Source organism: Vigna angularis, chromosome 4, assembly GCF_016808095.1.
Source record: "Vigna angularis cultivar LongXiaoDou No.4 chromosome 4, ASM1680809v1, whole genome shotgun sequence".
NCBI lineage: Eukaryota > Viridiplantae > Streptophyta > Magnoliopsida > Fabales > Fabaceae > Vigna > Vigna angularis.
This window is the reverse complement of record NC_068973.1, coordinates 15,591,481-15,663,569: the sequence shown is the minus strand read 5'-3', so window position 1 is coordinate 15,663,569 and position 72,089 is coordinate 15,591,481. Positions and strand designations below refer to the sequence as shown.

At 35.2% G+C, this 72,089-nt stretch overlaps 3 protein-coding genes across 14 annotated transcripts in view; 2 read left to right on the top strand and 1 right to left on the bottom strand.

The window, feature by feature from the left end:
• LOC108331625 (elongator complex protein 3) overlaps positions 1-7,375 on the bottom strand; it is an 11,701-nt gene extending 4,326 nt beyond the window's left edge. The window contains exons 1-3 of the mRNA XM_017566436.2: positions 6,802-7,375; positions 4,742-4,811; positions 4,466-4,638 (exon numbers count right to left, since the gene is read on the bottom strand). Coding sequence (XP_017421925.1) covers positions 4,466-4,638; positions 4,742-4,811; positions 6,802-7,265 — 707 coding nt within the window. The 5' untranslated portion in view covers positions 7,266-7,375. The remainder of the gene's footprint in view (positions 1-4,465; positions 4,639-4,741; positions 4,812-6,801) is intronic.
• Positions 7,376-23,697: 16,322 nt separating this feature from the next.
• On the top strand, positions 23,698-49,000 carry LOC108331442 (uncharacterized). Of its 4 annotated transcripts, XM_052875658.1 has the most exons (15): positions 23,698-23,976; positions 24,101-24,129; positions 24,210-24,312; positions 24,412-24,583; positions 24,729-24,914; positions 25,033-25,190; positions 33,720-33,996; positions 35,032-35,240; positions 35,581-35,679; positions 44,890-45,081; positions 45,211-45,419; positions 45,648-46,420; positions 46,623-46,821; positions 47,626-47,825; positions 48,298-49,000. In XM_052875658.1, exons 1-14 carry the CDS (start codon positions 23,814-23,816, stop codon positions 47,776-47,778), a joined length of 2,922 nt encoding a protein of 973 aa, XP_052731618.1. In that variant the 5' UTR covers positions 23,698-23,813; the 3' UTR covers positions 47,779-47,825; positions 48,298-49,000. The 4 variants fall into 4 exon arrangements, with proteins under 4 accessions (XP_052731618.1, XP_017421607.1, XP_052731619.1 ...); XM_017566118.2 differs by having other exon boundaries at positions 44,890-45,419; XM_017566120.2 differs by having other exon boundaries at positions 23,838-23,976; positions 24,062-24,129; positions 44,890-45,419.
• A 4,352-nt stretch (positions 49,001-53,352) lies between these two features.
• LOC108331001 (ubiquitin-like-specific protease 1D) lies at positions 53,353-55,675 on the top strand. 9 transcript variants are annotated; one of them, XM_017565604.2, is made up of 8 exons: positions 53,353-53,456; positions 53,913-53,986; positions 54,058-54,430; positions 54,516-54,683; positions 54,782-54,913; positions 54,994-55,075; positions 55,151-55,261; positions 55,358-55,675. In XM_017565604.2, exons 3-8 carry the CDS (start codon positions 54,219-54,221, stop codon positions 55,424-55,426), a joined length of 774 nt encoding a protein of 257 aa, XP_017421093.1. In that variant the 5' UTR covers positions 53,353-53,456; positions 53,913-53,986; positions 54,058-54,218; the 3' UTR covers positions 55,427-55,675. The 9 variants fall into 9 exon arrangements, with proteins under 9 accessions (XP_017421093.1, XP_052731615.1, XP_017421095.1 ...); XM_017565605.2 differs by lacking the exon at positions 53,353-53,456 and adding an exon at positions 53,477-53,840; XM_052875655.1 differs by having other exon boundaries at positions 53,913-54,430.
• Positions 55,676-72,089: the final 16,414 nt, after the last annotated feature.

Genomic DNA, 72,089 nt, shown 5'->3' with positions numbered 1-72,089 from the left:
TGAGACGCGATGTAATTTTGCCTTTTCAACTATTCACTCCGATATTTGGGGACCAAGTCGTGTTACTTCTTTTGGTTTTAATTATTTTGTAACATTCATTTATGAATTATCTCGATGTACATGGGTTTATTTAATGAAAGAGAGATCTGAACTTTTGACAATATGTGTCTTTTTTTAATGAAATTAAGAACCAATTTGGGAAGACAATTAAAATCCTTAGAAGTGATAATGCTAAGGAATACTTTTCTGTAGCATTTTCTTCATTCTTATCTTCCCAAGGAATTTTACACCAGTCAACATGTCCTCACACTCCACAACAAAATGGCATTGCAGAGAGAAAGAATAGACATCACATTGAAACTGCACGCTCTCTGATGTTGAATACTAATGTTCTTGTTCATCATTGGGGTGATGCAGTCCTTACTGCCTGTTTTCTGATCAATAAGATGCCTTCTTCCTCTATTGGGAATAAAGTCCCTCACTCTGTCATTTTTCCAAATGACCCTCTTTACCATGTCTCTCCTCGTATATTTGGGTGTACTTGTTTTGTTCATAATGTTTCCCCACGTCTTGATAAACTCTCTGCAAAAGCTATTAAGTGTGTCTTTTTGGGATACTCTCGCCTTCAGAAAGGGTATAAATGTTATTCTCCCTCAACCAAGAGGTATTATATGTCTGCTGATGTCACATTCTTTGAGGATACACCGTTTTTCTTGTCCTCCATGGAGGACCGTTCATATGTTCAACAAATGTTTCATCTACCATCATGTGATCCCTTGGTTACTCCTGCTTCTTTACCTCAACCTCAAAATGCAAATGACATTGTTCCTCCACCTCTTCTCACATATCAGTCGGACACAATCTCAAACTCAGAACACTGAAGATCCTCGAGACTCAGATCCTCCAGCATCAGATTCCCAAACCATGGATCCTTCATCCTCTTCACCCTCTCTTGACTCAGATAATAATTGGCCCATTGCCCTTCGGAAAGGTATTCGCTCTACTCGTAATCCTTATCCTATTTATAACTTTTTGAGTTATCATCGTTTGTCTCCTCCATATTTCTCTTTTGTTTCTTCCTTATCTTCCATTAAGGTTCCTAATAATGTTCATAAGGCACTTGGACATCCTGGATGGCGACAAGCCATGATTGATGAAATGCAGGCACTTGAACACAATGGCACTTGGGACCTTGTTCCTCTTCCTCCTGGTAAGAAGAAGCCTATTGATTGTAGATGGGTCTATGCTATTAAGGTTGGTCCTACTGGTGAAATCGATCGTCTCAAAGCTCGTCTGGTAGCTAAGGGATATACTCAAGTCTATGGCCTCGACTATTGTGATACCTTTTCTCCTGTGGCTAAAACCAGTACTGTTCGTATTTTGCTTGCTATGGATGCCATCCGTCAATGGCCCCTTTACCAATTGGACATTAAAAATGTCTTTCTTCATGGTGATCTAGAGGAAGAGATATACATGGAGCAACCTCCTGGGTTTGTTGCTCAGGGGAGTCTGGGTTAGTTTTTAAATTACATCGTTCCCTCTATGGCTTGAAGCAATCACCTCGAGCTTGGTTTGGTAAATTTAGTCGGGTTGTGCAGAATTTTGGATTGAAACAATATAAGGTGGATCATTCAATATTTTATAGTCACTCTTCTCCTAATAAATGTGTTTATCTTATGGTCTATGTTGATGATACTTGAGATTGAAAAGAAATAATTCTTGAGGGCTTGATTGATTCCTCTCATAATCTTGTATTTATAAAAATAAATTGATACAAGAGTACATGATAGGGTAACCAGACACAATATAATCATGATAGAGTAACCTAGACACAATATAATAATGATAAATAGGGTAACCTAGACACAATATAATCATGATAAATAGAATAATCCTAGACACAATATAATCATGATAAATAAAGTAAATATTCTAACATTCCCCCTCAAGCTGGAGCATACAAATTGTATGTGTCATGCTTGGAATAAATAAACTCAGTCCAACAAAATTAACTTGTCTAAAATGTTGAGGCAATAGACGTGGTAACTCTGGCTTCGAATAAGATGTACATATACCATCAAGAGAGAATGTCTATAAACCAAATTGGACTCACAAACCAACATAACCAAAGAGACTCCTCATAAGCTTATGGAGAATAATATTGGACAACCACGAAACTTCATCTAGCACCATGAACCTTCAAGTAGGATGACTTTGTCAAAGTTGATTTCCATCAAAAGTGAATGATGAGTGGTAGACAACGAGCCATCGCTGACTGATGAGGCCTGTAGTGGCTGGAAGCGACAAAACTACAGGGAGTGCTATCTTTGACTAATTGGGGCCTGCAGTGGCTGAAAGCAGGGACTGTCATATCTGACTAGTTAGGGCCTCTGACTAGTGGCTAGAAACATACTCCCCCTCACTGCAGGGACTAAATTGTCATTACTGACTAATGGGGCCTGCAGGGACTAAATTGTCATCACTGATTGATGGAGCCTGCAGGGACTAAATTGTCATCACTGTCTGATGGAGCCTGTAGTGGCTGGAAACATACTCCCTCTCACTGCAAGGACTAAATTGCCATTACTGACTGATGGGGCCTGCAGGGACCAAATTGCCATCACTGACTGATGGAGCCTGCAGGGACTAAATTGTCATCACTAACTAACGAGGTGATGGCTGGAAGCGACAAAACTGCAGTGACTGTCATCACTGACTGATGGGGCATGCAGTGGCTGGAAACATATTGCAATGGCTGAAAACATACTCCCCTCACGACAAACTTATGTGGACAACTCCTCATAATGGACAAATAATTCTTGAAGGCTTGATTGATTCCTCTCATAATCTTGTATTTATAAAAATAAATTGATACAAGAGTACATGATAGGGTAACCTAAACACAATATAATCATGATAGAGTAACCTAGACACAATATAATAATGATAAATAGGGTAACCTAGACACAATATAATCATGATAAATAGAATAATCCTAGACACAATATAATCATGATAAATAGAGTAAATATTCTAACAATGATATTGTCATTACAGGAAATGACGTCACTAGAATTGCTCAATTAAAGAATCATTTGTTCAACCACTTTCAAACCAAAGATCTGGGTCGACTAAAATATTTCCTTGGTATTGAAGTGGCACAATCAAAGGAAGGTGTCATCATTTCACAAAGAAAATATGCTCTTGATATTTTGGAGGAAACAAGCCTGACAAATTGCAAGCCTATTGATAGTCCTATGGACTCTAATCAAAAGTTAATGAAAGACCAAGGTGAACTTTTCTCAAACCCAGAGAGATATAGAAGGCTTGTTGGAAAACTTATCTATCTTACCATAACAAGACCTGATCTTTCTTATCCGGTGGGAGTTGAGTCAATTTATGCAAAATCCACATGTTGATCATTGGAATGCAGTGATTTGCATTCTCAGATATGTAAAAGGGAACCCAGGACAGGGATTGTTGTATGAGGACAAGGGAAGAACTCATGTTGAGGGATATTGTGATGCAGATTGGGCTAGTTGTCCAACTGACAGAAGATCTACCACAGGATATTGTGTTTTACTTGGAGGGAACCTTGTATCTTGGAAAAGTAAGAAACAAAGTGTTGTTGCTCGATCTAGTGTTGAAGCTGAATATCGATCTATGGCTCTAACTACATGTGAACTTGGGTGGATTAGACAACTCCTTCAAGAGTTGAAATTTTGTGAAAATGAGCAGATGAAGTTGTACTATGACAATCAAGCCGCCCTTCACATTGCCTCCAATCCAGTGTTTCATGAAAGAACAAAACACATAGAGATTGATTGTCATTTTATTAGAGAGAAGTTATTGTCAAAGGATCTTGTTACTAAGTTTGTCAACTCTAATGAACAACTCCCAGACATTCTGACCAAATCTCTAAGGGGGCCTAGAATTCAATTTATATGTTCCAAGCTTGGTGCATATGATCTATATGCTCCAGCTTGAGGGGGAGTGTTGAAGTATAGTGCCTTTATTATTATTAATATTTATGTTAGGGCTTTGTTAAGGGTTTCCCGCCCTTTTACTTTTCAAAACTACTGTCTCCTATAAATACAGTAGTAAGTTGTATTAGGCTTTCTAAGTGAAAAAATATAAGACTCTTCATCTTCTCTCAACTCTTCAAGTGCCATGTAGATTTCCCAATATGTTTCCACTAACTTAATTACAGATATGCTCAAACAAGAAATGCAGAAACACCCTAGAAATTTCATAACACAGTCTGTCTGTGTGATAACTTTTCATATTAAGTATATCATTTTAATCGCTGCACAAAAAATTGTTGATATGCAAAAGATGTATTATTTATATTAACCAAAAGAAAGGACAAATGAACATCATTCATTTACAACTGCACATGACCAGCAGACCAAGGCTCAAAACATTCACATTTAATGCAGATGTAATTACTTAAAAGACAACTTACGTTTCAATTGTCATGCCAATACATTTGGTTGCTCCATGCTCAGAGTAAGCTACTGCCTCTTCCACATTGACAGAAGTATGCCCAGACAAAGCATCGTGAAGATTTCTTATAAAGTAATCACGGTAATCAGCTGGAAGAGACATGAAGGTACCACCCATTAATATAAACTCAACCTGAAAACAATGACCATAATTATAAGAAACTTAAACAGTACATCTACACTAATTCATGCACTTGAATTGGAATATTCAAGAGATACGAAAATGAGCTCCAAACCTTGTCTACGCTATGACCCAAACGCTTAAGCTGATCTATCCTGCTCCTTGCCTGAACATATGGATTATACCTAGTTCAAGTTCCACAATGCAAAAAATTAGCCCCTAAATTTTCCCCAAATAGTGATGTTCAAGTCATTAGATGTCTAATTTACAAACCTACTATTATAATAGTCACATTTTGCAATATTTTTCGGTCATTCTAGTGTATTTGTATCCCAATGAAGAGTCAAAACCTAATCCTATGAGGTACTGATATCAATTTTATCAAACTCAAGTCTAGTAAGAGGATCAAAAAGGGGATAAAAAAAGATCGTAACTCAACTGATATGACTTACAAATATACAAAAATTTATATTCATAAAAGTGTCCATGCATTAAAAATAATATAGATGAAAAAAAAATAACCCATAATAAGTCTTAGGTAGTGGGATCCTGTTTACAGCTAAAAATAGTCTGTTCTTTAGAATTTGAAGAAAAAACAGAGTGAGCAGAACAGTAGAAGAATCAAAGAGAGAGCAGAACAGCACAAGCAAAAGAGATAGCAGGACAGTAGAGTGACTGGAACAAAGGGCGTGACTTTGAAGGCAGCATCTGCGAGGATCCCTCAATTTGGTGAGCAGCATCCCATTCTCATCGCAATCTGCACCACCTTGATCCTATGCTCGCATTAGCTAGCAGCCTCCTCCCTACTCGCAGGATAGAGCGAGTTTGCTAGTTTACTCATGATATTGACAACATTGATTGAGATTAGAGCTGTCAAAATGGGTCACAACCTGCGGCTCAACCCGGTTCACCACAGGTTCGGGTCGGGTTGGGTTTGAAAAATTGTATTTATTTTTATGCGGATCAGTTTCAATCCGGCTCATTTAAACCCGGCTCATGCGGGTTGAACCCGTGGTGGGCCGAGTTGGCCCACCAATCCACCTACCTAATTTTATTTTATTAAAATTTAATTTTAATTTTATAAAAAAATATTCTTTTGCTTGAAAAAATTATTTAAGTTCCTTATTTTCAAAATTAATTAAACACCCATGTTGGGAGTGAAATTTGGAAGTGAAATTTGTTTAGATTTGAATTATAGAAAGTTTGTAATTTTTTTATTTTAAAAAAATTGTAATTAAGTGAACCAGTAAGGCAACCCGTTTACCCACCAACCCGTGGTGGGTCGGGCCGGATTCGAATTTTTTGGTTCGGTAATAAATGAGTCGGGTTGATTGGTGGACCGGACCGGGTCGGGTGGGTAACCCGTTTTGACAGCTCTAATTGAGATCCATTTTTGTCTTATACCAACATATGTTTATTCGTAGAAGGAATCAAACTCCGAAAATACACTTAAAAATAAGGTTATAGGTCAGCCATGTCATACCATGTTGGTACTAATTGAATTAATATCTTAGCAAATAGTAAAAGTAATCTAATAACGTGAAAACTAGATTAAAAGCCCCTTAAGCTTGGCCAACATAGTTTCGACGAAAAAATCCACATGTTTGACTTAAGATTAAAAACAGAGAGAAAATATAATTTGGAGGGCTTAAAGGAACCCTCCAATGTTCTTCTATTTATAATAATAACGATCTGATACAGTAGGGATTTCAAAGATCAATAGGGATTTCAAAGATCAAAGTACTGTCCTACACTGCTAGGCACAGAACTAAGTACAGTTGGGAGAGATTTCTCAACACACTACTCCCTTCTTTAGACTTAATGATTACACAAGCATACATAGATTTAATAATTATTTCAACAGTTTGATACCCCTAGATGTGTATTTTGTTGGTTAAAATAACTTCAGGTCACTTACTAATTATTTGAAGAACGAAATACACACTCACGAACTAATTTAACTACAAAAACCATGTCTAATGTCTCCAAACGACCATTCTAATTTCAATCAGCTATTCTTGACGATGAAACACACAGGCAACAACTGGTTTACCGATCAAAATGCTCAATTAACAATCTACGAACCTCGAGCCTAATTATAAAACTAATTCAAATATCAACCCTGAAACATTCCAATTTACCCTAAACTAAAAGACAACAGCACCACAACCCTACCTCGCACGAATCGCGCGCATGCTGGTTGGTTCGTAACCGGTGTAGGACTGAGTACTGTACTCGAAGTCGGAGTCGGGACCGCCAGGGCAGTAAACGCAGATGTTCCCGGTGGTAGCGATGTGCGGGCAGCGGTGCGGTTTGGACATGACGGCAACTACGGCGATTCCGGAGGCGGTGCGGACGGGTTTGGCGCGGAGCTTGGGGAGGAGAGTTTCGCGCTCAGCATCGGGGAGCGCGGCTATCATCTCCACGAGCTTAGGCGCGCGAGCGAGGCCGTACTTGCGGCACGCTGCGGACTTTAGCGCGTTGAGGTCCACGTTCTGGCCCTTGTGGGAGAGGTCTACCATGGAGCCCACGATCTCCGCGATTGCTCGAACACGCGCTTCTTCCTCGCTCAGGCCGTGCGCTTCGTAACCGCCCTTTCCCGGCCGCGGGGCCTTCCTCGCCTCCACCACCGCCGCCATAGACACAGGGAAAACCCAAACGAATGCAGTTACGAGGTTTTAGGAGTGCAACCGTAAGCTATTTCGCAAACCCTTCTCTTTCCACTTGAAGTTAATTCTCATAATAACAGGTCCTTGTATCAATTTGTTTAATTTAAGTCTATATTTTAGGTTTAATATTATATGACATTGATTAAAAAATGTTAAATCATTACTTGAAACCACTAATAACAGTATTATATTTATAACTTTTAATAAATCTATAACAGTTAAGAAAAAGAATGGTTTTTCTATCGCTTTATAATTATTTTTTGTGTATATATATTTTTTAAATAATTTATCTTTATTAGTATAAATTATTTTATTATTTTACTTTTTAAATAATATAATTATTTTTTAAAATTTAATTATTTACCTATAATATAATTATAAAAATCATTTACATTGATTATATTCTTTAATAATTATAAAAATATAATTCTTTCTTATCATAAAAACAAAAAAAAAAAATATACATGCATATATTTTCACTAATATATATCATTTTGTACCTATATCATTGTATAAAAATGATTATTCTTTTTAGTGTACACATTTTTTACCAATTTTATTTTCAAATAATAGCTTTTATAAATTTAAATAATTATTTTAATAATTTTGTTCTATAAATGATTCTATTTAAAATTTATTTTTAATTTGATCATTTTAACCATTTTGTAAACTAAAATAATTATCCTTCTTAAATAAAAACTACTAAAATTATAAAATTTATTTATGTTTATTTTCATAATAATAATAATTTTTATTTTTATTATAAAATAATTGGACACGCGTGTATTTTCATCATTAATATAATATAATGTTTTTTAAAATATGTAAAAGGAAAGAATATTTGTAGAAGCCGAAAAAAAAAATATATATATATATATATTAATGAAAACAAATATAAAATAAAATAAATTAGTTTTTGTATGGTTTCGTATTAAAGATTATGGATGAATAAATAAATGGTGCATTTTATATGATTTATATGATTATGTTTTGAGTATTTTTTAATGAAAAGCTTATGGCTTGGTGACTGGGGTATATTAGTAGGGATGTTTCACCATACACCTCCAACTATTTCATCTACATTTCCAAATTTCATAAATATCCTTACAATAAGTTTGTTGAAATGGTTATGCATTAAGTCATTTTGACGGAAATGGTTTAGGGATTCAGTGCATTCATTAACGAAACGTCGGATATAGCCTTCATTCTGCACCGCCATTTCATTTTTTTCCTTCCTTTCTTTCTTTCAGTGGTCCTTCAAATTCGGAGTGCAAAACATGAATTAGATTCTCATATCCGATTCATGTTTTTGAATGTTGGTTTGTAATGTTTAATTATTGTTTATTACATTATTTTAAATTGTTTAGTTAGATAATTTTTAAATTGTTTAGTTAGATAATTTTTAAATGTTTAGTTTAGTTTTCTTAACTTGAATAGATTATGTGTAAATGTTGAATTATTTGTATTAGTTATTTATCTTTTAATTTTATTTTAAATATTAAATTTTTGTATCAGTTATAGTTTTTTGTATAAAATAATTTGTATGAATTTATTTAATTTAATAAAAAAATAAATTTATTTAAAATTGATATAAAAAAATTATGAAAATTTCAAAATTGATATGAAGATGTGTATGCCTCGGATATCGAAATGCGGAAGGGAGAACATCGAATCTCAAAATCTGATTCTCCCTATATCAGATGTTGAAGCCAAGTTGGCATCTCTTAGCTGCTCATACATATACGTTAGTGCAACAACACCCCAAGCATATTGGCCACATCCGTGTATGTCTCTAAAGAGCAAAAGGTAAGATATGTGAATGAACGTGGTAGTCTTATCAGCAAATATAGTGCATCCAACTAGATGCAACAAATATGTCCGGGTAGCGTACTCCCACTACTACTCCTCACAATGCTTAGCATATATGTCTCAAAGTCAGCTTAGTCTGACTTTCGCATCATGAGCTACATGCAACTCAACACTAGCTCTCCCGCCAAATACGCCTAAAAGCTCGACAATGGCGCGTCGACTTTCTTTAAAGTCCACTTCCTCTAGATTAATAAATTGCCCTAGAACCGGGAGGTACAACAATGATGACACATCATCCAAAGTCATCGACATCTCACCCACGGGAGATGGAAATTGTTGGTCTCGAAATGAAATCTCTCCACGAATGCCAACAGTAGACCCCTATTGACGTAGTTATATGAGATGTCAGCCAGAGACATTAAACTGGAACCATACATGATTTCTCTAATGCCTTCGAAGCAGGATCCTAGTTTGTTTAACTTCTTCCTATGGGAGATCAAGTTGATCTCCACCCAGTCCTAAACAATAATATTTAATATAAAATTTATTTCAACTAAACAATAACCATATTAATTAAAGTTTTGCACTTACCTGACCATGCCATATCGCATAAGTAACACAGTTCACGTAATGTATCAATACTGAATCTTGTACTCGACTTCCACTAAATGCACCTTCAGGAACATCCTGATGGTCCTCCTCCTCAATATCATGCTCCTCAAGTGGATGCTCCTAAATTACATCCTCCTCAAACCTGACATCTTCATACTCCTCAGCATGAACATTAGGTTGAACATTTGTACACCTTTTGCAAGCAAAAGCAGTAGGTCTTCTACCATAATTACAACATACTATAAAATTGAAAAAAACAAATGCACCAACCTAGGCAATGAGCAATGCACGAAGACGAGTGGCAAACACGAAACAGTGTGTGGTTGTGTGGCTGCACGAAGAAAATCAACTTCAACCTCCATGAAGAACATGAAATTTCATGTGTGTGCCTGGAAGCAAAAGTGACAAAGAAACGAAGCAAAGTGAGAATCGAAAGAGAGAATGATATTCGATGCAAGAGAGAAATATGCTTGACTATGCACCAACCTTTAGGGTCAAAGTGACTGTGTTGATGCACGAACAATACCAAACAAAGCTCTATGTATGCTAGGAACCAAAAGAATGCAAGGAGAGGAAGAGAGAAGCGAGAATAGAGATAAAGAATGAGATCTGAGAGAAATATCTGTGCCAAAAATTTGCACTGACAAAGTTATTTTCAAAGGAATCTTTGATCATTCTTTTTTTTTCGTTTTTTTAAATATTAAAAGCTTTTAAATAGAGGCGATTTGGGTATTTTGTAAAAATTTGGAGGTGTATGGAGAAGGGGTTGGATGTTTAGGGTGAAACCCCGTTAGTAGGATGTATGGACTAGGTCACGAAACTTGACATGACCAAATTTCTCTTGGGCCATTTTGTTTTTATGTATGTGGGACCATGATGGGTTTATAATTTTTTGGTTCATGACAAAAGTGGCCCCACCAGTGGGTATTGGTTTTTTAAAAAGGTTTGACCGAGTGGTGCCTAAAGGTCTTATGAAATAAAGAGAATTGCACGTGAAAAATTGTAGTGTGTAATATATATTAATATGAATCTTTGATTCGACTTTAAAAGTGAGAGAGAAAAAAAAGGTGCATGAAATCAAAAGGTTTCTAAAACAGAAGTGTAAGTTGAAAGCGTGAATGTATGCAAAGGAATAATATACATAACTAAAGAGATGGAACGTGAGACTGCATAAGATAGGATAGTTGTGTTTTTAAATAGAAAGGAAAAATGTGCATGTAGGACTCATGTGAGAAGAAGCGTAACCTTCTATCAGAAAGAGAAATATGAAACTATAACAGAAAAAAAAAATAAAGGTAGTTATAGATATCTTCAAGAGATTAAAGAAAAAAGGATTGGGCCATGAAGATAAAAGGCAAGAGTTTATCTTCTAGTGTTTGTTTTTTGTGGAGAATGGGCATACATAAATAAGGAGGGAGAATCGGTGAAGGGAGAAAAACTGAGAAAGAGAGGGAGAGAGTTGTGAGGAAGAGAGAACGAAATCGTGGAGGGATTGTTTATGCACCGTAGGAAGACATTGAAGAGGAAGAAAGAGCTTGAAGAATGGGACTTTAAGGTCGTAGACGTGAAGCAAAGGAGGAAGGTTTGAATTCATCCAAGTAAAGGGCACTAACTCTCTATGTTTGTGATTGTGTATGATGTATGTAGCCTAGATCATGTGATCCTTGTGCAAATCGTGGGGTTTTGGTGTTGTAAACCACTCATACAGAACTGAGGTTCAGTTCAGGGGTTATGTTTTCTGTGTTTGTATTGGTCATATGCATGTGAGAATTGAGTAGTAACGATTCAGAAGGGTGATTAGGGTTGCATGAGGAAAGTCGTAAAGAAGATTAGGGTTATATGAGGAAAGCCTTAAAGAATATTAGTGGGTGCTAACTTAGGTTTGTCTTTATATGTGGGAGTTGGTTTGGTCGGTGTTTCACTTTCCTTTATCTAGCTTAGGTACTTTGATTAGGTAGTTTCTTTTCCTTTGTTTCATTGGAACCATGGTGTTATGATACATGTTAGTCTTTGTTCTTTTGCTTCCTACTAATGTTTCAAACTAGGTATTGTATGAAACATATTCTACTCTGAATTCTTGGTGTTCTTTACGTGGGAAAGGGGGATGTTACGTGAAGGCATGGGGTTGTGTTCTTGGTTCTTACGTGAAGGAGGATAAGAGATGGAGACCTAGGTGTGCATGGTTTAAATGAGGAGCCTTACGGAAGAGAAAAGAATGAGGGAGAGAATGTGTCTTTAGTGTGGTTGTAGATTTGATTTGTGGTTGATGTGGGTAGTGTTAACTTTGGTATTATATGTTTTGGGGCAACACATGAAACTTTAGATGGAAAGGTGTAGTCAGTAGTGCATGGCTTACGTTCATTCTCAGCAGATGGGTAATAAAATTGATGGTTTTGTTAAGAAAATATTGTCTATAAGATTAAACTGACTAAACGTCCTCATATATTTTGAAGTTTAACAAACAACAATAAAAGAAATGAGTATATGACAAAATGTTATCATTAGATAAGTAATACAGCTAAAATATAAGTGCTTTATGAAAAAGCTTTTTGAAAACTAAATACCTTAAGAAAAGATTTAGTAAACACACCAATACATGAACAGACGAACCACTAAATGGTTTCTCCAATAAATGCATCAATGAGAGTCTTCCTGAATGCAACTAATGTTATACATTGCCAAACAATGATCAAACAACCTCTCAATATGTCTTGATAGATAAAAGTGTCAAAAAATGTTTTTAGAAACTACGCTATAAGTCTTAAACGATGTCCAAAAACTTGTAATGAAAGAAACTTTGCTAAACACATTTTTGAACGAAACAGAGATAACTTAAAGAAGCGTTTACATAGGCTAAATGACTCTATGTGCCAAACAATCTTCTTCATTCAATGATGAAGTCTTTATCAACTACTTGGTATCTTAATGAAAAGCTTAAACGATCAAATGTTGCTTGAATAGTAGAAAACTTGAAAAGCACTTTGCCATTTTGAGCATGCATTAAATGTCATTAAGACTTTGTTCACTTGAATGGATTTGGGGGAGAGTGATTGAATGGATTTGAGAGGATTTGAAGGTAAATATTTTGTTGTTTATTTGAGTGAATTTTAGAGGAAGTGAGAGTGGATTTGGAAGTAAAGTTTGTGAGAATTAGTGTAGGATTTGATTGATGTAACAGGTTAAAAAAAGTTACTTTCAAATCCACTAACTTACATCCAAAATCCACTCAAATAAACAACAAAAATTTACCTTCAAATCCTCTCAAATCCATTCAATCACTCTCCCTCAAATCCATTCAAGTGAACAAAGTGTAAATGCACAATGTTTAAAAACAACAAAAGTGATGAGAAAAATGACATATTTTCCTGCATGCATATCTACTCTACTCTATGCAGATTACCGATGTCAAGTAGGGGCGAGGGTGGCGAGGAAACCGATGACGGTGGCGAGGGTTTTCTTGTCTTCCTGCTGATAAAATTTTGGGTTTTCTTGTATGCATGTTGGAACCTCTATCCTCTGACATTCATATTCAGCCTCAGAAATGGAAGCGCATGTATCAATTGAGAATGTGCAGATAATTTCACCTTTCACTTTGTTAATTTCCTGATAATTAAAAACAAGATGTGCAGATGTTGTTTTTACCATTTCATTTGCAACTCCTTATAACTAGCAAAACGGTGCAGATGTTGTTTATACCATTTCTTCAGTGGTTCTTTCACTCTCACGGGTGCTGATTGTAAGCATTTTAGTTGGAAATGTGAGTATGTGACTGTATGTTTTTTCTTTTTATTGCTTGGTAACCCATAGTGAATTTCATTTTTCATTCTTGTTGGCACAAGTTATAGTCATTTGTATTCCGTGAGTGTCAAACATTCAGGAGAAAAGTCTTTATTTTCAACATGGAAGAATCATCTTGTAGAAATTTCCTATGGAATGTATGATGAATTATGAAATTATGTCTGAAATCTTTGATATTAGTGTGATTATGACTACCTAATCTGGTGCATGTTATCTTGTTAGCAGGAGACCCATCACAGTAGAGGAAATCTTGACAATTGAGATAAAAGCTAGGTTGGAAGAATGGAACAAAAATAACATTTCCCGAAAAGGGAAATGAACAAAGAGGAGTTATTGAGATAGTTTTTTATGTTGAAGATTATGGTGCCCAGCCTTTTTTCATTCAGTGGATGCCAGTTGAAGATTATGCTGCCCAGCCTTTTGAAAGGATCTGATTTCGGCAAAATTCATGTTGAAATAGTTTTTTATGTTGTATAGTTATTTTATTCTAAAATGAAATAGTTAGTAACCATCATTTGCACACTTTATTTTTTGTATTGTGGAGATATTGCCTCAGTTCAGTAGGAACCAAGGCGAAAAGTTCTTCGAGAAAAAAAAAATATAAAAAAAAAATTATATTGCTTCGGTTATTTGTGAACCGAGGCAAAATCCTACTCCTTTATGCCTCGGTTTACAACCGAGGCAAAAAGCCTATCTCTTTTTGCCTCGTCTGTATATGCCTCGGTTGCGAAACCGCTGTCTATAGCTAAAAATAACCGTTGTCGTTTCCCTCGACTGCACTAGTGCTGTTTGATTGTAAATTCTAAAGAGAATTAAAACATTTTACACTTAACTCGTTGGGGTTGTTGGAATTGGTATCGCGCAGTGGAATGTTTAGAAGCATGTAAACAGACACAAAACTAAGAAGGAGGGTGAATGAGTGCTATTAAAAACAAGATTTTAGAAATTTCTTTGAACAGTTTAAAGTAAGGACATGTAGAGAAAAGGAAAATTATACAAAGGATTTTTATACTCGTTCGAATCAAAAGATTCTACGTCGAGTTGTTAACTACTTTAAAAGAGTTATTAACCTTTCCCTAAAAATCACTTTGATGTTTACAAGATGAAAAAGGAAATACACAGTAAAGAAAATACCGTCCTTCGACACACGAGTGAATGATCACCAGCTTGAACAACTTGGTAGAGAATCGCTTGCACCTTTAGACACACTAAAACAAAGCTCTCCTTCTTCTAGATTTTGATCAGGCTAACACTTAAACTCAAGAATTTCCTCATAGCCAATTCTGCGTTCTCAATAGTTTTGGTAAACTTAGAAAGGTTTAGGAGACTTCTATTTATAGGTCAGGGGTTAGAAAATGAAAAGTCAGCTTCCAACTGCCAAAGATAATCGATTATCAAAAGTGATAATAAATTATTTTAGGACGTTATGGGTTTTGAAAACCATGATAATCGATTATCCTTGGTGATAATTGATTATTGTCGAATCCTGGACAATTTATAACTTGTGGAGATAATTGATTATGAGGAAGCCTTTTCTAAATTTACTTATGATAATCGATTATCCCCCGTGATAATCAATTATTGCCGCAAGAAATCAATAAAAAAGAATAAGTTACATGACTTCTAAGTGCTTACAACTGAAAGACAAAGCATAATACAAATGTTTCTACAAAAGATACTTTAACAATGTATTTGAGAGTCTCTTCAAGTCTTCAAGTGCGTCATCATCCAAATCTCTTCAAAGCATCAATGCTTCTTATTGGCAACAATCTCCCCCTTTTTTATGATGATAAAAAATCATCTTTGTTAAAAACACTTTTCTCTATCATACATTCTTTTTTACTTAAATAAGACACAAGTATTAATAGCTTTAAACAATAAAAACACATTTATGTTGTTTCTCCCCCTTTTTGATCATAAGCAAAAGGATCATTAGTAGCAGAGACTCCCCCTTAATAAAAGCTCCCCCTCAACAAAATAATTAATTAATAAATGTCAAAATAATTTTGATTTAACATGAGAGAGACAAGTACATTAGAATTTAAAACAGTAAGGATACAAGGAAACAAAGATGCAATGCCTAAAAAAAGTACAATAATGTTTAAAAAGAAGGACTAGGAGGATTATCAGGAGGATTAAGGTTATAGTGACTCTTAATATTACCAAGCCTAATATCAAAATCATCTAAACGTTCACACAAATATTCATGATGAGAGTGATGTAGCTCCATTAGTTCTTCATGTCGAGATTGTTGTAGAGTACTCATTTGCTTCATGTGTCTAGTTAAATTGGCAATTTGTTCTTCAATTGAGAGATAGGAGGATGAAGGAACATCTGAGGGACCAATTTGAGATGGATCAGCTACATTTACAAGTTCAGCCATATGAGCATCTTCATCATCATCATCATCTTCATTTCGTGCTTCATCTTTATGAATAAAGATGTTTCCACGAGCAACAAAACTCATATGGCGCAAGATGGTTTCTCAAATTTTAGAACCAGTTGCTTGAATGGCAAGTGTGTTTTTTTCCAACAACATTCATTCCTTTGTATTCAAGGATTCTTGACACAAGAAGGGCATAGGGTGAATGATAGATTGGATATCTCTACGCCTTCATCATGGTGTCAACAATGAGAGAGGGCCAATCAATATGAATATGATTTAGAAGCCCTTAGATTACAATGAGATCTTGTTCAGAACAATGAACATGATTGGTGGCTCGCAGGCATAAGACCCAAACAATTAAATAGTGAATAAGACGTTCCTCTACTTTCAAGCCACCCACAAGGAGTTGTTTACAGCCAGTTTGGAGTTTTGGGTTTCTTAGGCAAGTAGACGATCGAAACCATCTACTCCAAGATGGACTGATGTCGATGTCGCGCTCAACTCAAATTAATGTTGCAAATTAAATGTAGTATACTAGGCAATGACTCCTAGGTCATCTTTCAAGGACCAATTTTGGTTTCTTCAAAGGATCAAACACGTAGTGGGGGTTTTGAACATATTATGAATTGGAATTAACAGACTAATTAACGTAAATTAAACACTGATTAAAAATGGTTGGTCACTAGTTCAATTACAATGTTTCTCATTCCTGATTAGCAATAATTACTCACTCCTCTCACCCTTAATCCAACACGAATTATCCAACTAAGCGAAGACTAAAACGGTTTTCGTAAAAGCGAATTAAGCAAACGCAATGCACATATTTAATCAATTTTGCGCCACAGATCGTCGATGTCGCGCTCGACTCAAATTAATATTGTAGATTCAATGCAGTAACTAGGAAATGACTCCTAGATCGTCTCTCAAGGACCAAATGTGGTTCAGTCAAAGGATCAAACACATAGTATGGGGGTTTAACAGATTGTGTGAACTAAGATTAACTGAACAATTAACACAAATTAAAAATGGTTGGTCACTAGTTCAATTGCAATGTTCCCTATCCTTGATTAACAACAAATTACACACTACTCTCACTTCTAATCCAACACGAAATAACAGACTAACCGAAGGTTAATCCGGTCTTCAAAATTGCGAATTAAGCAAACATAATGCATATATCTAATCAATTCTACACCACACAGCTTAATCAACTAAGCGAAGATTAAATAAAAATTAGACCACTAACTCTGTCCTAATTGCAAGTGCAAAAACAGATTAAACATAATGCAAGACAACATCAACATAATCAAATGACAACACAAAAATCTCAAGGAAAACATTACAATATCCCTAGTCACCAACCAAACAGATTTAACCTACCATTAAAACCAATTGCAAACAATAAAATCGAATTACAAACATAATAATAGAGGAAAAGGCTATTGGAAACGAAACTGCAAGCAAGAACAGAACACAATGCATTAATCAACAAATTGGAAACGAAACTCAAATGAACCCAGAAACGGAATGCAATGAAAATTGAAATGGAATGGGAAAATGAAAACAAAACTGGAAACGAAATTAGAAACAACAACAAAGTAAAGTAAACAAAACAAAAACAAAAATGCAACTCCAAAAACGTAAGTGTAGAGGCAAAACTATAAAATGAAATTGAAAGTAAACCGAAAATTGGAATTAAAACGAAAATGGAATTAAAACTTCAAAACAAAAAATGAAGAACCTAAAACGAGAGCATTGTTCACGTCCAGCAACAAAAAACGAAAAATAGAGAATGCGTAAGAGTTCCTAAGGGTGGCTGCTGCATGGGCACTTCACCCTAGGTCAACCCCTCTTTTGGACCTCTTTCTAATTCACCAAAAATGGCCCAATATTCAAATAGGGTCCAAAATTAAAAGAAACAAAATTACAAACGAAATTAAAAACAAATGTTGATTTGCAAAATAATAAATGATGTGGCAACCCTCTTGAAGTCTCAATTATAATTCCAAAATTTACCCTGAAAATAATAATGGGAATAATTAAGCTCAGATAATTCAAATTATTTAAAATATGAATTACGGGTCAAATTAAGCCCAAATAGCAAAATTGAGAAAATAATGAAAAGTTACACACAATTCACTAATTAAATTTGGTGCGAAAAACTAAATAAATATGACAAAATAATTATTCATCAAAATATACCACACTCAGTCTTTTGCACTCCTGGGCAAAATCAAGACGCAAATCAAGGAACAATTCTAAAGACATCAAGAGAGTGAAACAACCTCAGAACACAAAAACAACAAGACGCATAAGTAAACAAACATATTTACACTGTCCTCAATGAGTCTGGAAAAAGAAAAGGAGTAGACAACATCCAACACACAAAGAATCAAAGAAACTAGGTACTCATGGAAATCATCCAAGCAATTCAAGACATGGAAAAAATAATCAATTAGCTCAAGAGGTGAATCAAAAGCAACAAAACCTCAAAAGATGCACTATCACTGTATCTCTCAAGTGTCTAGGGTAAACAATTTCAACTCAATGCACTTAAGAAAGCAAGCAACAAACAAACTTTGTAAGCCTCTAATATCAACCCTCAAAACATATGCATGTTCAAATCAAAAGGTCTTTTCATGGTTGTAACAGGGCCAAGAACAAAGGAGGACAAGATATAGATAGGAAGCTACAAACCAAAAGGAAATAGAGGATCAATGGGGAACAAGTAAAAATTCAATAAAAGCACACCCAAAACCTCTAATTTCAATCCTGTTCTTGACTCCATCATTCATTTTTTTTTATTTTTTTTATTTTCTCGCCTTGTCTCTTTTTCTTCTTTTTTTATACAAACTGTAAGAAACAAGATACATAAAATATTTACAAAACAAACAAGAAGAGGAACCAAGAAAACCAACTAGCCAATTTATAATAATCCAATGAAGACCACACTTGTTCCCAAAACAATTCCAAAGCACCAAAATTCCCTAAGGTTAAGGTGATCATGGTTTTTCACTTAAGGCTAATTCATGAGCTTCAAAACAAAAAAATGGGAAAACATAGACTCAAAGCGGTTATCAAAGGATTAAAACAAGGTAGGCTTATTTAGCTAGAGAGGTTCAATCTTTATCACTGCCAAAAATACATATCAATCAAGAATCATCAAAAAGACTCAAAAGTGGAACATTGAGGAGCTGTTTATGCAAGCATATCTTGTTGTATCTATTTTTGTTGTCTCTGATATTGCTGGACTGGTGGAGGCACATACGGTCTACTCAGACCAACAGTATTCTGGAATGGTGGTGGTGTTGGTTGTTGTTGTTGTTGCTGTGGAGCATTAGATCATCTTAGATTTGGGTGATTCCTCCACCCTGGATTGTATCTGTTATTGGACAAGTCATAATTATGTTGCTGTTGTGGCTGCCTGTTGTTGTAGTTGTTTGCAGCATAGGCTTGAGGAGCATCTAGGCCAATTGGTTGTTGCAAAGATGGACAAGCATCAGTATAATGATCATTGGAAGGGCAAATGCCACATAGGCGAGCAACATATGCAGATTTCTAGTTGCTAGCAAGCTGGGTCACCAAACTTGCTCTCCAGCTTCTTATCTGCAGATGAGGAAGAATGAGTAGCTACATCATGAACTCCCCTAACAACAATAGCATCATTATTCCTTGCACTAAATTATTTGAAGTTAGAAGTCATCTTCTCAATCAAATGCCTGACTTCAGCAAGCATCATATCTCCAAGGGCTCCACCATTTGCAACATTAATCATACTCCTCTCCATTCTATTTAAACATTCATAGAAGTGTTGAAGAAGGAGCTACTCAAAAATTTGGTGGTATAGGCAGCTTGCACATAGCTTCTTAAATCTCATTATTCATACAAGCTTTCACCACCGAGCTGTCTAATCCTAGAAATGTCTTTCCTAATGGTCGTGGGCCTTGATGCTGGGAAGAATTTTTCCAAGAGCAATCTCTTAAGATCATCCCAGCTAGTGATGGACCTAGGTGCAAGGTAGTACAACTAATCCTTTGCCATGCTCTCTAGTGACTGTGGAAACGCCTTCAAGAAGATGTGATCTTCAGGGACATCTTAAGGCTTCATTGTGGAACAGACAATATGGAACTCCTTCAGATGCTTATGTGGACTTACAAGACCATGAAACTTTGGCAACAAATGGATCAGTCCAGTTTTGAGAACATATGGAACATCCTCATCAGAATACTCGATACACAAGCTTTCATAAGTGAAATCAGGTGCATCCATCTCCCTAAGAGTCCTCTCACGAGGTAGAGGTTGAGCCATACTGTTCTCAGTATAAGAATTAGTAAAATCAAATGCAGATGCAAATGTAGTATGCACAAAATAAAGAGGGGTAGACACTGAAGAAGAATGCTCAAAAGTATGCAAACTAATGTTATCTAATGGGACTGACTCTAAAGATATTCAAACACATATAATAAATCACTTGAATCATCCAGATCCAATCATTCACATGTTATACCCCCAATAATATGGTGCAAAAGAGTCTCTGATAAAAACACCAAATAGGGTTTTCAATCATCCAAACTAGCTAAGCATAATGCTTACAAATGAGAACCAAGAAGATGAAAATTCTCCAAAACAGACTTGCTAATGTGAGGCTATTTTCTCCTAAACTAGACTTTCGATTCATAATCCGAATAGTCCACATGAAGAATCATACGTCTGGAACCCATTGTCCAAAAATCAGCCTGATCCAATAGTGAACGACTTCACAATGACAAAAACACTTGTGCAGATTTTATGTTATGTGGGAATGACTTCTTCTCTTCCTTTCTCTCTCACTTGTTATCTTCAAATGACTCTAATGTGTCCTACTAATCTGACCCATCTCCACTAAAACAAAGTGAGACATAATGGTCCACATTATTTTACCTATTCTCCACATAGGAAGGGAGTCCAGTAACCCAACACTTACAACATATATTTGCATGGATACCCTAAGCATCATAACTTTGTTCTCCTTAAACATCAAACTTTTTGTTGGGATAACCCAGCAAAACATACATTATTCATTCATAGGGAAAATTCAACATAAATATTACATAAATCTTATGCCCATGCATATAGAAACACTTGCCTAACAATAACAATATACAACCATAATCATAATCATATAAACATATATGAAACAAAGGATTATTAATCAAAATAACCAAGAACACATATAACATATAACAATAAACAAACAAAGATAAGTTTTCCCATACCTTGGTCAATCCTAAGACTTTATCTATACTTCTCAAACACCACCAATTTTTCTTTGCAGTAAGGGTTTTCAGTTGTTCTTTCTCTTTTCTTCCAAACGTCTATCTCTTATGTTTTTCTCTTTGATTTTGAGTTTTTAGGGTTTCTAAACACCCTCACCCTTTCTCTGTATTGTAATATTTATAAATCAACTCCACTTTATCTTTTTTTTATTTTATCTTTTATTATAATATATATTTTTAAAATCAACTCCATCTAAAACCTTAATTCCCTTCTATCCCATGTTTTCTATCTTTTTATTTTAATTCAAACTCTCTCACGTCCTACATTCCCTTATTTAATTTCAACACTAATTAAATAAAGATAAAAGCCTATTTTTCCCCTAGCCAAAAATATAAATACAATAAAATAAATAAAATAACAATTATGTTTTAACACATTTAAAAACACTAACTAATTTATAAAAGAAAAACCAAAGTCTCAAAACTGTTTATATTTTAAGACTCTCATCTTTCCGAATCTTACAAAACTAATGAGCGTAAGAGATTAAATATTAATATTTGAACAATAATATGTAAAAAATAATCAATGTAAATAATTATTAATAATGAAATGATAATTTTATAAATGAATAAATATTAACATTGGAGATAACAATTTTAAAATAACATAATCCACTTATAAAACATTCTAAATCAAGAATATGTATTAAGAAATTCTTATTAGCATACTTTTTAATTCAACATCACTCATTCATAAAACAATTGTATATATACTAAATATGTTTATTTTGAAAGACAATAATTACTCTTAAAAATATATTAATTATATAAAAAAGTATTTTTGACCTTTTTACCTAAAAATTATGCTAAACATTCTTGGTGAAGGAAATTTAAATGTTCTTATTTTATTATAAAAAATAAATTTGATATTTGTATATTATAAGTAAAATATATTATTTAATAAATTAAATTTAAATTTCACCTTTTAATTTCATAGAATTTATTTTTTCCTTTTATAATAACATTGAAAAAATTGGTTCAATTAATTTATAAAAATTAAAAATATTATTAAAGAATCATTTATCATTATATATTACCAATTCATTTTGTTATGATTTTATTATTTTTATTTTTATGATTTGTTGTTATATATATTTATTATGATTTATCTTTAGTTTTATTTATATATTTGTTATCATTTATATTTAAATTTTACTATCTAATTTCAAATAATTTATTTTTCCATTTTATAATAATATTAAAAACTTGTATCAATTAATTAATAGAAATAAAAAATATTATTAAATAATAGATATCAATGTTATTATTAAGGATGGTAATGGGGCGCTAACTTTGGGTGGATTAAGGTTAGAGGGTTACTTCCTCACCACCAGTATTGTACCTCTACAATTAAATATTTATTTTTATTTATTTTAATCTAAAATTCTAATCTATTCCTTTCATTCTTCGTTGCCACAGCTCCCACACCCCATACCATATTGATTTCCTTCGATGGAACTTACATATCCGTTAAAGGAATCCTCACTTGAAGTTGGAAGAGGAAGAAGAAGAAAAAATGCCTGGTGTGAAGAGAGCGCTGAGACAATTTAGGTTCGGAAGCGGCAAGATCTCTGGCTACAACTAGTCGAGGCGCATAACGTCGTTTCACAAAAGCGGCGGAGCTAAGCGGCTGCAATGAACCGTAGATCTCAAAAGGAACACCACTTCATCCCTAGGTGTCGTTGAACGGATCGAGTATGATCCTAACCGTTCTTTCGACATCACTCAGTTGTTAAAAAATTTCTTACAAAAAATGATTTTATAATGAGTTTTCATTTTATAATTTTTTTCGTATATAATTTTATCTAATTTTCACGACATTCGAAGGAATTGGTAATTGATCTGGAGAACTTTTTTAGAGATGATGATTGAATATATGCGAATGATGAAATTAGAGAAGTTAGTGGAGATGGTGAAATTGAAGAGATCATGAACCTTTGCGTGAAGGTGAATATATCAATGATTCAACTCTTTAAAAAGGTATATTGTTTAAATGCAAGTGTTTTTTATTTTTTCAATTGGAACTACGGTAGGATGACAAAAGAAAAGGTTGGAATGAGAGATAAAATATAAAGGATTGAGACGAATGAGAAAGGTGAGTAAAGGTTTAGGGATTTTTTTTTTTAGTTTTGAGAATGAAAATTATTAAAATACCCTTAACCTTAAAACTTAGAATCCATAATAGATAAGGATATTTTTGTCTACTAAAACCCGACACACATTGCTAAAATGTATCACTGAAAAACAGGCGTACACACATTAGCAACCCCATATATATATATATATATATATATATATATATATATATATATAATATATAATTAGTCTAATTATAGTTACATCTCATAAACCCCTTTTTTTAAGATAACATGTCAGATTATAGCGTTTTCGAATTGGTAGACTTATTTAAAACACTAAATTTAACTTATTTTATAGGTTTATAGTAATATTATTTATTTATATCTATGATACAGCGTTTAGGATTGAACTACGCCGTTTAGTAACCCCAAAGTTTCCGCAACGAAGTGGACTCATCCTGAAGTGCAGAAGCTGAGTGCAAATTCGCAGTGAAAGCAACTTCGCTTTGGAAAATTGCCGATGGAGGAGGGTTCAGAGAAGAGAGAATTGGAACATGAGGTGGTTAGCAACGTCGCCGGAGTGATTTCGGCTATAAAGAACGCGAAGCACGTCGATCAAGTTATTTGCGCCCTTCATTCCATTGCTACCATTCTCTTCCCCGTAGACCCTTCTCTTCGCTCAGGTTCGTTGGTTTTTGCCCTAACTTGAATCAGATACTCTCTATCTGCGTACTTTTAAGGAACGTGTACTATTTCACTTGTTTGAAGGAGAATTTTGATTTCGAATGCATGTTTCCATCGTGACAGATAGCATCGACGAAAGTTACCGAGACCAGGTCTGTTCCCGTTTTTTTTTCTCGTAGTTTGCCGTTGTCATGACGAAATATTCGTAAATTCGTGTTTCTTTTGTGTTCAGGTCTTCAGTGTCGAAGTTCCTACTGCAGAAAAGCGAAATGGTTGGTGGCGTGCGTTTTATAGAGGAGCTGCTTTTCCCACACTGGCTAGGTTTCTATTACTTGGTAAGGGTTTTTATTTTCCTTTCCAAATTTTGAGTTCCTCAAAAATGATATTGTATTTTGCTGCTCCTGTTTTTTAATGGGATATGGAACTTCCTGCAGATGTTGCCTCAAACTGGCTGGGTTGTTTTCCCTTTTCGGCGCAGAAATATGTTTATGATGTTTTCTTTGTCCGTGGATTGGTTTCTGAGGTGCTGCAGATTTTGGTTCCTTTTCTTCAGCTGAATACGGTTGATGGTCTAGATGTTAATGCTGTCCTCTCTAATTCTGAAAGGTATGGATGTTCGCATTGTGCAATGAATGGAGTTTCTCGTTTTCGAAAGCTATCCGCTTGCTTGTGCTTAATTTGGTGTGAAGTGATAAACTGATTTGATTAATGACAGTGGGAAGAACTTATTCTGATTCCACATGTATAACAGATTGCTTGTACTGTGCTTGCTTGAAAATAAAGGGGTGGTCCAGTTAGCAAGAGAGTTTGGTGGCTCTTCTAAATTGAGAAACGTTACCGATGTACATACCAAGATGGATGTATCAAGGGTGGCACAGATTGTTGCATCTATTCCGGACAAAGCAAGAATGAACTCATCCACTTCCTTGTCATCACAGTATCCTCCTTTTCTTTTCTTGGTTTAGATAGTTTGTGGGTTTTCAATGGTTGAATACTATTATTGTTTCTGAGTAACTTTTAAGCACTTGATCTATTTTTTTCACCAAGAGTTTCAGTGTGTTCTTCAAGCAGGTTGTTGTGCAACTACTCTCCTTGGCAGAAGAAAGAGAGATGATCTTGCTAGTCAATGTAGAGATGGATGAAATGGACAAAAATGGTGCAATGTTTTTTGTAGGGGAAATGTTTTCTCGTATTTGTCGCCGTGGCTCTACTGGTAAATAGAAATTTTGATACTTCAGTTTTTTCTTTGAACTACCTATATTATTAAGTATCACTAGATTATTTTGAATTAGTTATCATCCTTTGCTATGTCATGTTTTTTCTAGTACCACAATATGTTGCAATTTCTGTACCGTTTGGTAGAAAAAAAAATGCATTCTTCACTTTTTATAAAGGTTAGCTTTCAAAAGATAGCAAGTGTCAAGTGGGTTATAGTTTGCAGAAGGCATACTATTCGGTTTCTTATTAGCATTATTTGTCCGAGTTTTTTTTGACAAAACTAAAAGAAGCTAGTGAACCAATTATCAATGTGAAATTGACACCAATACCAAGTTTGTAAAAGTTTGAAATGCATTGTTGTAAAGTGCCGTGGCATGTGGTTACGAACCACTGCAAGCTTGTAGCCTATTAAATGTTTGACATTTTTGTTTCCTCATCTACATGGTAAAGATACCACCTAGTGGTTGTATCTATTTTCCTTGGCCAAGATTCCAAGTCTTGGTCAACATGTGAGTAGTAGTGAAACTAACCCAAGTAAATAAATGACTCTGTAGTCTCTAATAAAGTGCCAAATCCCAATTGTAATATTTGATTAGTAACTTGACACTGATGTGAATCCATGTTAAGCAACCCCTCTAAAAGGTTAAATATGTTGGATGCTGATATTTTGAAAGTAGAATATATTAATTTTTGTGTTCTATTAAGAGTAGATATCTTATTAAATGGCAAATGTGTGCACTGAACATAACTGTTTTAATCTTGTCAGCATCGATGTAATCTCAACAATTTGTGAATTAAAGGCTGTTCATGGCAAATCAAAAAATTATTGCAAGAGTCTGCTTTGGTAATTTTGTTTTAAAATAGATAATTCAGTTGAAAGATATCTTGTTGTTTTGATGGATTTAGGTCTTCTCTATTTCGTATATGTAAAATGCTGTTTTTAGGCGTAGTTGTGAACTATGAGCTATAGCAATGGAGCAGTATCACTGCAAGGTTTCTATTGTGGGTTTCTTTCAGTTAAGCTGTTATCTTGGAAAATTGCAGCAGTTGAGGGTGCTATCTATTTGCAGTGATATAATACTTTTCTTTGCCCCTAGATTTTTTATTCACCTTTGTGTTACATCATAAATATGTGGGGCTTCTTTTCTGAAAAAAAAATTGGAAGTTTGGCCTTGTTTCAATGTAAGATGGAATGTGACCTCTGTTTTGTGTCCGGCCACTAAACCCCTGCTCTAGTGTTGTTGTTAGTGTAAATGGTCTTTAAACCACAGTTAAATATTGGGTCAACCCAATAAAAATTTAAAACTCACTCTAAGACACACAACTTTAAAACACTTTTTCTTTTATTCTTTTCCAGATGCCCTAACTTGCTGTGTTAGGAGTTGGAGGGTTTACAAAAGAAGGAATAAAGCTAGGAATACCTAACTGTTTTGGCAGTTAGGAGGGGTGGGTACTCATTTGTATAAATAGCTAACTGAATAGTTGTGAATAGTTAGTTGATTGTTTTGTAGTAGTCTAACAGGAATTCATCATTCCTGAAGGGGGAGGTTAAGCTCTCACAGTTCACATACTCTGTATTCTTTTGCTATCAATACAAGAATATATCATTCTTTCTTCTGGGTGTGGGTGTGTTGTGTGCCCTTAAGTCTGTTTGAGAAAGGTTCTTAGAAAGGAACCTAACAATTTGGTCCGACCTGCCGGATCCAAATTGGGCACGTTAGTGAGAATGGAGAGAGATACGGAGGGAAGACTGGAGGCAATCGAGATTACGATAGAGGGGATGAAAGCGGAGTCAGCCGCAGTACAAAGGGATTTACAGCAGATAATGAGGATATTGGGGACGAACGCCAATAACGCGGAGGGACCTTCCGATGATAGTTCCGTGAACGAGAATCCACAGTGACGGGTAGATTTGCCTACGTTTGACGGGTTGGAGCCCCTTAGTTGGATCAATAGGGCGGAGAGATTCTTTGATATCCAGAAGGTGACAGGCGAAGAAGAAAAGGTGGAGCTCGCGTACGTTAGCATGGAGGGAAGTGCGGCTTACTGGTTCAAGTTCTGGAAAGAAAAGGCAAAGAACCGTTCTTGGGAAGGCCTGAAGACAACCATGGTCAACCGATTTGGAGGAGGATTTCGGGGGACGGTGTTTGAGAGGCTGGCGACATTGCGCCATGAGGGCACGGTGGAGGAGTTCGTTCGCGATTTTGAGGTTTTGATGGGGCAAACCAAGGGCGTTCCCGAAGAACAAGTCTTGGGCTATTTCCTCGCCGGATTGCGCGAGGACATCAAGGGACACGTGAGGATTCAAGATCCACAGGAGTTGATGGGGGCGATGCGAATCGCACGTGACGTGGAAGATGCGACGCTACGAGCGAAAGGGGGCAACTGGAGTGGGTTCAAGATTAACCCGTCAAGGTCGCGGTCGATGGGGGTAGTGGTACGTTCCGAACCTAATAGACCCACGATGAACCAGTCAGGAGGAACAAAGAGTATGGGGTCGGTGAGGAGAGAAGGAGTCCCAACCAGTTCGAATACAAGGGTGAGTACCACGGGGGGAAACGACAACAGAGGAAGAATGGTGAGGAACCTCCCTTACCCAGAATTCCTTAAGAGGAAAGAAGAGGGCCGATGCTTCCGTTGTGGGGGGCCATTCGCACCTGGCCACCATTGCACTGAGAGAAGCCTGCGAGTGTTGCATCTGGCGGAGGATGAGGAGGAAGACGTGAGTGAAGAGGTGGTAGACACTGGTAAGAAATCCATGGAGTTGTCAGCCTGTTCAGCAGAAGGGTTGACACCATCCAAAACGATGAAACTGGCGGGGTGGATTGGAGAAAGAAAAGTGGTGGTGCTCATTGGCAGTGGCGCCAACCACAACTTTGTCAGCCGGAAATTAGCAGAGGAATTGAAGTTACCGTGAACGGACACTCCGCCATATCCGGTGAGCCTGGGAGATGGGGAAAAGAATTGAGTTTGGGGGAAGCCATGGTGGAGGAGGACTTTTATATGTTCGACTTGGGTGGAGTAGATGTTATCTTGGGCGTAGCTTGGTTAGCTAAGTTGGGAGAGGTGATGATAAATTGGAAGGAGATAACCTGGAGGGTAAAAGGGTGAGAGTAAAAGGAGTAAAAGGGGACCCTGCATTGTCAAGACAGCTGGTGGAACTGAAAGCTCTCCTCAAGCTCGCAGATGCTGAAACATGGACATTGGTTTGGGATCTGGGACTAGTGGAAAATGAGGTGGACAGTGAGTGGCGCAGTGATTTGACTGCTGTACAAGAGGCAGAGTTGAGTGCGGTTCTGCACAAGCACTACAAGGTGTTTCAGGAGATAAACGGGCTGCCCCCACCTCGGGATAAGGAGCACCGCATCACTCTTAAGGAAGGGGTGGACCCGGTGAACGTGCGCCCTTACCGGTATCCCCATCTTATGAAAGAAGAGCTGGGGCGACAGGTGGCAGACATGATAAAAGTAGGGATAATTCGACCCAGTACCAGTCCTTTCTTAGCCCGGTTATCCTCGTGAAAAAGAAAGATGGTAGCTGGCATTTCTGCATGGACTACCGAGCAATAAATAAAGCAACCGTTCTAGATAAATTCCCGATCCCGGTGATCGAAGAACTACTAGATGAATTAAAAGGAGCCAAATATTTTTCCAAAATAGACTTAAAAGCTGGGTATCATCAGATCAGAATGGGAGAAAGGGATATACCCAAAACAGCGTTCCGAACTCACTAGGGGCATTTTGAGTTCCTGGTGATGCCATTTGGCCTCACAAATGCGCCAGCCACTTTTCAAAGTGCAATGAATGGCTTGCTACAGCCATATCTTAGAAAATGTGTATTGGTTTTCTTCAACGACATCTTGGTGTATAGTCACACATGGAAGGATCACATGGAGCAGTTGAAGAAGGTCTTACCGTTGCTGGAACAACATAGGTGGGTGGCCAACAAAAAGAAATGTGAATTCGGGAGGCAGCAAATTCAATATTTAGGCCATCAGATTTCGGAAAAGGGGTAGAGATGGATAAGGAGAAGATAAAAGTGGTATTGGAATGGGAGGAGCCCAGAACATTGAAGGCCTTGCGGGGATTCCTAGGCCTAACTGGGTATTATCGACGCTTTGTGAAGGATTATGGTAAGGTGGCAAAGCCTTTAACTGAACTGCTAAAAAGGGGGAAATTTGGGTGGAATGACCAGGCCAGAGCTTCCATGGAAAGGTTAAAGGCAACCATAACTTCCGCACCGGTTCTAACTCTCCAAGACTTTGACCAAACATTTCACATCGAATGTGATGCGTTAGGAGTAGGTGTCGGGGCAGTTTTAACTCAAGGAGGGAAACCTATTGCCTATTTCAGCAAGGCGTTGTCTGAAGGTTCATTAAGCAAATCGATTTATGAAAAGGAGATGATGGCGTTGGTGCTAGCCATTCAACACTGGAGACCTTATTTGGTGGGGCAGAAATTCATGGTGCATACTGATCAGAGGAGCTTGAAATACCTCCTAGAACAGAGGATCACCACCCAAAATCAACAAAATTGGGTGGCCAAGCTCTTGGGCTACGAATTCGAGATTGTTTATAAGGCGGGGAAATCCAACTTGGCAGCCGATGCACTATCCCGCAAAAGTGAAAGGGGAGAGGAGGAAAAGGAGGTAAGGGTGATTGCTAGGCCCTACTGGCAGGACTTCACGGAATTGTTGACAGAGGTAGAAGAAGATGCCGTGCTAAAGAAGGTTATGGAGGATCTTCAGAAGGACCCCGTACCCATTCTGTGTACACACTAGAGCAGGGAAGGCTCCATTATAAAGGGAGACTAGTATTGTCGGCGAAGTCAGGATGGATCCCCAAACTTTTGGCTGAATTTCATTCAACGAGCACGGGTGGTCACTCAGGAGTTTACAGAACGTACAGAAGGTTAGCCCAATCCTTATATTGGATAGGAATGAAAAGATCGGTGACGGACTTCGTGGCCTGCTGTTTGGTGTGTCAACAACACAAATATCTGGCAGCTTCTCCGCAGGGATTATTGCAGCCCCTACCCATACCTCATGCAGTTTGGGAGGAGGTGAGTATGGACTTTATAGTCAAGCTACCCAAGTCCCAAGGCTATGACGCAATCCTGGTGGTGGTTGATAGGCTGAGCAAGTATAGCCATTTTGTATTGCTTAAACACCTGTATTCGGCGAAGACAGTGGCAGGGTTATTTGTGAAAGAGATAGTCCGATTGCATGGAATTCCGGTCTCGATTGTGAGTGACAGGGACCCGTTATTCCTAAGCGTTTTTGGAAAGAGTTGTTTCGGCTGTAGGGGACCCAACTCAGGATGAGCACAACATATCACCCTGAGTCAGAAGGGCAAACGGAGGTGATCAACAGAATTTTGGAAGGTTATTTACGTTGCTTCTGCTCAAAACAGCCGAAAAGTTGGAGCACAGTGCTGTCACGGGCTGAATACTAGTATAATACCAGTTATCAGAGTGCAGCCCGATGCACGCCTTTTGAGACTGTGTATGGAAGAGCCCCGCCGTCTCTTAGTAGGTTCATTCCAGGGGAGACACTAGTGGAAGCGGTGGCCCAGGATCTGTTAACCAGGGATGAGGCTATCAAGCAGCTGAAGTTTCATTTAAATCGGGCACAAGATTTAATGGTGCAGCAAGCGAATAAAAAGCGGCGTCCAGCAGATATAGGGGTGGAGGATTGGGTCTACTTGAAGATTCGGCCTCATAAGCAGACATCGATGCCCTCGAGGCTTCACCCAAAACTGGCAGCTCGTTACTACGGGCCTTTTATAAGTAATACAGAAGGTGGGGGAGGTCGCGTTTAGAATTAGATTGCCGGAGACAGCTAGGATACATCCGGTTTTTCATGTATCCCAGCTTAAGAAAGCAATTGGGGACCAACAAGTGGAGAAGGAGTTACCACCCGAGTTGCAGGCAAAAGGCCTTACTTTTCACCCACTTCGCATTCTGGAAAGGAGACAAGTGAAGCAAGGAGAAGAACTAGTGCCGCAAGTCTTAGTAGAGTGGCAAGAAGGAGGAAAGGAGGGCGCCACTTGGGAGGACCAGAGCGCTATGGCAGACCAATATCCTGAATTCAACCTTGAGGACAAGGTTGTTAGGGGAGCGGAGGGTAATGTTAGGAGTTGGAGGGTTTATGAAAGAATGAATAAAGCTGGGAATACCTAACTGTTTTGGCAGTTAGGAGGGGTGGTATTCATTTGTATAAATAGTTAACTGAATAGTTGTGAATAGTTAGTTGATTGTTTTGTAGTAGTCTAACAGGAATTCATCATTCCTGAGGGGGGAGGTTAAGCTCTCACAGTTCACATACTCTGTATTCTTTTGCTATCAATACAAGAATATATCATTCTTTCTTCTGGGTGTGGGTGTGTTGTGTGCCCTTAAGTCTATTTGAGAAAGGTTCTTAGAAGGAACCTAACATACTGCCACCAACAGCCACTGCTGCCGCCACTGCTTGCCAGTTCCGCCGGCCAAGCTTGTTTTTTTATTTTCAATTTTTTTTAAATTTTTTCTTCTTCTCCACTTTCCCTCTAATTATTTTTCAAAAAATTACCTATTTTCACTATAATATCATTAGTTTTGCATTAGAATTACATGTGATGGTATTATATTTCTTTTGAAAGCAATGTTTCCCCCATAACCAATTATGGTTTGTGTTATAACTTTATAAAGAATTTTTGAGTCCTCCAATATTTTTTGTTATCCGATATCCAATAATACGACTACCAATGTCACCTTTTTTGAGCAATCTCCTTTCTTCCATACTTCTACTCAAGATTCTAATTCTATTCAAAATGTTCTACCTGTCCCATTAATTGAGTCTTCTACTCCTATAATCCAAAATACCATACAAAATCCTATTCTGAAGTACCTGAAAAGCACTAGAAGGGGGGTTGAATAGTGTTAATGGAAAAGTTTTCGCAACCCTTCTGATATAACATTTTATCGAGCTTGAAATTCTTTTTTTAAAAGCTTAGACGCTGGACATGATAAATGTTGGAAAATGATAGTTGCTTTTTATCGTGCTATTCAGGATATGTATACTGCAGCGTTTTGTAAGAACTTCTTTTATGAAAGGTAATCGTTTAGCTACGAAGATTCTTATATTTGTAAATAAAACAGAAATGCATGTTTTTGCAAGAGGATCATTTAGATAAGAGAAGAGATAATTGCACAAATATTTTTATACTGGTTTACTCCAACTGAGCTATGTCCAATCTCTTCTTCAGAATTGCAATCAACGATTGCTTATAAGTAGTTAAGACTATAACTTTCACATAGAGGATGTAAAAACAATACAAAGCCGTCTAAATATTTGCAGGTGTTTCTCTCTTCTCTCTTATAATAGTAAACAATATTACAATGAAGCTCAAGAATATTTCTTTTTCTTTTTGCTCTTCTCTTCTCTTTTTCTCTTTTTCAACTCAGATGTATTCTTTTTCTTGAGCTTTTTCTTTTCTTCTCTTTTGAATGCTTGTAGGATGGATGTTTCGTTGTAAGCTTTTCACTTGACTATCCTCTTAAGCTATCCTCTTGATTTTTCTTTTGAAAACTCTTCTATTTAAAAGCTTCATGGATATATGTGCGTTAGACTTGAGCTTTTAGCCTTGATACTCGTGCTTTCTCTTTCTTTATACAACAATAGTTGGGTAAGTCAACTTGTCAGAGTAGACATGTTTTTTCATTACTTTGCTTGAAGTAGGTTGTACGTTCTTTTTAGGCATGACTTTAAGTGAAGAACATTTTGTGAATATCTCCTTTGTTACTAATGTCCACTTTTTATATTTGATCTGTATATCTGTGGATGTGTGTAGAATAGCTTATCTGCAAATAGTAGAGTAAATTGTGCATGCAACAGAACCTGATGTTCTTCCAACAGGTCCTGATGTTCTTCCAACAGGTCCTCTGCTCTATGACAGTGTTTATGTCTCTATTCAGTATTCCCACATCTCTATTGTTTTATGCTTTGGTATCAGTTCAAATTCCACAATGTAGCTTGCAGGTCTCTGTTTTGTTTTTTTATTATTTTAGCGTATTATGTTCTTTCTTCACATTTCATAGATCTGTTCTCCCCTCCCCCACATACTCTATAAAATGACGTTTGATTATTAATTATGAATGTTCTTACTTTTGGTATTTTTTATTTTATGTTTCAGAGTATTTATATTTATGTCGTGTAAGTTGATTATTTTGTATACTTAACCATTGTTATAGTGACCATCCAGCCATGTGTTTTTATGTTTGGCCACTCCCCATTGTGATCAGGACTAATAACTACTGTTTGAGAAACTGGAAATATCATGTTGAAATTGACTGTCTTCTAACTATTATCCTATATTTAATGGAAAACACTATAAATCTACTTTTTATATTGCTGAAGGAGATAAATGAAGTTTGTGACTTGCGGTTATTTATGACTCTACTCCTATGCTGGTAGTGTTGTGAATTATGTTATAGTCTCTGTCTGGACTAGCTATTTATTGTTTCCTAATTCAGTCTCTTTCTTGTAGATCTTCTATCTAGTGAATTAATACCTGAAGTTCTAAGGCTTGTCAATGGTTGCTTATCATCAAATAATGATTCAATTACTAAGGAGTTGCTCGTGTCGAAACCTATCATGGTATTTTGGTCAAGAATAATGGAATCCATCAGTGATCCTTATACCACAGAAAGAATCTCTGAGGTGATTTTGCAGAAGTTAGCTACTCAAGATGCTAATGATGTTCATGCGTATTGGCTGCTGTGGTTGTTATTCCATCGAATTTTTAAGCTTCAGGCTTCTGTCAGGTGATTGAAATAATCATTTTGTTTTGATTTTGTTCGGAATGAGCTACAACCAGTCAATTCTAAATAGCGGCGCAGAGTGTCTGACTCTGAAAAAGCTGTATTGGCTACTGGATGACCACATGTCTAAAGTTTTAAGATACACATTATATATTTGTGTGCTGGAAAATTAAATTAAAAACACTAAAACTAAAGACATTTGTAATTAGTGATCAAAAGTCAAAATTTGAAAACTAAATGCAGATTTCAGTGTACGAGAAAGAAACTAATGCAGAGGTGGAGGCAGTGATTGGTGTAGATCCGTGTGGTTGAGTGGATGAAGCAATTACCATACTTCAACTAGGATGACGAAACCCAATTAGAAAAATAAAATTAAATATAGGGTAGATTGTAGGGCAGAAATCACAAGAACAACAGACCAGAGGTTAGAACAAAGAGGTAGCAGATCTCTTTCATACCTTGAGAAATCTGTGTAGTTCAGAACATAGCTGCACAAGCTCATCAGAGATGACTTTGCTAAAGATTGCCTGAAAACACTATGTGGCTGCAAATGTGGCATTGGCGCTAGAGAAGTTGGGTCTACATCATTGGAGAGAAGAGTGGGGGTTAAGTTTGTGTAACTTAAGTTATGGGTTCCAATAAGGTTCCTGATTCTGTTCTGTTTAAATAAAAAAGGGGAACAATCTCAAGATTGTCCTCCTATAACAGCCACACCAAAATGACACCACTTTAGGTCCGCATAAGAGATTGTTGCACTGAAAAAGAGTCATGACTGCTAGAGCCATGTTCTAAGCCAAACTGGTACTCAGTGATTTTTTGTCATATAGGGGCTAAACCTCTGCCATGCCGGCATTTCCCACCATTGACTACTATTGGGACACAGCATGGCTGTAGGCATGTTGACACCATCATAAGCACTTTTCCCTTTTTGTTTATTTGTTTTTTGTTTAATAACCTGTAATGAAATTTCAGTATTACTAATACTTTTTTATGCTTATGCCCCTTTGTTTTGTGCTATGTTCCCTTGTCTCCCCTCAGGTCTATGTTTGTTGACAAATTCCTGCTATGGAAAGTATTCCCTGTTAGCTGCCTTAAATGGATCCTTCAATTTGCTGTTCATGAATGCCCACCTGGTTCCTTATTATCAGAACATAATCGCCCTGGGCTTTTGAATACTGTCCAACGTCTGATGGCAGTATGGTCTAAGAAAGAGTTTGTGCAAACAGCACCTATTGAGCAACAAGCTTGTATCCTTTTTAATTGCACCAGTATACTGAAAGTGAAAAGCATGTGGATAGAGGAATACATAGCTTCTAGTTTTGAGTTTGAAAGGGTGGTTTAGTGCATGAATTTGCCTTCATTGTGGGATTTGGGAAGGGCAAGTTTATTGCTTTTACCCTTGTAACTGGAAAGGCTTTCTCCACCACTACATCTCACCTTCATCAAGTTGCAAGATAGAGGCCTTCCTGTTGTGGCATGGCTCACCCAATTTTGCATTGTAGTTATGACAATCTCATGTACCTTCCTCCTCTAAGTATTCACTGGATCTGGTACCATATTTATTTATTTTTCCTATATCTATCTCAGACATATCTGCTGCTCTAGGTCTTTCTCTGGAGACAATGTCTAAGGAGGAATTGGATGGGATGAAGAATGGCATGCATTTGATTCTTCAAGGGGTTAGCTGTAAGAATCAACTTGAAAAAGAGATTGACTTTATTATTTTCATTCATATCAATTACATTCTCTTTACCTATATTTGTAACAATATAATCTTCTAAAAAAGGAAAATTAGCAAACAATATACTGAAAAATAATCTAGAAGATCCTACAAATATTTTCTCAAATTAAGAAGATTTTATAAATATTTTCTCTACTTAAGAAGATTCTATAGATATTTCCTCTAATTACAACACTCCCTCTCAAGTTGGTAAATGAATATCAATCATTCCCAACTTGTCTACAAGATTTTGTAATCTACCCGGAGGGAGCCCTTTTATAAAAATATCTTCTATGTAAAGTTTTGTAGGAACATGAGTTGTAATCACAAAGCCTCTATCTAGATTATCTTTGATGAAATGTCTATTAATCTCAATGTGTTTGGTCTTGTCATGTTGTCCTAGATTATGGGCAATGCTAATGGCAGACTTATTGTCACAGTGTAGTTGCAGAGGGTTGTCCACCTTAACTTTAAGGTCATCCAAAATGATTTTCATCCAGAGTTCTTCACAGATTCCTGGAGCAAGAGCTCGGGATTCAGCTTCTGCCCTAGAACGAGATACTCTATCTTGCTTTTTGCTTCTCCACGTTACCAGACTATCACCAAGAAACACACAATACCTAAAAGTAGATTTTCTGTCAGTAATAGAACCTGCATAGTCAACATCAATATATATTTTCGAAGTCAATGTGTTTTCCCTTTTGATTAATAGCCCTTTTCCTGGACTTGACTTCAAGATTGGAGAATTTTGTCAATCGCTTGCATGTGTCTCTCTCTTGGATCATGCATAAATTGGCTCACTATACTAACTGTATAAGCAACGTTTGGTCTTGTGTGTGATAGATAAATCAATTTTCTGACTAATCTCTGATATTGGGCCTTTTCTGTAGGAGCACTTTCTTCACTTCTAATTATGTGATTCTATTCTATAGGAACTGTTGAGGTTCTACATCCCAACTTTCTTGTTTCTTTGAGGAGATCAAGTACATATTTTCTTTGGGAGATGAAAATTCCGTTCTTGGAGTAAGCAACCTCTATTCCAAAAAAAATATTTGAGTTTTCCTAGGTCTTTCATTTCAAATTGGGCTGCCAATTTTTCTTTTAATGCCAATTTTTTTGTTTCATCATCTCCTGCAATAATCATATCATCCACATAGACAAGCAATAAAGTGAGTTTACCAGTAGAAGAGTGCTTTATGAATAAAGTATGATTTCCTTGGCTTTGTCTGTATCCCAAGGAAACCATTGCTTTTGTAAATCTTCCAAACCATGCTCTAGGGGATTGCTTAAGACCCTACAATGCTTTCTTTAGGAGGCATACCTTGTTTTTTTCATTTTAACTTCAAAACCTGGGGGAATCTCCATGTACACTTGCTCTTCTAGATTTCCATGAAGAAAGACATTCTTCACATTCAACTGGTGTAAGTCCCATCCAAAATGAGCAGTCAAAGCGAGAACAATTCGAACTGTATTCATCTTTGCCACTGGGGAAAACGTCTCCTCATAGTAAATCCAATAAGTTTGGGTATATCCTTTTGCCACCAATCTAGCTTTATATCTTTCTATTGTCCCATCTACCTTATGTTTCACTGTGAATATCCATCTACACCCTACTGCTTTCTTGTCTCTTGGCTTATCAACAATCTCCCAAGTTGAATTTCTTTCTAATGCATTCATCTCTTCTTTCATGGCTTGATTCCAATGTTCAAGTTTCATGACCTCCTGGACTGAGGTAGGAATTTTTGTAGAACAAATGGCAGCAATAAAGCTTTTATGCTTATCAGAGATGTTAAATGTTAAGATTTATTTTTCTGTTAGTTGGGCTTAGCCCATTCTGTATTAAGGGCATTGGCCCGTATCTTTCTGTTACGACCTAAGGTAGGGGTAATAATAAGGGTTAGAAAGTATATGAGCAGAGAGAATATTTAGTATAAGTTAATTAGAGTAAATAAATATAATATAAGTTAATTAGAGTAAATAAATATAGTATAAGTTAATTAGAGTAAATAAATATATATTTAGGGAAATATTCAATATAAGATATTTATAATTAAGGATATGTGCTAAGATAATATACGGAGAGATATTTATATTAAATATAGAGATATTTATATTAAATATAGAGATATTTATATTAAATATAGAGATATTTATATTAAATATAGAGATATTTATATTAAATATAGAGATATTTATATAAATTATTGAATATTAAATATAGGGATATTTATATCAAATGCAGATATATTCTAGAGGAATATTTAATAAGAGATGGGCGGGAAATAATTAATATAAATAAGGTTAGAGTCCAGGGTTAAAGACAGGCTTTTGATTATTGAGTTTTGTGACAGACATTATTGTCTTGTGAGGGAGGTTATGCTCTCAAAGTAATTGAAGGAGGTTATGCTCCCAATTATTGTTTATCCTTGTTTATTCAGATATTACCATCAATAAAAGAGATTCATTCATCAAATATTATTCGTTTATTGTTCTATTCCGTGTGAGAGAGAGTGAAAGGTTGTATTTGGCTAGTTTACGTACTCAGGTACGTAACAATTGGTCCGACCTGCCGGATCCTAATAGAGATGAGTGAAAGACATCATGGAGGGAAGAATAAATGCAGTTGAAGGGAAACTGGAGAGCATGGAGCAGAGAATAAAGAACATGGAGTTCTCCCTAAGGAGGTTGAAGGCAGAGTTGAGTGGAATACGCCATGAAGTCCAAGCTCCAAATGGGAAGGGACTGCTGGAACCAAACGATAGTGGACTAACGGATCCGAACGTGAGCGAACGGCCAGAACCGAACGATAGCAGACTGCTGGATCCGAATGTGAAAGAACGGACGGAACCTATAGAGAGAGGACTTACCGAGCCAAACGGGAGGAGACGGCCAGAACCGAGCGTGAGAAAACTACCTGAACCAAACGGTCTAGTATTGGAAGGAAGGATGAAGGCTTTGGAAGGAAGGGCAAATGGAAGAATCAATACCCTGGAGAGAACAATGGAGTCTGTGAAGAGATGGGCCGACAAAAAGAACAGGGGGCTTGCAGTGTTTGGTACACTGGCAGAAGGAAGAGCGCGACGTGAAGTACTGAAAGACATTGAAAACCATTCCCTCAGGGCTTATGATTTAGGAGAAGTGGTAACCAGAATGCTGGATGAAGAATGGAAGACATTAGAGAAGGTTTTACCACCACCCGAACCTCCAGACATGAATTGATGAGGAGCCATGAGGTCCAGCTCCCTGTTTCCAACCTTGAGGACAAGGTTGTTTTGCAGCGGGGTGTAATGTTACGACCTAAGGTAGGGGTAATAATAAGGGTTAGAAAGTATATGAGCAGAGAGAATATTTAGTATAAGTTAATTAGAGTAAATAAATATAATATAAGTTAATTAGAGTAAATAAATATAGTATAAGTTAATTAGAGTAAATAAATATATATTTAGGGAAATATTCAATATAAGATATTTATAATTAAGGATATGTGCTAAGATAATATACGGAGAGATATTTATATTAAATATAGAGATATTTATATTAAATATAGAGATATTTATATTAAATATAGAGATATTTATATTAAATATAGAGATATTTATATAAATTATTGAATATTAAATATAGGGATATTTATATCAAATGCAGATATATTCTAGAGGAATATTTAATAAGAGATGGGCGGGAAATAATTAATATAAATAAGGTTAGAGTCCAGGGTTAAAGACAGGCTTTTGATTATTGAGTTTTGTGACAGACATTATTGTCTTGTGAGGGAGGTTATGCTCTCAAAGTAATTGAAGGAGGTTATGCTCCCAATTATTGTTTATCCTTGTTTATTCAGATATTACCATCAATAAAAGAGATTCATTCATCAAATATTATTCGTTTATTGTTCTATTCCGTGTGAGAGAGAGTGAAAGGTTGTATTTGGCTAGTTTACGTACTCAGGTACGTAACACTTTCATTATAAATAAACTACCCTATGTGTATTCAATATACACAAGGAACATTTTCTCTCAATCCTTTCTATTTCTCACATGGTATCAGAGCCATGGTTAGAGCCTATCCTAGCGATATTTGTTGTTTGCTGGGCATATTGTTCCACCCACTATCAGGCCGCTATCAGACCACCCATTAAAAATGTCTAATCTCACGCTCGAGACGTATATACCTCGGCGTGAGGGGGTGTGTTGGAAGTCCCACATCGACTAGAGATAAGGTCAATTCATAGTTTATAAGTGGATGCAAACCTCACCCTACAAGCCGGTTTTGTGGGGTTGAATTAGGCTTAAAGTCCATTTCTAACTTGGTATCAGGTTCTCTGATCCTCTTCTAGTGGTCTCTGCTGTCTGCCGGCGGCCGGCCGCCATGGCTGCCGGCAGCCCCTACAATTTCAGTCGGCAGTCAATTTTCTCTTTTTCTCAGTGCAGCCAGTTGTCTCTGCCGTCGACCATCGCCGCTTTCCGCTGCCGTCGCTGCTATCGCTGTCGCCGCCACTTTCCGCGGCCAACCACCGTCGCCGCTGGCCACCGTCGGCCACCACCGCAGTTTTAGCCGGTAACCTGCGGATCTTGACCGTCTCTTCGAGCGACGGCCAACCACGCCGGTTTCGAGAGCCAGTTCTCAGTCACGCACCGCCACGCAGCGCTTCTTTCCGGCCAGTCCGTCGCCGACCGCCAACCGCCGTCACAGTTTCGACCGGTGACCAGCAGATCTGAAGCGTCTCCTCGAGCGACGGCCAACCCCGCCGGAGACAAGACTAGACTCCTCTTCACGCGCCTCCTCTTCCCGTCAGATCTCGGGCGCGTGTTCTGCACGCGCCGCCTTCCCGGTGTCGGAGTTTCACCGCAACACCTCCATAGCTCTCGCCGGACCTCCCTCTCTCTGTTCAGACCTTCCAGAGCAACCATTGCTGCCATCTTCGTCTGTCCACGCCGTTTGCCGCTGTTCGGCATTGTTTGCCGCTGTTCGGCACTGTTTGCCGCTGTTCGGCACTGTTTGCCGCTGTTCAACACTGTTTGCCGCTGTTCGGCACTGTTTGCCGCTGTTCGGCACTGTTTGCCGCTGTTCGGTGTTGTTTGCCGCTGTTCCGCACTGTTTACCGCTGTTGTTTGCCGCTGTTCGGTGCTGTTTAGCCCGATCTTCTTGTGATACACTGCTAAGTATCATCACTTTGGTCCAGCAACTGTGAAATTCCACATTTCCGCCCTTCACACTAAGGGGGAGTACGTTTCCAAGGCACTGCAAGTCACATATATGGGTGTAGTCCCTGCAGTTTTTTAGATTTCAGCTACTATTGTTGATCCCGTCACCCAGCCATCATTGATGAGGATTTAGTGTAGTCCCTGCAGTTTTGTAGCTCTTAGCTTTCCGCTACTACTGTTGATCCTGTCACTCATCCATCATTGATTGGAAATCAGTCCTTGCAGTTTGTCATTGTCCACCACTACTTTCCTTCATCCACTTTTGAAGTTGAAGTTTCACAAGCTGCTGTTAGTCCATCTATGTTTGCCTCACACTCTTGAAGACAAATCATCTAGTTCAACACTGAGTTCATCTATTCCAAGCTTAGCTCATACAATCTGTATGCTCCATCTTGAGGGGGAGTGTTAAATGTTAAGATTTATTTTTCTGTTAGTTGGGCTTAGCCCATTTTGTATTAAGGGCATTGGCCCGTATCTTTCATTATAAATAAACTACCCTATGTGTATTCAATATACACAAGGAACATTTTCTCTCAATCCTTTCTATTTCTCACAAGAGAGATTGTTAGTGCAAACATACTGAGAAATAAGATATTTAGGACATGATCTTCTTTCCTTTCTCAATGCAATGGGTAAATCCTCAGTAATACTTACCTCCACATTGTTATCTTCAGGGATCCTCACCTCCAGATTAGACAATTTTTCTTGCTCGAGTCGAAGTGGGTTGTTTTCTTCTTCATATTTTTTTGCCAAAAAATTTGTCTTCTTTCTCTTCCTCACTGTGGACTATGGTAGCTTCATTGCTCAGATCTTGGGCAGTGGGTAAATCCTGATAATACTTACCTCATTGTTATCTTCAGGGATCCTCACCTCCGGATTAGACAACTTTTCTTGCTCTAGAGTCAAAGTGGGTTGTGTTCTTGTTTCATATTTTTTTGCCAAAGAAATTTTATTCTTCCTCTTCTTCCTATGGTGGACTATGGTAGCTTCATTGCTTAGATTTTGGGAATCCTGCAAAGGCAAACATGGTAATGACAAGAAGGAGAGTTTATCCACTTTAAGTGCTTTCTCCCCCTGAAGTGGTGGATTGACATAAAAGGATTGTTTCATGAAAGGTGACATCCATTGGTGATGAAGAGTTTGGGGATTGAACAAGATGCTTGAGTTTGTGTTTCCTCTTCTCAATCTCAGCGGGAGGATTCAACAAATCAATATCATTTTGAAGAACCATGTTAGGCAAAGAATTTGGAGGAATCAAAATCCCTAGAGAAGGTTTGAGTTGCGGCTGAAGAAGAACATTTGTACCCTTTTCTATTAGAAGGATATCAAATAAAGACACATTTAAGAGCTTTAGAATTTAATTTACTACGGTTAGGTTGATGAGAGTGAACAAAAACGATACATCCAAAGACTTGACTAGGTAGACTCGTTATTAGAGGGGAAGAAGGAACAAAAATCAATTGAGACTCTATAGGACTAATGCCATTTAAGATATGGGTGGGTAACCTGTTGATGAGATATGTGATAGTTAACACAACTACTCCCTAGTAATTTTTTAGAACAAACATTTGAAAAAGAAGAGCTCTAGTAACTTCAAGAAGATGACGATTCTTTCTTTCCGCAACCCCGTTTTGTTGGTGGGTGTTTACACATGTTAGTTCATGAACAATACCATTATGAGACAAAAAATTGAAAAATTCATGATTCATAGATTCAGTGTCATTATTAGACCTGATTCTTTTGATATTTTTTCCAAATTGATTTTGGAAAAGACGGAAAAAATTAACAGATTTGAAAAACTTCTGATTAATTTTTCACAAGGTATGTCCACATGACATGGGTACAATCGTTAATAAAGGTAACAAACCATTTGGCTATGGAAATAGATTCTACGACAGGTCTCCAAGCGTCAGAGTGAATTAAATCAAATGGAGAAGTACTCTTTTTATTACTAATAGGATAAGATACACAATAGTGTTTCGACAACTGACAAATATTACAATTAAAAGACTCAACATACTCCTTGGTAAATAAGGACTTAATAAGATTGAATGAAGGATGCCCAAGCCTTTTATGATGTAACCATATTTGGGAATTTGCCCACGTCCAAATGTAACTTGTTGACTCATGATTTTTGTTTTGCTTTGGTCATCAAACTCTAACAGATACAACCCACTTTGCTTCTTAGCAGTTAAAATCGTCTTCCCCTGGCAAAGTCTTGAAAAACACAATAAGTTGAGAAAAAGGTTAGTATGAACAATTTAAATTTTTTGTGAGTTTTTTCACAGAGATAAGATTGTTGGCTAATTATGGAACATGTAAAACATTCTTTAATACAATAGATCAGTCCAAAATTATATTTCCAAAGCTACATATAGGTATACCCTGACCATTCATAACTGTAATAAGTTGTTTTCTATTTTTTTTACCATATGAATTGAAGGACACACGAAAAGGTGTCATATGATCAGTTGCTCTTGAATCAAGAATCCAAATATCTTGAGACACATGACCAACAATATCAAGACAAATCTAACCTTTCCTGGACAGAGTACATGATCCAGAGGCTTACTCATTGATTCAACCATTGCTTTCAAGCGCTCGGGTTCCTCCTTATAAGCTTTCATATCAAGAGTGATAAATGATAGGACATTGGACATCAGCGGCGGTAGGTATTGTTGCAGCGGAAACAGAGCTCCCAAGATCGGAAGCTCTAATATCAACTTGAAAAAGAGAGTGACTTTATTATTTTCATTCATATCAATTACATTCTCCTTACCTCTATTTGAAACAATCTAATCTTATAAAAAAAAGAAATAAGGAAACAATATACTGAAAAGTAATCTAGAAGATCCTACAAATGTTTTCTCTAATTAGGAAGATTCTATAGATATTTTCTCTAATTAAGAAGATTCTATAGATATTTCCTCTAATTACAACAAATCATTTACTTAATTGTTTAATTTATTGATACTAGAGATGAAAAGAGAGGTTATGCAGGATTGGAACTATTGCATATTGCCTACCCTTAATCCTTCATAATGCTTTTAATAGCAGGCCCTGCCCATTGGAAGCATGAGTTAGATCTGGAACAATTTGTGTAATTTGGGGCCGTCTGGATATAGGGAATGATTCCATTTGAACTGGCTGTTTTATTCTGTGATCTTGCATTTTGTCAAGTTAAATGTGCCAATCTTATCAAAATTAAGTTGTTTGAAGTATATAATTTGTAACAACTGTAGGGCTTATATGATAGCTTTCCCAAATCTTCATTTCCATGCTATATTTGTAACTTTTTGCTGTGTAAGAAAGTATGCTGCATTAAGGACTTTTCTCCAGTATCCAGGTGGTGCTAGTAATCTAGTAACCATGAATTAATTCCAATAAGAGCTAGTAACCATGAATAAATTCCAATAAGAACTCAACAAATGTATTCAATTACTTGCCAAGATTGTTTTTCTATCTGATTCAACCTTTCTTTTTCAGTTTTACAAATAGTTTAACCTATCACTTAAAAGTTTTTCTATTTGCTATCTAGACATATTCTGGAGTTTCATTAAGAAAATTTAATACTGCAAAACAAGATAGAATGGTTTGTGCTAAAACTTTGACTGCTGTGATGAAATTGTTGTGGATCCGTCTCCATCCCACTCCTACTCAGAGTAATCTCCACTATCAACTTATGAAAAGAAAGTACAAGAAAATATGAGAAAGTTAAAGAGCAAAGAAAAAGAGAGAGGGTTTAAATCATTTTTTTTAATAAATATCAGGTAATTTTATGTGAAACGAAATCCAATTCTGATAGCCGACAGCTCAGAATAACTAACTGACAACAACTGTCAATGAAAATAAACTCAGCTTAGAAGGTACTGCATGTCCTGTGCATATACACTAATTCCGTAGTCCTGTAAAATGGGTATTCCTATTCCCAGAATGAGTTGTTTTTTAATTTTTTTTGTGTAATTATTTCAGGTAGGCTGGAGAGTCCTAATCATTTAGTTCGAAAAATGGCTAGCTGTGTTGCTTTGGCATTGTCTAAAATTATTGATCCAAAGAACCCCTTGTATCTTGATGATAGCTGCAGTGAGGAGACAATTGATTGGGAATTTGGATTCACTATCCTCAAGAAAGGGAATCTGGCTGCCTCAAATTGTGGAGAAAAAGGTATTGAAGAGACTAAAACATCTACAGTTTCAGGTCCAGAGAAGGACACTAATTCCCCTTCCAATAAAGGAAAAAGTACACATGTAAAGGGCAAAAAGAAGTTATTGAAGTTTAATGTGCTTGATCCAGATGAGATTATTGATCCAGCATCACTGAATCATGACTCAGACGAAAATGAGGAGGATGTTGATGACAGTGGAAGTGAGAATTCATATTCCTCAAGTGATTCATCTTTACAGCCGTATGATTTGGAAGATGATGACTCAGATTTGAAAAGAAAATTTTCACAGCTGGCTGAAGTTGTTGCGGCTCTTAGAAAATCTGATGATGCTGAAGGGGTTTGTAATATGCTTTCAGAAAATATGTCTATGCTTAATGTTTTTTTTTTATTTCTTGTGAGAAAAATTAATTGGTTATGAATTGCATGGTTCAAGAATTATTGCAATTACCAAGTATTATATAATGGGTCTAGACTTTAGACTGAGCTATTGAACAAATCAGTTTATACTTCTCGCTTGATAATCCTACTTTTTTGCTGAAGTTTGATGTTTAAAAATTTATTACAGGTTGAAATGGCTATTGATGTAGCTGAAAAGCTCATAAGAGCATCCCCAGACGAACTAAAACATGCAGCAAGGGATCTAACCAGAACTCTTGTTCAGGTTCGGTGCTCTGATATTGCTTTAGAAGGTGCTGAAGAATCAACTGAAGACAAAAGACAAAGAGCATTAGTTGCCTTGGCAGTCACCTGCCCATTTGAATCCCTTGAGACACTAAACAAGCTTTTGTATTCACCTAATGTTGATATCAGTCAGCGCATAATGATTCTAGATGTTATGACAGAAGCAGCTCAAGAGCTTGCTGAATCAAAAACTATGAAACCCAAACATCATACTAGTTCCCTTATTTCAGTTGTTTCTGATACCCGTCCTTGGTTCCTACCTAGCAGCACAGGGACTGCTGGTGCTGGTTCCTGGAAAGAGATTTCAGGTGCTGGCTCTTTATTGAATTGGTCAAATAGCTACGAGAGGGACCTTCCCCCAAAACATAATCAGGTTAAGAACAAGAAGGGGAAAACACGCAGGTGGAGTCTGCGATCTCCTGCACCACAAAACCAGATGGAGTATTCCCATAACAAGTTTCCCTTGTATGCTGCTGCATTCATGCTTCCTGCCATGGAGGGATATGATAAGAAAAGGCATGGTGTTGACTTGCTTGGCAGGGATTTCATTGTCTTGGGGAAACTCATTTACATGCTTGGGGTTTGTATGAAATCTGTAGCCATGCATCCAGAAGCTTCTGTACTGGCTCCTTTGCTCCTGAATATGTTAAGATCCAGGTACTGGCTAAGATATAAGTTGTTTATTTAATTGGAAACAGCATGAGGATTGACATAATCCAAAAAAGTCTGTGTTTGCACATGCTAATGGAGTTGATAATTTGGTGTCCTATTAGTTGTATATGTTTATACCTCTTGCTATATTGTTTTTCTAGTGTGCTAAAGCAGGAAAACTTTCAACTTTGCTTTTTAATCCATGCAGAGAGGTTTGTCATCACCAGGAAGCGTATGTGAGAAGAGCTGTTCTTTTTGCTGCCTCATGTGTATTGGTTTCCCTTCACCCTACTTCCATTTCATCTGCCTTGCTCGATGGAAATGTTGAAATTTCTACTGGCCTTGAATGGATTCGCACATGGGCCCTTGATATAGCTGAGTTAGACACAGATAAAGAATGCTATACGGTAAGCAAAAGAAATTTTGAAGGTTCCAAGAGGTTTAAATCCGTTCTGCCAGTTCTCACAAGCTTTTAAATTATATCTGCTTGTACTTTGGTCATATGAAAAGGTTTAGATTTTTCTGCATTGGTCTACTGTTATTTTATGGTGCTAAGGTTACATATTGGTCTCATTCTGGACTTCTATTGATATTTATTTTAATTGTTCATGACAATATATTTGCTTTTAAAGTATTAACTGATAAGCATCTGTCAAGAGTTCTATTGCTAATTGATAGGATATAGGGTGATAGGATATAATGGGTTTAAGATAGAAGGAAGAGGAAATGAGAGGGCAGCTAGGAGGGAAGAGTTATTTGACAGTTAGTTAGTTAGTGGGAAGGGGAAGAGAAACTTTATAAATAGGGAATGGGTTCTGTACGGGGGGTTATTGATTTTTGTATTCATTTGAGTATAGACAGGAATGTTGGTCCTGTGGAGGGATGTTATGCTCCCAGATACTGATTGTACACTACTTTTGTTGATAAGAATACATATAACTCATTCTTTTCTTACCATTCGGGTGCCTTTGTGTCAGTGAGTGCTGTGAGAGTGTTAGGTTTCATACCCAGAAACCTAACACTAACCCAGGTAGCTTGTTATCCCTAGGAATTTTTACTCAGTCATTTTTGTTCTGCTGTAGAGCTTTGCAAAGCCCCCCTTATCCTCTTCTATGTTTTGGTTTAACTTCTGTTATTTTCCTGTTCTCAATAAATTTTTTTATTTAACTATATATGGCTATGCCATGTTTAAGGATTTTGTTGTTGTTTAGATGGCTATGACATGTCTACAACTACATGCCGAGATGGCTCTTCAAACTTCCCGAGCTTTGGAGTCAGCAAGAAGTTCACTCAAGGCAGGCCCTGCACTTACATCTGGCACATCCAATGTTACCATTAAAATTCCCTACTTAAATGGGGATTAAAGATGCTTCTGGCTATTGTGAGTGGCTTCTAGCCCAACATATAAATTGTAAGTCATGCTATTTCTGCCACTCCTTATTTATTTAACATTTTTTTCCATTCCTCGTTTTCCCTTAGGGATTTGTATATTTTAGGATTCTATATTGGTACAGGGATTTGTATATTTTAGGATTCTATATTGGTACAGCACTAAAGTTTATATTCTGATTCAGAATCATTTGAAATTTAAAACTTATTTATTCTTACTACTTTCCTATTAATTTTGAGGTTCTCGTCTCTTTCCACCAATTTTAGGTACTTAATATAATTACTCAATTATAAAAAGTTCAATTTTATTTAACTAATTTATATTTGCTTGATGATAGAAGGGAAAGATATACAACATTTGATCAACTTGATCGATTCCATTTTGGTTTTTGGTACTTATTGAGAATCTTTCTTATTTTACGAGGAATATATGAGTTAAACTTCTGTTAAATAATTTCAACCATACTTATTGCTATATTGAAACTATTTAACAGGGCATGTATGTTGTCATAGAGAAGGTGTGACGCAGAACTACAGTGGAAATTCTGGAAGTTAAGAGCCATTTTATCTCAGTAGGGTTTGTGGCAACCGCTTGGAAATCTCAGTCAAGCAAGTCATAATGCACCGTTTTTAGATGATCAAGAAGTCGGATTACCTCCACAAACAATGTGTATGTAAGCAACCAGATCAAGTGTTGACTTATGAAGTATAGGAGACAAAATGTTCATAGAGCATTCTAGTAAGACGAGTCTCATCTGATGCTGAAAATGCATGCATGGCTGTTAGTTTGTGCACGAAATGGAATAGCAAGGGAGGTTGAGCATGAGAAATTAAAATACTACTGCAACGCACTCTATATTCCTATCCAACTGAAGCGTGTTTCGTTCACATCATGTGGAGCTTGCATGAGATCCTGAGTATATTTTTGCGGACAAGAAAACAAGCTGGAGGATGATTAGATTTCCATTCCATGATAATGTTGGAGAAATTAGTCATCAACTTATACAGAAGAAACCGCATTCACCTTTTCATGAGTGAAGATGGCATAAAATTCTTAGAGAAAGATGCCACCATATATATTTGAGAGCTTCGACACCCTAAGTGAAGAAAACATTTTTAATGATTCAAATATGTAGAAAAAAAAATCATATTTAGCTACTATAATAAGCAAAAGTAAATGAACCAATTTTCCACTAATGTGTTTTGTTGCTTGTCTACTTGCTGCTTTTTAATCATTATTTTGTTAGGTTTCTTGGTGACAAGAACCCCATACTGTACTGGTTTGGTTCTGAAACACAACAGGCAAACAAACTCAACTCTGGAAAAGAGTCTTATTATTCCAAAACAATATCGATGTTCGAAAATAGCCAAGGGACAAAACTTCCCTTCTCACACGATGTAACAGACGCTGTCTTCCTTTACTCAATTACAACCTTCCCAAGACATTTTCCTCCTTTATATGGCCTTCCCTCCAAGGGACACTATAACAACTTAACAACCTAACCACCTATAATCCCCAAACCTCATAACAGTCTATGTTCTGTTTTTTAATCCCCTCCTAACATAGATCCTCATGGTCCTATCATTACCTTTTGCGACCTAAACAACCTTGTTTTCAAAGTAAAATTTTGGGAATTGATCCCGTATAGTCTTCTCTTCTTATGTAGCGTTAGCTGATATCCCTTCTTGCCACTCAATGAGAACATGTTGTACTGTTCTCCTTGTTGTTGATTGGTCCTCCTATCTAGCACCTTGGTAGGAAACCAAATTGCCTTTGTTCTCCTTGTTGTTGACTGGTCCTCCTATCTAGCACCTTGATAGGAAACCAAATTGCCTCTCTGCCGTGCAAGTCTTTTCGCAGGTCTTTCTCTACTCCATGAGTTCCCACTGCTATTTTGAGTTGAGACACATGGAAGACTGGATGAATATGTGTTGTCTTTGGCAACTGGAGGTAGAAAGTCATTGATCCCATTTGTTAGAGCACTTGGAAGGGGCATAGTATTTGGTGGAGAGTTTTGAATGTAGTCTGGGCGGCATTGACACTTGTCTATAAGGTCTAATATTTAAATAAACCTAATATTCTACCTTTATTGTTGACGACTTGTGTTTTTTTGTTGGCAAATTTCACCAATTATTTTTGCGTCTAAATAGGTGATAGCGCAGTTGTTTGAGGGTCTCATCTCAGCTCTACAACTGTTGGGCCACTGCCTCCATTGTTGTTTCCCTTAACACGAATTGTGTTAGGGATGGATGGGCTCTCCCATAAACTACTTCAAATGGGGTACGTTTGGCTGATCTTGGAAACTAGTGTGTACCAGTATTTTACCCAAGGTAGGAAGTTACTTCAGGCCTTGGGCTGTTCTAAGTTACTTCAGAAAGGAAGATAAGAAGTCATTCTTGCATAATATAAAACATGCACTGGTGTTTCCATCGTTGTGAAGTTGTTCACCGTTAGATCAGGCTCATTTTTGGACAATGGGTTCTAGACGTATGGTTCTTCAGTCGGACTGTTCGGATCGTCAATTGGAGGTCTAGTTTGGGAGAAAGCAACCTCGCATGAGAAGCTCTATTTTGGAGAATTTCATAAAATCTACACTGGTGTTTTCGTTGTTGTGAAGTCGTTCATCGTTGGATCGGGTTGATTTTTGGACAGTGGGTTCCAGACGTATGGTTCTTTATCAAACCATTTGGATTGTCCATTGAAGGTCTAATTTGGGAGAAAACAGACTTTTTTGCACCCTATTATTGGGGGTATAACATGTCAATGATTGGATCTGGTGATTCAAGTGATGTATTATATGTGTTTGAGTATGTTTACATGGGTATGTGATGCTTGAATGCATGTATGATGTGTTAACTATGTTTCCACGTGATCTAGGATTAATGTATGTATGTTTGAGTGCTTGAATCATGTCCAGAATGTGTTTCGATTCAACAATAATTGATTATAATTAGTTATAATCGATTATCTACACGTTGGTTTTGAGTGTGGTTTTGGGAATAATCTAATTATCTAGGATGATAATCGATTATCCCTTCCTGTGTGATGTTTTTGTGTTAATTTCACTGAGATAATTAGTTATCTTAAGTAATAATCGATTATCACAATGCATTTTGGTGAAAAATGACGAATTTGATGAAGAATGGACATGAACCAAGCCTAAGGAGTTGTGGAACATGATGATAATCAGAGGTTGAGGTTAGTGGTTATGTTTAGGGTCAGTTTGACTTGTGGTTGAGAGTGGAACATGAGTGAGTGTTGAGATGTACCTGAGTATGTGATTGATGAGCATGAGAGTGGATGATAAGTCTACTTGTTGTACCTCGTAAATTTTGGTTCTATTTGTGGATAAGTGCTTCCTTTTGCCTTGTGTGCATTGAAAGGAGATGATCTATAGGAGAGACTACAGATGTCCTGTAAGAGAGGCTACAGGTGGGCTGTAGGAGCGACTACAGTCGGTGAGGTAGGGTACATGAGTGAGATGGACTCTTTCCACTATTGTATTATAGTATGGTGATGCTCATGGTATTGTTCATGACTGGGATAATCATGATGGTGGTGTATCTATGATGATGATCATGATACTTTAGATGCTCCAGATTATGTTATGTTGATAGTGGTGCTACTATAATGGTTATAATAAGTAGTTAACATGAGTGCTAATGAATGGATAGACCAAAGGTTTATGTGTGAGTTGTTAGTGATGACATCAAGGGTTAGAGATCAAGGATTGATGATCGAAGTTCAAGGATCGGAGATTAAGGATCGGAGATTGAGAATCTAGTAATTCAGTATGATTGAATTGTTTATGTTAGAGGATTAGGAATCCTATTGTTATTACTACTATGTATGGGGTGTTGGATTATGATTGATATAATCAGCAGGTATGCATCTTGTTGTGTGTTTGATTATGGTTGGTATAATTAGAAGATGTGTATCTTGTTATGTGTTTGATTATGGTTGATATAATCAATATGTATGTATCTTGTTGTTATGATTGTTTTATCGGTAGTTTATCACATACATGTTTGTGTTTGTGTATTTGTGAATGAAATTATGACGATGATCGTATAATATGTTATACGTGAGCAGGTAATGTTACAGATATTCCAGAGACGTGATTGACTCGAAAGAGGATAAATAATAACATTGAGATTCATTTAAAGTTATTTTGTTTTACAAGACAATATAATTGGAGCATTTCATTCGTTATTTTATTATCAATTGAAGTATTACCTATACGTTTTCATTACAAACACATTTAAATTATTAAATTTATGAATTTTTTTATAAAAGTATTACATGATTAAAACTATTATTTTAACCATAAAACCAGTGGCTGTTTAAAAATACATAAAATGAGCTGAAAAAAACACACCTAATATAAAAATGTAAACAACCATACTTTAATCTTTGAACCATATTTTTGTTTATATATAAAAATAAAGATAAATATATATTGAATTGTCGATAAAGAAAATATTAGATTAGATTTGTTATGTAATATTATGATATTATAATTATATAACATTATAATTATATATTGACAAAGAATAAATTACTTTAAGAATAATTCACAAAAAGATAAAAATGAATTAGAAAAAAGTATAAATTTTAAGAAATAAACTCAAGAATATAAATTAATAGATATAAAATTTAATTTTTTTATAAATTGTTATTAATACATAAATATTATTAAAAAAAAGTAAATTATAAATTACAAAAATGTATAAGATTAATTATGTGCAGAAAATATATTGAAATGCAAGACTAATTATATGCAGAAAATATATTGAAATAATAAACAAAGATTAATTACAAAAAAAATCCACACTAAGCAAACAAAAATAGATAAATTACAATTTAATAAAATTATTTAAAATAAAAAATAGACCTTCCGTTTTTCAAAGCTGCATGTATTTATGGGAAACATGCAAAAACAGCCCCTTTCATTAAAAGTATTGAAAAAAAAAACATCTTTTTTTAAGCAATGTAGATAAAAAATTTTATATTTTTTTGACATTTTTTTTTTGTAACTTGTAAGAGTTAAACTACGATATGAAAAATCTACAACAATTTGCTAGCATTGTTTTACTCTATTTTGTATACCATAATTGATTTTAGTTTTGTGTCTTCTACTTAAATTTTATTTGCTCTCGAAACCATTCATTAAAATCAACACTAATTAAAACTAGAGTATAAGAACTCTAGAAAGTATTTGTAAACATCATGAGGAGGAAGAAAAAGATTTTTAAATTACAATAAAAAAAAGTAATTAAGACTAAAATTATTTTTTCTTTAATTCTTATAAAAAAATTAAATTAAATTATACCTCTAATTTAATTTAATTTAGTTTTATTAATTTTACTAATTTAAATATTTAAACTTTTAAAATAAAATGATTTAATATATAAATTTTAACTAACATCTATTTAATAAAAATATATAACTAGATCGTTTTAAAAAATTAAAACACGATATTGAATCAAATAAAAATTAAAAATCTTATGAAGTTTTCATAAGAATTAGAGATTAAACCATAGCACTTTTATCGAAAACTAGAACCATTATTGGGTTCAAACGTGCTTATGCCATCAGCAGATTGTTCCAACGGAACACTCTTAAAGTGTTGAGAGCACCCTCTGCTTCCTGGTTAGTATCTATTTGTTTTATCTTTTTAATGTTAATATCATTGTTATGTGATAAATCCTTTCTGTTCTGTAACTCTTCAAATGGAAACAACACTTTTGAAACTAAAACCATCACAACCTGATTCACTGCAAAATCACACTCTTTATTTCTATTAAATGAAGAATAAGTTGATATACAATTTTAGTAACAGTGATGAAAGAAAGTGTAGTAAGCTTCATTTTGAGGGTTTCTATTTTTCCCCAAATTTTGACCAAATAATGTTACTTTTTTGTATAATGATAGTTGTCAGCCACACACATGATCAGTTTGTTTGCGGACAAAACACTGAATCTTAGTATAATAGTTGTGCCCTAATACCTGTACAAAAAAATTGCTTGAGCAGAGGTATAATTAGTTTGTGTGTGATGTTTCTGTACAACCTCAGTAGTTTAATGAACATGTGAATTTGTTTATTAGGTATGTATCTGGCTTAATTGATGCGGGTGATTTCTAGGTTTCCTTGATTAGTTTGCGTTTTCTTGCATTTCCAGGTTAGTTTTATTCTTCTTTTTTTAACTATTTTTGTATTAATATAACGTGTGATATGTTTGTTGGTGTTTAGAAAGCTGACATGCTTTGAGAACCAAATGGAGAAGTTGATTCTGTCTGTCATTATTCTTCATGAGAGTAGTGTATGTGAAACAAGAAAGAAAAATCAACTAAGGTTATAGAAACAAGACAGTCTTCGACTCCTCAAAGAAAGAAAAATTGAAGCCTTAGGTGATGGAAATTAGTTCTTCGCCATTTCCCTTTGATTGGAGCAATGTTCCCCAGCGATTGCGGACAAAACGGAAGAGAAAATTTAATGGCAAGAAAGCACTTTCTAGACCCAACAAAGTGCACTCTAGACCAAAGGAAGCACCCTCTAGACCCAAGGAAGCATTTTCTAGACCCAAGGAAAAGCTAGACAGTGGAATGTTTTATACTTTCTTGATGTGAGTGGCAGTCTAGTAATGATTTTTGATTCAATGGAGCAACTCCAAAATTGAGGCCTTGTTTGTAATATAAATTTTCTGGCAGGAAGATGTGGAAAATTTTCCCAGAAGACAGGAAGGCACAGTTTATGTGCTTTGACAGCTTATGGTTTAGCCTTTACAGGACTTCTTCATCTAAGGATAAGGTGCTGACTTGGATTAAAAAAGAACCTATTTTCTCCAAGGCATATGTTTTTGTTCCCATAGTCTGCTGGTAAATGCACTCAATTTTCTTTCTAACCAAAATTTCTGTTCTTTATCTGTTAAATGTTAATTCATAGAATGCATACTTTGAAATCCCAATTGTTCTAGGGGTCACTGGAGCCTTTTGATCCTCTGCCATTTTGGTGAGAGCTCGCAATCAACTTCTAGATCACGGTGCATGTTGTTGCTGGATTCACTTGAAATGGCCAATCCAAGGCGACTTGAACCTGAGATCAGAAGGTGTGTTATTACTCAACAATATCTACTCATTGCCCAGTTGAAATATTGATAAGCAAGCAAGCTGTTGAATTCATTTTCAGATTTGTACTAGATATTTATGAATCAATGGACCGGCCTGAGACAAAACGAATTGTATCCCAAATTCCATTTTTGGTGCCTGAGGTAATTATCACCCTTCCTATGATTTTCAGCCCAAGTGTAACCAAATAACCAATGATAAAAGAAAAAACACTGTAGGTGCCACAACAAAGAGATGGTAATGAATGTGGATTTTTCGTGCTCTATTTCATTAATTTGTTTTTGGAGCATGCTCCTGATAACTTCAGCATGGAGGGATACCCTTACTTTGTAAGCTATCCATTTTCTGTTCTTGAAATTTATTATTAAAATATGCATTTTCATTCAGTTATGTTTGACATTTACCTTGAAACTTGAATTCTGCAGATGAAAAAAGATTGGTTTAGCTTTGATGGCTTGGATAGGTTTTGTGAGGGACTTAATTCAGTGAGTTAGACGTCTCCAAACTTGACTAAACTAGTTATTAGATCTCACATACTTTATTGTTGACTGATTATATTAGAATGGTAATTGGGGGATTTGTTCATATCAGAGGCAGGTGCATCTAGAAGTTTAGTCTATAGTAGAGAGGGTACTCTCTTCTATGCATCTAGTTGAACTTTATTGGACTTGTATTTTCCTCTGCAGTTCATGTTTACAGTGGCAATTTGCTTCTATTTTATTGTTAAATTTTGTTCAAATTCAGAAATGCATTTCTTATGTTACCTTGGTTCACAAAAAGAACATAAACAGTAATAGACAGTACTAAGTACATATATAATATACACACATGTGCACTCTATATGAAAGCTTTTCAAAACGAACCTAACTTAATATGTCTAAGAGGTTCTACCATATACAAAGGTGTATAATTACACATATATTTTATTTACCTTTCCAAAAAGAAAAAAAAAAAAAAGGAAAAGAAACTCTGCAACCTTCACCCTTGCTTCTCACTATCACCTGTAGGGTCTTCTGTTAAGGCATAACATACAATTATTATTGGTGGAAAAATCACAACATAAACAAAGGGCAAGTTAGTGAAAATTATATAATACCACATAAAACAATAACATCATTAGCTCAAGACCAACAATTTACATCAAAAATTAAATGTCTATCACACAACACATCTTTTTTTGACATAGTTCTTATAGCTCAATCATTATATCATAGCCCTCTTGGCTAAATCAAAACATTTTCATTTGACTATGTTTCTGGAAGACCATTGAACGAATTCAAAGACTATGCACCAGTCATATCTCACTTCTGTTTCTTAGTAGCTATAACTATAAATTCAGATAATAAGATCACAATCCATCACAATTATGACTAAGGTATATTCTTGACATTTGCGATCTGTTTTCATATCGAAGTTCCAGATTGTAGGAACTTTTTTCGACTTTCAATACTAGACATTTTTCTTATTTGAATCTGATATTAACAATCATGATAGTCTTTATATGGAAACCCTTTTGATACACTACTTAACATCATATCCACATAGCATTCTTTTAGAAGTCATTACATTCACTTCATCCACACAAAATAGTAGATTATGACTAAAATCCTCATTCTACTTAGCCCATCACCCACACAAAATAGTAGATTATGGCTAACACTCTTGCTTTACTCAGCCAGACACTCACCTTTTTTATTTCAAAACCTTAAACCATTTATTTTCACACTTTCACACAAGATCATCACATTCTGAAATGAATTTAAATCATCACATGTCATGCATACGTATCTTACATCAATCCAAAATTATCACATCATAAATCACATTTCAATTTAAATGATTCATCATTTATTTTCTATTACATTAACATAATACTAAATTATAATTTCCAATCACATATATCAAAACAGTAAAAGATATAATTATTATAACATTTAAAAACTTAAATTTTTAAATTTTATAAAACATTTAATCGTTCAACCAATATTTGTCTCACTCAATGAATTAAGCATATTTTGGAATTTGTCTAGTCAAAAGGCCTCAACTGTAACAAATGAATGTTGGCTCGTTTAGTGAGGGATTTTATAAAAAGAGTTTCTTAAGCTTGCCAAATGACTCTGAACATTGGAAAAAGCTCCCCCAACAAGGGAATGACCCACCCAACGAAGATAAAGTTTTGAGCTCCTTGAAACTGAAGTTCCAGTTGGTACCCAATGACATGTACCTCTCTCGCAATGGACTAAGCATGCCCATTCACATCTAGCTTCCACCTAATAGTCCAAAACCCTAAAGCTCATTTTAATTATTCTTTGGTGCCTAACACCTTTGTGAAAATTCAACATTTGATTTAAGGGTATCATATTGATCTATAGGATCTATTTCAGTCATTTTTCCTCTTTCTTGTACCAAAATGAGTCTTTTTTAATTCAAATTACTTTGATGAATTGTACAACATAGCTCAGAAGTTAAAAAATCTTTGTCCCATGCGTGATTCATTATTGGTCAATAAAACAAAATATTGTACTTATGACAGACAAGAACTTATCACCCATGCTGTCTTTGTTGCCATCATTTCGGAAAAATGAAATTAAATGAATTGTTCAGAAAATATTCTGCAATGGGGAGGAAAAAGAAAAGGAAAAGCTTATTATATAGGTTTGAAAACTTCCCTTCATCTTCACAGTAGCGTCAAGGAGAGTTCGTTCAAGAAAATGGCGGCTTCTCATAATTTTTTCCCTGCATTCCATATAATAACATTCCATTTTTGTCCTTTGTAATCTGGAAATAAAAATTATTTTTAATTTGTATAATTTGAATTTTTTTTGGATTGTATAATTTAAAAGTAATTGACTTTCGAAAGTTAAAAAAAAGGATTAATCTTTTTTTTTTTTTGGATTAGACTATTCTGAAAGTCATTTGACTTATGAATTATATAATTTGAAAATTATTTCTTATTTCCGAAAATAGTTTTTAGATAATACAATCTAAAAGTAAAGATGAATTATTTTATATAAAAATACAAGAGGAAATTTATAAAGGTGCAGAAAGAAACTGCCAAGAAAAATGTGAGTAATAGTAATTCACCTTGACCGTCACGGCAATGGGTTAACTTACTTTGCAATTATGCTGTATAACCTCATAATTACCAGTGATTCAACTTAGATCCTTATCTTATAAATAATTAGAATTGTAGAACCTTATTTGCATCCTTAAATTCCCTCTCTTTTTCCTCTTTTATACATTTACACTTTCAACCGTAGTTTGGCGAGTGTTATGATTCAAAATGTTAAAATCTCATAATAACTAAAAGTTCAACAAAATTATAATATATAAGTAAAGATAAATCTTAATTAAATTTACAATTTACTTTAACTGTCTCAAAATTTTAGTTCAAATATTTACTTGAATTAAACTCAAAGAGCTTCGTGTGTGTGTGTGTGTGTATATATATATATATATATATATATATATATATATATATATATATATATATATATATATATATATATATATATATATATATATATATATATATATATATATATATATATATATATATATATATATATATATATATATATATATATATATATATATATATATATATATATATATATGGTTTGCTAATTTATATAAAGTCTTTTTTTAGTTGGTACATTTTAGTAAAGTGTATTAATTTCCATTAAAAAAACATACTTTAAATCCAAGAATATTTTAATAATTTTAAAATAAAAAAATAAAAGGTAGTTATTTATCATCCATGACTTTATAGTTGCTGTAATGGTTATTTTTTAAAATAAAAAAATAAAAAGTAGTTATTTATCATCCATGACTTTAGGAATATATAATTTTCATAAATGAATGTGATTGGATAAAATAAATAAGACTTTTTATTATAATTTTTCACATATAGCATTGATGTAGTAAGGGGTTTAATGTAAAACTTTGTTAAAATGTGAGATTTTAGAAGTGATTAATACATATTATTTTAGAAGTGCACTTTGAGAAAATCATAATAGGGTGTTTGGCTTACAAGTTGTTACAAGCACATGCTTTTAATATCATAACACCAAATCAATATACACTATTTAGCCTTTTCATTTGTTTCCATATAGACTAGAGAGAAAAAAAATATACATCCAGTAACAAACATATTGAAAAACTTTTTCATTTATATTTAACTAAGGTTACAAAGAGCTTATTAAGGGAAAAAACTAAATTACACAAAATAAAAGCTAGTTCACTATGATTGTAAAATAAAATTAAAAGTTAAAAATACCTATTTCATTTATGCATTAAAAGATAAAATTATATATATATATATATATATATATATATATATATATATATATATATATATATATATATATATATATAAGGTTTGCTAATTTATGTAACCTCTTATAAAGTGTATCAAATTTTAGTTGACAAAAATAACTTCATACATGGATTCTAAGTTGTAAGGTTAAGGGTATTTGAATAATTTTTTATTTTTTTATTTTAAATTAAAAATAAAAATTATTAAAATACCCATGTATTAAAGTATCTCTTTTTTTATGAATAGAATTTTTTTATATATTATAAGAAAATTTTCAAATAATGTTAAATTTTGGTGACAAAAAATATGTTTAAAGACCAATTTTTTTATAGTCATAAACTTGATAGTTAATTTTAGAGACTAAATTATAATAGAAATTATTTTATTTATAAATTTAAAAATTAATTATAATTTTTTAAAACTATTTTAGTTACCAATAATTTTTAATTTATAAATATATTTAAATTGAATATTATAGTGATTTATTATTTTTTATTACTAAAATTGATCCTTATAAAGGATTTTCTTATAATTTATAAACAAACAATATCTTATAAAGTGGCTTTTAAGTAAACTAAATTCTCAATAGTAGGTCTGCATTGTGATTTTTAGAGATACAATTAGTGTCTGATTATTGCAATGCGTAGATAAGATTATTTCATGATATTAAGAAGAGGTCTTCCATATAAGATAAGAAGTAAGGAATATATTTTATATCTTAGTTATATATGTTGTGTGGGTTAGATTTGAAGTGACTTATGAGTAAAAAATGATACAATACACAAAATAATTGGTCTCTCTATTTATTTGTTATAGACTTTGTGTCCTATCTATTATAAATTCCTAAATACATTGGATAAAAAGAAATAGTCTTAGAGTCTGAGGTAGAAAAAAATTGTCAATTTCACAAGCTTAAATTAATGGTCAGTTAAAATAGATAGATTGTTATCAAAATGAAGAAGCTTTATTAAATAAAATGTTGTTATTAGGAGTTGGTTTTGATTAAGACGAACAGAAAAATAAATGTATTATTAATTTTTTTTTTCTCTTTTATACACACACACACACACACACACACACACATATATATATATATATATATATATATATATATATATATATATATATTCTTCTGTAAACTAATTAATATATCTCAAATATTTCATTTATACAATTTCTTTTATTGATAAAAAGATTACATAAGTGTCTATAAGATTTTATGTAAAAATTTATACAGGGCAAGCTCAGTTCTGAATAAAATTAAGTGTGTAAACCCTGAATTCGTGATAGTTAATAATTACATGAAAGGCTAAAAATACAAATAAAGAAGATAAAATTGCAAAGTACACAACAAAAATGATGAACGGCAACCTCATTATACATTTGAGGAAGAAAAGTATTAGGTTAAAAACTGTTTGTCCCATGCATGGCTTCTGAGTCAGCTCGCCTTGTTGGTATCACCACAAGAAGCTACCACCGTTGCTGTTTGTCACCGGCCATCACTTTCAAACCAAGTGTTGCTGAAAATTGCAAGGATAACAGAGGTTCAATAATTTCTCTTCACCTTCGTAGTAGCTTCAAGGAGATTTCGTTATTGAAAATATAGCTAGTAACTCACCTTGATCCCAACGGTAATGTGTTACTATCTATGCAATTCACCTCTATATATGTTCAGAACCCTATTTTCACCTTATAAATCAAAACCTTACTTTCACCCTCACATGTTCCAATTTCTATAGCAGCACTTCATGCATTTGTTACATTTCAGAGGCACGTATGGACCTTACGCTTGAAGATATGCACATATCTTGCTGATGAAGCAGAAGGCACTGTGTATAATAAAATTTATGTGTTCATCAAATCAGGCACGTGTTGTTGTTCACACACACACATTATATATATACATATTTTGCTCAATTTCATTCATTTTAGGTTTCTCGTATAATTGCGATCGTGATAAATATTTGTTGAAAATTTCACATCAATTAAAGATAAGACCAATTTATAATATATTAAGTAGATACAAACTTCACCTTACAAATCAATTTTGTTGTATGGTTGAGTTAGATTTAAAGTTCACATTTTAACAAGTTATTTGAGTTATGAGTTAGAGCCTATCATAACAAAGTGTATTGTTTATTGAGTTTGTTGCTCGCTTTCGGACCATTCATTAATGTTTAGTTCCACATTTGAAACTTAAAGTCCACTTTTTAACAATTTACAAACTCATTCATGTGATCTCTTTATAATTTGATTTGTCATGTCACAACATTCATATTGTTCTAACTCTAAAATCAACCATGTATCTTCAATTCCTTCAAGAACTTGATCAGAAGTAAGATATCTTTATGTGTAAGTCCATATGTGCTCTCTAAAATGTACTCATGGAATTAGCAAATATTGTATATGACCGAATACCCTTTGTGCTTGTCAACATTAATCTCTTCCTAAACTTAATGCACAACACGCCTTGGATGCCGCCTTCCGAGAGTTGAATATGACTCACAAAGAGTTAAATGTGTTAGCATAAAGCTGAAGAGTAGAAGTTTTGATGATATCTCAAAGTCAAGTCTCAAGTGCTTTTGTTGCAAGAAGATCTTCATGAAGACTTGCTTTATATTAAAGTTTTTGTACTTTAGTAGATTTATGTATATGGTGTGGTTTATCGTTGATTCTTTGTATTGTATACCTTAGGTTGCGTTAAAATGTGTTTTGAATCAGAAAACCTCATTTTATACTCAGGATAATCGATTAGCAATTAATGATAATTGATTATCAGAAATCGATTATGACTTGCTATAATCGATTATAACGAGCAATTATGAGATTTTTAAGCAAGTTTTCGACTGTTGTGTATTCATTAAATGCATAATCGATTAACATAAGTGGATAATCAATTATCACTCGTTAAATAGCTGACAACGGATTTTTGGAGATATCCTTGAGTGAGATCTTTATAAATTAGATTGGGACTCTCAATCTAAAATACGATATTCTTATTTGTTGTGTGCGGTGATAAGTGTTCTAGGATTTGTGTAACATTTGTGCAATGGCTTTGAGAACTTGGTGTTGCTATAGAGTGAGAACTTTTACTAGAGTTGTGATTGAGTGCTTTTGTTGTTGTTCAGTTGAAAGCATGTCATCCTTTGTGAAGATTCAAAGAAGGTGTTCATCCTCTGTGAAGATTCAAAGGAGGTGTTCATCCTTCGTGAAGCATTCAGAGGAGGTATTCATCCATTGTGGGTTTCAAGGGAAGTGAGTTTCATCTCTTGGGGTAACAAGAAAGGTGCTCTAACCTTCAACTTGTTTATTTTCTTTGTGATTGTAACAGTTTGTTCCTTTGTGATAGTGAAGCGTTAATTCTCGGTTGAGATTAACAACTGGACGTAGGACCTGTGTGATCCGAACCAGAATAAAAATCACTTGTGCAATTTTCTTTCATCCTTACTCTTTAATTTGTTTAATTTGGTATTAAGGAATTGAATTTATATGAGAAAATTATTAAAGATATTATTTGTGATAAGAAACCAATTCACCACCCTCTTGGTTTGTTGTACATGCTAACCATTCTGCTACACTGCTCCATCAATTGGTATCAGAGCTTGCTTTTATACTAATTCAAAATGACGGGGCAACATATCAAACCTTTGTTAAGGGTGCCTTTATCAACAAACCTCCATTGTTTACTGGAGAAAACTATGCTTTTTGGAAAGTGAAAATGCAAATTTTCATGGAATCTAATGAAGTGAGATTTGGGAAAATGTCACAAATGGTCCTTTTGTTCCTACTATATTTATTAACAATTTGTAGGAACCCAAACCGCGAGAACAATGGAATGCTGAAGATAGAAAAAGATCCCAACAGGATGTAAAGGCTCGTAACATTATGTCATCTGCTTTAATTGTGTTGATTGGTACCAGACAGAGTGTAACGCAGCGGAATAAAGCTTAGAGTAGTAAAAAGCGTGTTCGGTCACCTTTTTAAAATAAATTGGTCTGTTTTTAGAAAATCAATTTTCTTTCAGAAAATTTATCAAACAGTTGATATGCGTAAAAGATAAAAAATGTAGGGAATAGAAAATCACACGAGTAATTTTTATACTAGTTCGATTCAACAGAATCTACGTCCAGTCGTTAATCACTATAAAAAGTGATTAACAGTTCCACTAAAAAGATGTTTCACAGATTACAACAAATAGTGAATAAAACAGATAAATAAACCTTCCTTCGACGAACAAACCGGAAGAAGAACACTCTGCCAACTCGAAGAGAACCGCTCCGACTATCGACAAACGAAACGCGAGCTTCTCCTATTCACGAGACCAGGCAGAGCACCTTGCTAACTCGAAGAGAGCTTGCTCCGACTATCGACACACGAAACGCGAGCCTCTCCTGTTCACGAGACCAAGCAAGGGAACTTGAACTATAGCTTCTGAGAACTTCCTCTGAACAGTATTCTGCAAGAGGTTCTGTTCAACAACAACTTCTTTTTGAACTTCACAGAAACCCAATATATAGCCAGCTGTTCTGAATATCTAAGGTTAAGTCTCAACTGTCACGAATAATCGATTATTGTAAGTGATAATCGATTATTCAAGTCCGTTACAGGTTTTTCAAAAATGTGATAATCAATTATATGAGGTGATAATCGATTATTCCTGAATGACTTTGTGATAATCGATTATTGCCATTCCATAATCGACTATTGTAGTTAAAAATGCAAGTTTTACAAAGTTTACAAGACTTTCCTACTATATTTAATTTCTACAAATTGCTTTTAAATAATTCTAATATCTTCTTCAACTAAAACTTCTTGCAGCATCATCAAAACAATTTTCTTCTAGATTTACCAATACTCCTTATTGGTAACAAACTGTTGATGAGTTTCATAGAGGATCTCAACTTGTAAGAATGCTCAAGAAATGTGGAAGATGCTGAGAGTTACCCATGAAGGAACTGATGATGTAAGGAGAGCCAGAAGAAATACTCTAATCCAAGAGTATGAGATGTTCTGCATGAAGTAGGGAGAAACAATTATAGATGTCTAAGCGCTTCACGCATATAGTAAATCATCTCGTTGGGTTAGGTAAGTCCTTTGAAAATGATGAATTAAATATCAAAATTCTTAAATCTTTGGACAGGACTTGGCAACCAAACGTGATTGCCATCAGTGAGTCACAAAATCTCAACACCATGTTAATGGCTGCATTGTTTGGTAAGTTGAGAGAACATGAACTTGATCTTGGGAGATTGAACGAGGATGAAGAGAAAGGAAAAAAAAGACTCTAACGCTCAAATCTGAGATTGATAAAAGCAAACATCTTAATAAAGAAGAAGACTCTAAAGAAGATGAAGAAAATTTGAGTCTCTTTATTAAGAAGTTCAACAAGTTCATGAAGTCCAAAGGAAGAAGATTTAAAGGCGGAAAGAACGAAAACAAGGAATCTTCGTCAAACTATCATTGTTATGGTTGCGGTGAGAAAGTTGTGTTTGTAGGTTGAATACTAATCATTAAAGGATATATGATCAAAATTGTGCTTTTGATCACTTTCGCGAAATTTAACTGATTACACAGATTAATAATATGTTAAAAATTCGCTCAGCAAAGAGCTTAATTAGTTACACTTATAATGTAATCGATTAAAAGTTAGTTACTTGGTTTACGCGCTTATAATTGCTTATATGTACTGCTTAACATGATCTGATTGTTACTTTATACATCTTAAGCTTCAAGTGTTGCATATTGTTCAAAAATATTTTGAAAATCATACATATGCTTCATTTTGAAAAATTGCTCCAAATGTTAAAGAATTTCTCAAAATGTTATATCAATTATGCTGCTATATAAGATAGTATCATGCATTAATCTTGCAATAAGATAGTATCATGCATTAATCTTGCAATTATACTCTGTGCTTTACATTATTTGCCTAATCATATTGATTATTTTTCAAAATTGCACATGATACATCTTAGTATCTAATTTCAACTCAGTATATACTCTGCTATATATATATATTTATATATATATATATATATATATATATATATATATATATATATATATATATATATATATATATATATATATATACTATCATACTGGTTTCATTTGATTCATTGAGCTTTGGTTTATACTGTTATAAATCCTATTTTTTATTGCTCTTACTATTTAAAACTATAGTACTTCATGATAAGGGGAGCTTCATATTCTTCAATGGTATGTAACAATTTCTTTTGATGTATCTCTTAAGCACTATTTCTTTCCATGTTACTTGTATTACCATTTTTTGCTAATGTCCAAAGGGGAAGAGTAACTCGAAAATAGTTTCTTGTTGTGCATCATCAGAAAAGGGAAAGATTATTGATAGGCAGAGTTATGTTCAGCTGAACCCATATCTCACATATGAGTTTTTGATGATGACAAAAGAAATGTTTTATAATTTCTTGCACAAACAAAATGGCAAAATTGTTGATTGATTATATCTATGATTGTACTTGAACTACTTGTTATTTCCATTCATTGATTGAGAATGAATCATTGGTTGAAACACTTTGCACATTGCATATCTGCATGAAATAATCGATTAACTGTTTGATTAATCTGTTAAAATTCATCATATATCAGTACATGCTTATCAGAGGCAAAAAAATAAAGTTTTAACCAATTACATTATGTGTATAATAGATTAAAACTCGTTGCTATGCTAGTACATGATTACTGAGTGCATTGATGTGTTCTGAATGGAAATTTTTTTCAAAATTGCTGAAGTATGGAACTTAACTGATTGGGTTATTTTTCTAATCGGTTAAAATGTGTTTTATATGAAAACCTTTTTCTTAAAAAGTCATAACTGTCAATAACGGTCATATTTTGAATGTTGTGGCTTGTATTAAATGTTTAATCGATTGCATGTACTTTTAATCTGTTAAATCCTGTGCAAATGTAAAATTGTTAAAGCTGAAGGAAAAAGTTAATCAATTACATTAATTGCTTAATCGATTAAAATGCATCAGAGTGCAAAAATCTATAGATAGACACATTGCTCTTTGTACTTCAACAATTTTATGATTCATAACTTTCATAACTAACTTGATTATTGAGATTTTAATCATAAGAGCGTCTTGAATTTCTTGGAAAATCAAGATTGCTACATTTGGAAGAAATACTTAAAAATTCTTTCAAGAATATTGCGCTTTCATCTTGTTGATCATTTATGCACATTGAGGTGTACTTCTTCAAATCAGTATTCATCTACAATCAAGGTTGATTGTGTCCATGTTGTTGCGGCCTAGAAGAAGACTTTGTGGAGTTCTTTTACTTAGAGTTGGGATTGCTCTAAGGGTGACAGAAAGTGAGTGATCTTTCTGGGTGTATGCTATAGTTGATATTGAGTTAAAAAGGAGAGTACATTTGAGATTATGGTTCTCTGTATGTCTTGCTTGTAACAACTCTATCAATATAGTGGATCCCTTCATCTAAGGTTGATTGAAGGAAGACTAGATGTAGGTAGTGGGCCGAACTAGTATAAACAACTGTGTGAATCTCTCTATCCCTTCTCTTTTACATTGTTCTTGTTCTTGTTTGATTGCATTCCAAGAAAACTTCAAAGATTTCAAAAAGTTTTTGAAAGAACAATCTTTTAAAGGAGAAAACCAATTCACCCCCTCTTGGTTGAGAGTATTGGCTTAACTCTTTCTACAAACACACTAAACTTGTTGAATCAAAATTCATTCAGCGTTTCTCATACCAATAAGGAAAATATTGTAACTTCCGTAGTGTCCAACCAACAAAATTCAAGCTTCCATTAATTACAAAACGAAGAACACAATGCAACAAACGAAATTGATCTCAAAACGAAATTGCAAAACCCAATTCAAAACGCAGAGACATAAATGAAATTGGAATCAAAAGTATAAAACGAACTTGAATTGGAAAACGAAATTGAAATTTCAAACGAAAGCAAAGCTGGAAATGTAAATGGAGACGAATTGTAAAGATAAATGCAGAGAAAGTAAACGAAACTGTGATAGGAAAACGAGAATGAAACAATAACACAAAACGGAAATGAAATTTCAATTAAAATAAAATTCAATACATTAAGGGAAAGAAGAAACAAAAAAGGAAACCTAAACCCCCAAGTGGGGAGCTGAAAAACGTCCCAAGCTAAAAGCAATAATGGAAGAAGAGAGAGAGAGAGGGTTTTTGGTCCCCTTGGGTACTTAAACCTAAGCCCCAATTCAGCTCCCCCATTGGGCTTCTCCAAATTTACCAAAAATGGGCCCAAAGTCATAAAGTATGACCCAATTACATTAAACACGAAATAAAAACGAAATAAAAATAAAATGTTGACATGGGTAATGGTAAATGACCTGGAAATACCCTTGTTGTTCCAAAATATGATTCAAAAATTGTCCTGCAAATAATAATTGGACTAATTAAGCTCAAATAATTCAAATTAATTAAAATAAGAATTACTAGTCAAATTAAGCCTAAAGAGAGAAAATGAGACAACAATGGAGAATTAAACATAATTCACTAATACAATTCGGTGCGAAAAGCTAAGTGAATAGGACAAAATAATGATTCATATATGACCGAGAGGGACAATTTTTATTCCATTCAATTCATTTTTAAAACAAAATTTTGGTTAGTGCACTTAAGTCCAAATTTTGATTATGATTACCTTTTCATTTCCGCTTGTAAATTCTATCATTTGGTGTATTTGCTTTGATACCACATGATACACTCCTTAAAGCTAGAAACTCCAAGCAGATGTAGATTGAGTGAAGGTAGTAGTTGTAGACAGCAGAAGCAGAATGAAGTAATGGAAGTTATGAGGCAAATACAAAGAAGAATGGCTCGGTGGAAAGGTGTGGAGGTGTTTGTAATGAACTATGAACTTAGAAAGGATGACCTATCTAAGGAAGGTGGCTAGAGTAAGTCAACCCTCTTTGTAGCCACAACTTTGCAAGGAAAAGGCTCTCAATTCATGTCAACATAATAGCTTTTCATAAATGAACAAAATGTTTTTTTACAAAGGTGAAGTTGGGTATTTATACTAACCCATGATTCAAGCTTAACTAAACTACCATACAATGTGCATCAATGAACAAGTGGCAGGACACTGGAAGGTTTGTTGGGTTGTATCCTATCAAAGTGTCTCTCACTCTAGATACCTTTGATTTAAAGTATTGTTACGCTGTCATACTCACTCTTGTAGGTCACCTTAGGTTAGAGCAACCCAAGTGGCCTCCACTAGCCACCTTCCTCCAAGAGTTGGCTCAACCTCTCTTAGAAAATCATCAAACATCACCTTCATCAGCATAAACCACACAAAACCATGAGCTTAGCTCTCATTTCCATCAACTTCTGCAAACACTCACCCTTCACCCTTCATCATGGCTTTCACTTATAGCTTTGGCTTAACCTAGCAAATGAGATTGCCATCAAGATGTCACTCACGTTAGATGTGCCATTAAGTGAACTGTACTTGAGCATTTAAATTATGTCAGGAAATGAGGATGCCACCTAGGCTCGACGTGCCATCGTGATAACAACCTCCTTGGCTAGGTTAGGCTAAAGCTAGGAGATGTGCATGGATGAGTGTTTCCTTGGATGAATGATGCGAAAATGTGATGGTAAATGGTCTAAGGTTGATGAGCTAAGGTGTGGATGGGGTAGAAGCTCACGACCTTTAGGAGATATGGTGATGATGGTGTCGTGTTTGGTGGCTCCAAGAGAGGTTAGGCCAATTCAAAGAGAAGGGTGACTAAAAGAGTTTCATGAGTTGCTCTAGTCTTGATCTAAGATGAGTAGTATGGTCAAAAGTGGGCAGCATAACATTACTCAACATCATAGATGAATACATGATAGGAAACATGTCTATTTATAGGCTAAGGGTGTATCCTAAAAACCCTAAAAGCATGATCTCTCACCTTTGTTCTCATTGGCCAAAAAAGTAGTCTTCTAAGGAGTTGACAAATGTCCACAAATCCTCTTCAATGATGGAAGGACATGTGGCCACTCACAAAACACAATCCTCTCCATTCCCAGAGTGTCATGTGGTCACTACTAAAAGCAAATCCTCTCCAATGATTGAGGGACATGTGGCCACTACAAAAAAGAAATTCTCTCCACTCATAGGGTGTCATGTGGCCACTTAAAGCAAATCCTCTCTAATCGAAGCATGACACATGGCACACACTTTCCACTTGTTTTGAATGTCTAACTTAAGGAAAATCTTATTCTACTTAGCCTCACTACAAGCCTTAAACAAACCTACCTACTTGGCCAAAATACATGGCCTAAAGAAACCTACACTACTCCAAGTTATGCTCCATAATGGCTTTAAAGGTGGTCCAAAGGGTAGAGTTTAGACCATCTTCATGGATGACTTCAACTTTTCTTGTAAATGGTTGACCATGGCTAGGGGGTATGTCATCATCCCCTCCCTCTTGAAAAGGATTTACCTTCAAATCTTCAACTTGCGCTAAGGCAAACTTCTTCATCTTCTTTGGAGTCATTGTGCTCTTTTTTTTTTCACCGCGATCAAATACCCATCTTATAACACAGGTTAGAACAAGTGTTAAAATAATGAGTAGATGAAGAATATAGTTCCCAAGAATGATACACCTTAAATCAAATAAATGATCAAGGTCTTGGAGATTAGGAGCATCTTTGAAGCTTTTATGTCTTGTGTTGGGTGTAAGTGTTTGAAAGAATATTCATTCCAACATAAAAGTCTATTTGTAGGGATATGCCATCACATCGAGTAGACTGTACTCAGGCATTTTGATTATGTCGAGGGATGGAGATGTCACTCAAGCTTATTATGTCGTCAAGTAGGTTGTACCGGGGCATTTCAATTATGTCGAGGAGTAGGGATGTCATTCAGGCTCGATGTGTCATCAAGTAGGTTGTACTTGGGTTTTGATTATGCTGGTGTTCAAGTTATAGTCTTGGGTGATTCTCTTTTTGGTGGGGAAGTGGAAGAATGCAACGATCTTTGGGCTCTTGGAGGCAATGACATCGTACCACCGTCTGAGGTGGACATAAAGAGAGTCATAGCATTTTACGAGTTGTGCTTTTCTTGTCATAGTTAGTGAAGTTGAAAGAGGTGACTTGGAGTTTGTTGCATAGTGTAAGTAATTTTTTTCCTTAAAAGAGTCCTTGCAATAGCTCATAATACATGTTCACCTACATTTTTGTTCTTATTGTAGTTGGAGAACTACCCTGATTGAGAATAAGGAGTGAACATCGTGTACATGATTATCATTGCCGAGAAAAGGAAGGCTTTGGTCAAGGAATTGGATCTTGAGGTCATCAAAGTCGACAAGGGAGGTGTCGACACAGAGGTTGCCATCATGCTTTCCAGATTGTGCAAGTGTTGGAGGGGCCAATCTTGCCGAAGGGAATGACAAAGCTTTTGAAGTAGATGGAAATCTTTATGTGGAAGTCATGCGTGCGGTTTAGCACAAAGATGATGTGCGAAGGAGATGTCACTACTTGGACCAAGCATCGTGATGTGTAAACGGGTCTACATTGTCCAAGCTCGATCCTGGTCCTAATTAGAGGCGAGATGGAGCATTGTCAAGGCGTTATTGGGAAGAATTTGACAATGGTGTGGCGATGCTACATACGAGTAGTTGTAAAACCATTTCACCCTCGACCATTGGACCATAGTATTCGTGGGCTCGCTTATCCTTAGGGTGGCCTTTATTGGAACTTGCAACAATTATTGAGGGAAGTATTATCAAAGCAAAGGGAAAAAAATTATTTTGACACCACTATCCATAAATTTTCAATAACATATTATATTATAATGAATTGTTAATGTAAAAAAGAGATGAAGTGTCAAGATAACACTCTTCAAAGGTATTGCAAAATTTTGACCGTAAATGCTCATGTTAGCATGAGTGAGACAATTGTTAGCAATTTTGGACTATCTTCACCACTCATCTCGATAATGAGTCATCACTTCGTGTAATGGTAATATATAAAGGATAATGTTTCTTTAACAATAGATTTTTGACAATAATTTGACAACGATACGTGTCACATTATCATTGGTTGTTTTTATCAAATTTTTTTAAAAGTTTCATTTTGTCTTCGAGGGCATCTTTGGAAAGAATGTTCAGAAACATTTTGGTACCTTTCACTTTTTGAAACAATATTCAGAAGAAAAACCTATTCCTTTTTTCGAAACTTTCTCACCGCCTTCGACATTCCTCATTCGAAACTGTCTCTCCGCCATCGAAGTGCTGTGTTTGTCCACTGTTGTTCGTTCGTTGCTTGGGTCCACCGTTGTCTCTGGAGGAAGTCGTCTCTCTCTGTCTGCCATTGAAGTGTTGTCTTTGTATCGCTTGGGTCCACCGTTGGCGTCATTTCTCCAAAGCTTTCGTTTTCTCGCTCGTGCTGTTGTTCCTTCGTCGGTTGGAATAAAGTTTCTCTTAACATGGCCTTTTTCTTGGGGTAAGTTGTTGTCTATTGGCTTCTTGGTTGGGGTATTGAAATTATCAAATGTGTTAGTAATCTTTGTATCTCTTAGTTGTTTCTGGTTTTGGAAAATTATATTATTTTTTTTAATTATTTCTCTATATTTACATATTTGGAATTTTTGCAGCTCAATTTTTTGGTTCTTGATTTGAGAAATTTGTTTCGCCAAAGCAAGGTAAAGTCTGTAATCTTTTTTATAGAATTTTGTAATAAATAATTTATTAGGAGCCTTGGTGATTGAAAACATTAGGTATTATGCTCATCAAACATATGATTTGTTGATGTTTGATAATAGATGTTTCAAATATAATTTGTTGATGTGATTAACTAGTAGGTGTGTT

What these genes read in the sequence shown, in the direction of transcription:
- LOC108331001 (XM_017565604.2), top strand. Translation starts at nt 54,219, where the DNA reads ATGGAAATTAGTTCTTCGCCATTTCCCTTTGATTGGAGCAATGTTCCC. An exon ending in CTTGAACCTGAGATCAGAAG is followed by an intron (nt 54,914 to 54,993) that starts GTGTGTTATTAC and finishes ATTCATTTTCAG; the next exon opens with ATTTGTACTAGATATTTATG. An exon ending in TTCCATTTTTGGTGCCTGAG is followed by an intron (nt 55,076 to 55,150) that starts GTAATTATCACC and finishes AAAACACTGTAG; the next exon opens with GTGCCACAACAAAGAGATGG.
- LOC108331442 (XM_017566118.2), top strand. Translation starts at nt 23,814, where the DNA reads ATGGAGGAGGGTTCAGAGAAGAGAGAATTGGAACATGAGGTGGTTAGC. An exon ending in AGACCCTTCTCTTCGCTCAG is followed by an intron (nt 23,977 to 24,100) that starts GTTCGTTGGTTT and finishes CCATCGTGACAG; the next exon opens with ATAGCATCGACGAAAGTTAC. An exon ending in ACCTATTGAGCAACAAGCTT is followed by an intron (nt 35,241 to 35,580) that starts GTATCCTTTTTA and finishes TATCTATCTCAG; the next exon opens with ACATATCTGCTGCTCTAGGT.